The 57,400-nt window shown below is 55.6% G+C and overlaps 3 protein-coding genes across 5 annotated transcripts; 2 read left to right on the top strand and 1 right to left on the bottom strand.

Annotated features, from left to right (window-relative positions):
• Positions 1-17,420: 17,420 nt before the first annotated feature.
• Positions 17,421-20,935, top strand: RPS14 (ribosomal protein S14). The gene is made up of 5 exons (XM_075715316.1): positions 17,421-17,456; positions 18,836-18,986; positions 19,298-19,459; positions 19,962-20,038; positions 20,825-20,935. Exons 2-5 carry the CDS (start codon positions 18,838-18,840, stop codon positions 20,890-20,892), a joined length of 456 nt encoding a protein of 151 aa, XP_075571431.1. The 5' UTR covers positions 17,421-17,456; positions 18,836-18,837; the 3' UTR covers positions 20,893-20,935.
• Positions 20,936-27,671: 6,736 nt separating this feature from the next.
• Positions 27,672-32,405, top strand: CD74 (CD74 molecule). Of its 2 annotated transcripts, XM_075715171.1 has the most exons (9): positions 27,672-27,749; positions 29,114-29,289; positions 29,399-29,490; positions 29,588-29,641; positions 29,890-29,985; positions 30,222-30,312; positions 30,733-30,921; positions 31,293-31,373; positions 31,569-32,405. In XM_075715171.1, exons 1-9 carry the CDS (start codon positions 27,679-27,681, stop codon positions 31,574-31,576), a joined length of 858 nt encoding a protein of 285 aa, XP_075571286.1. In that variant the 5' UTR covers positions 27,672-27,678; the 3' UTR covers positions 31,577-32,405. The 2 variants fall into 2 exon arrangements, with proteins under 2 accessions (XP_075571286.1, XP_075571287.1); XM_075715172.1 differs by lacking the exon at positions 30,733-30,921.
• A 716-nt stretch (positions 32,406-33,121) lies between these two features.
• On the bottom strand, positions 33,122-55,517 carry TCOF1 (treacle ribosome biogenesis factor 1). 2 transcript variants are annotated; one of them, XM_075714999.1, is made up of 18 exons: positions 55,407-55,517; positions 54,772-54,827; positions 51,904-52,049; positions 51,072-51,178; positions 50,447-50,792; positions 49,531-49,625; positions 48,865-49,089; positions 47,961-48,230; positions 43,634-43,808; positions 43,335-43,477; positions 41,220-41,393; positions 40,472-40,718; positions 40,132-40,220; positions 39,169-39,397; positions 36,472-37,038; positions 34,748-34,848; positions 34,160-34,193; positions 33,122-33,709 (listed from the first exon to the last, which is right to left on the bottom strand). In XM_075714999.1, exons 1-17 carry the CDS (start codon positions 55,515-55,517, stop codon positions 34,164-34,166), a joined length of 3,111 nt encoding a protein of 1,036 aa, XP_075571114.1. In that variant the 3' UTR covers positions 33,122-33,709; positions 34,160-34,163. The 2 variants fall into 2 exon arrangements, with proteins under 2 accessions (XP_075571114.1, XP_075571115.1); XM_075715000.1 differs by lacking the exons at positions 51,904-52,049; positions 54,772-54,827; positions 55,407-55,517 and having other exon boundaries at positions 34,160-34,196; positions 51,072-51,408.
• Between the last annotated feature and the right edge of the window lie 1,883 nt (positions 55,518-57,400).

Below are 57,400 nucleotides of genomic sequence, written 5' to 3'. Positions count from 1 at the left end.
GGCTCCCTGGGGCGCCCCGGTCCCCCGGCTCCGCGCGGTGCCCTGCGAGACAGAGAGACAGGATGAGTAAGCAGGGCCAGAGTTGGTACCAATGCTGCCGCTTTTATTTACGCCAGCGCGGCGGCCCTGGCAGATCCCTCGGCAAGCTCGCCGGCGTGCCAGGGCTTGCCGCGAGCTCCTGATGGCGCCGGGGCGGGAGCGCGGTACGCACGTGTGCAGTGGGACCCCGGCTGCGGTGCGTGCCCGGGGCACGGCAGCACCACCGGGGTGCAAATGGGGGGAACCCCCGGCCCCCCACGAGTCCCCATCGCACCAAGCAGCCGGAGAAGCAGCCCCGCTCCTCCTGTTTGCCAGGCACCCAGCGGGAGCCAGGCTGTGGTGAGGAGGACAGGGGTGCGGGGGGTCCAAGCCCCCATTGCCCAGCCCGGCTGGCAGGGAGGGCCGCGGGCAGCCAGCCAGGCAGGCAGCACGAGGCCGAGCCGGGAGCCGCCAGCCAAGGTCACTGAGACAGGCACGCGGGAGTGTCCACGTGGAGCCAAAGGGACCTTGGGAATATTTTTCCCTTCCCTGTGAAAAGCCCGTTTAAAAAAAGAAAAGAAAGAAAAAAATAGGATGGGCACCGCTTGCTGGGAGGTGAAGCCACCCTGGGTGGGGACACTGATAGGGCCAGTGTGTTTAAAGAAAAAAATAAAAGTGGTGGCACGGTGGCTTGCAGCACCATCCCCAAACCCACCGCCAGTGCGAGGGACAAGGGCAGAGCTCCCCGCTCCTCCCCACTGGCATCGCGGCCGAGCGCCCACCCTACAGACACCAGCCGGGCACGTAACAGGATTAAATGTGGCCGGCTGAAGAGTACCATGGATTACAGGCTGGGGCTTGGCAGAGTAATCCTGTCATCCCTGCCCTTCCTTGCAGCGAGTCCCAGGCTCCACTTCCCAACCCCGACGGCACAGCACTGCTTCGCCCAGGCCCCCATGGATGCCACCGGCTGCCAGCCTCCATCACCGTCTCCGCCACCCACCAGCAACACCTGCTGCCAGCTGTGCCGGGCATGGCAAGCACCTGGGTTTGTTGATTTGTAATTTATCTTTGTGCATGTGGATGATCTCCAGGCAGGATGAGGAGAGGATGTTCCTTGGCCCCCGCAGGTGTGCTCTGCCCCAGCTCCCTCCTTCCTCCCCTCCGGCGGGGATGGACCTTCAACATCCCCAGGAGAACACCCCGCCAGGGTTTTGGGGCAGGGCACTTCTCCAGGTCCAAAAGGAGAAGCACACAGGGATGTTGGTTTTAGGGATGTGCCCATGCAGAGGGAGGCTCCCCTGCCCAGGTACCATCCCTAGGGATGTGGAGAGCCAGGACCACATTATCAAGCATCCCAGCCACGCCATCCCATTCCCTATCCATTTGTCTCATCTTTTAGGAGCGGTGGGTGCTGGCAGCCACGTTCCCATGATGATGGGTGGGCAAGTGACAGCCAGTGGGTCCATCCTCCCACCACCTGCCACGAGACAGGACAGACAGCAACAGGGCTCCGTGCCCACATCACCTGCCATTTCCAAGGGGGCTTCATTAGTCCATCCTCTTCAAAGAGCTTTTAATGACCAGGCTTTGGAGACAGCATCTCTGGGCAGTCGCTGGCTGACTCTCCCCAGGGAGGGAGGCTGCCACGTCAAAGCCCAAAGGCAACGCCTGCCCGGGCAAGGGGCCAGCACCGGACCCCCGGCACAGCCAGGTGTGAGCCAGGACCGGAGCAGGCAGCATCCCGCTCCAAGAACCCGCCAAGGCAGAGAGCAGGCAGGAATCCTGCTCTGCCGGTTCGCTGCCGGAGCAAACCCTCCGTGGGGAGGATGCTGAGGAGTTTGGGGCGATGCTGGGGGCTGGGGATGCTCCTATTCAGGGCTTTCCCAACGCAAGTGGGTGCTGGCTGCATGCTGCCCAGCAAACCCCTGCGCATCCCCAGCAGCAGTGGGAGAGCTGACAGCTCCACTCTGGAGAAGGAAGCAGGTTTAGGTACAAGAGCACAAAGCAAGTTCTCGAGACCAACAGCTTTTCTAAAACAAAAAGGGAAACACGATGGTAAAATACAAAAAAACCCACAAGAGCTGGCAAGGTGAAGCCAGAGTCAAACTTCCTTTTAACCTGATTTTTAGAAGCTGCTCAGGTGTCTTTTAAAACCACAGTGGTTATTTAAAAGGCACCAGCTGGAAACAGCCTGAGTCCTACACACAGACCTCAGGCCCCCAGAAACACTGTACAGCACAGCAGGCTCCCATCACACAGATGGGTGCTCGGCCACAGTCGCACATCAAAGACCACAGGAGAAAAAGCCCCAGAAAGTGCTGTTTTCTGGTGGGTTTCTGAGCAAAGCCCTAGCCCAGGCTCCACTGGAGAGGAGGCTTAACCACAGCACTCTTAATCCGGCCGCCCTGACAAACACAATCAGCATCCGAGCAGCTTCCCCGGCGTATCCAGGAGTCCGGAGCACCCTGCGGCACCGGATCCGACCCCGGGGCAGGCAGGGAGTGCAACCGGTGGCCAGGGAAGCCCTTTACTATCAGCACTTCAAATCTAAAACAGCTGCAGGAGGAAGAAGAAAATGGTTGAAAAGCTTTTCTAAATCCGCCCCTCGGTGCGGTCTGGGGGCTGCGGTTTCCCCCTAGCCAGAGTTATTGGCCACAAATGCTCGCCAGGGAACCACTGCACCCCAAAAAGCCAGAGGAGCACTGGAGGGGACAAGAGGGGATGAAAGCATCTCCATCAGCAGCTTGCAGCGCTCTTCCTTTAACCTCCGGTGGGATTTTGCGGGGATGCAATGGGAGGATTAAATATAAGCAAGGAAGTGCAAGCAGATCCGGAGGAGAGGGAAGGGTCGGCAGTCCAAGCAGACAACTGCAGCAGGGTTTGATTTATCGGGGGCTGCAATAGGTCCGGCTGCAGGTGCAAGCGGTGAAGATCAGGCAGTTCGTAAGTCCCGGCTGTCATATAAATCAACTGTCCCAACCCCACAGCCCAGGGATAGGAAGTGAGCTCAAAACCACAGGTGTGATACAGCAAGAAACTGCTCACGCATCTCCCTCACACCACTTTGGAAAGGGCTGCAAAGGAGGGAGCAAGCATCCACCTTCATGAAGAAGAGACCCCAAGACCTCGCATGCACAAGGACCCCAACCCCTGACTCTAGTAGCTCACAGACCCCCAACATTCAACGCACAGAGTTGGGGCCACATCCCAAACACTGCAGCCAGACGGGTCATCCCGCTCCTCTCCTGCTGGCACCCTTCAGGTGGGCACCCCTGCTCCTCACTCCCCATCGCCACAGGGAGAGCCCCACCATGCCGGCACCGCTGGGTAATCACCTCATCACTGCCACGCCAGCTCTGCTTCTCCACGTAAGCCAGCCCTGGGGGTTAAGCCTGGATGGAGGAGGATTTAGAGGCAGGATGCTAAATTGCATCGCCCAGCTCAGCAATTTGCAATCACTTCTGCTTGCTCCAACACTTCCCTTCCGGTATCCGACCACTGCAGGGGATGTGGCCAGCTCGGCCCCACCAATGCATCTTCTTCGTCTCCCACTTGGACATTTGATAGCAAAAGACTACTGGAAGGTCTAAATTCAGCCAGGCTGGGACCCAGGTCCCCAGCGGGGCGACAGCACTCAGCCCACCATGCCTGCTGTCTCCCCCACGCCTCATGCATCCTCGCCAGCATCCTCAGCAATCACTTACTGGTGCCCTGCAGCCCCAGGAATCGCGGACTACCTGTAAAAGATGCACAAAAGGCAGCTGAATTATTATTAATAGGTTTAAGTTCCTTCTAGAGGGAATCCCCTTCACTCCGCTGGTAATATTTAGAGGGCTGCAGGTCTAAAACCACTGAGCTAAGCATGTCCTTAGAAAGCAGATTAATGCCACCATATTATTCAAGAGACAACTGTGAGCTTAAGACAGGGGAGCTTGCTTTGAAAATGAAAAAGTAACTGGTGTGAAAAACCTGCCTTTAAACACCTACCTCTGCATCGCTGCCTTTATCAACTCTGAACGGCAGCGTTCCCAACTGCAACTGGAAATATCTGCAAAGAGTTGGGAGGACTGGCATGGGGGAAGAGTCATCACAAGGTCCAAAGGACCACTGCCTGTCCCTGTCCCTGTCCCCGTCACCTCCCTCCCCAGCCAGGGCCGGATCCACTGGCCAAGAGAAGACACAATCAGAAGGAGAAGAACTTTGCTTTGGTGCGTGGTGGTGCGATGATGCACACCAGTATCAAAGCATGGGAGGCATCGGGTCACAGCTCCCTGCGCATCCTACCTCTACGTGCTCCTCGAGCAGGGACCGAAGCCCTGCGCTGGAAGGGATGAAGCCACAACCCGGCATAAATGCTTCAACTGCTGCAAAACTGGGGATTTTCCTGGTGATCCCCACTTACGCACAGCCCCAGCGAGCCTTTAGGATGGGCCCAAAGAGACACAGAGGGAAGGATGAGCTGTATGGATGTCCAGCTGCCTCCTGCCAGGCTGCAAAGCCAGGGTGTCCAGGCAGGGGAGAGGGATGCGGAGCAGAGGGAGGGGGGAAAAAGAGCAGAAGGACAGAAATGAGCAGAAACGAGCTCGTCCTGGCTGCCCGCTCTCGCTGAGGCTGCCTGTGTGCCACCGGGGCGGTTTTATAATGCCAGATAAGGAGCGTCTTAGCAGTAGATTACACGGGCTGCTTAAGCGCTTTGCAAACAGTAGTTACAACATACCAGGGAGAAAAACACCCTGCTGCTGGCAGGGGGACAGCCCCAGCGCCGCTTTGCTAAGGACACCAGAGTTTCCCCGGTACCCGAAAGGTGCAGAAGGACAATGGCAGCCCCGGCAGCTGCCCTTGGGACAGGCAGGAGCAGGCAGCCACCGATGCTGCTCCCACCCCAAAGCCACCTGGCTTGGCTTCTCCCCACGGTGCACAGGCTGGACAGGAGCAAACACAAGGGAATATCAGGAAAATGTATCCCTGATTTATTCAAGATCTGGAGCATTTGCACCCCAGGGGCACTTCAGCAGGAAAATCCTCCCTTTTTCTCAGCGCTGTATTTAAGATCTGATTTATAAAGCCTGGCCACAAATGAGCAGTCAGAGCATCCACTTGAATCGCCGCTGCCGAACCAAGTTTACCCTCTGGAAATAAAACTCTGGCTCCGGCTGCCCACCACCTGCCCGCTCCTGCGGGAAAGAAACCAAGATGAGTGATTCACCCAGCAAAAGCGGTCAAAGATTTCCACGTAAAAAAAGTTATTTTTGGCCAAAGCACCTCGCTCTGGAAGAGACGTTTTTCAGCCAGAAAGCCCTGTTAGCACTTCAGTTTTACTGGAAAAGATAAAAGCAATGTTTTCCTCAGGTTTTCTTCAAAAAAACAATCGTGAAAATGGTTCTTTCTCTGCAGAGGGATGGAAAGGCAAGGTTTGGTGTGCAGCGAATCGCTGCAAATGTTTGCTGAATTTTTAGGGGAGAAAAAACCCAAACAAATGAAAAAAACCACCCCAAGCCCCAAAGAACTGGGTGAGGTTTCTGGAAGCCCATAATTAAAACTTTTTCCATGGCAGAGCAGCTGGCAAGCCCAACCGGTGGGGCTTTTAAGACCAGCTCTAGCAAACCCCACATCTTAGCCCCACTCCCCAGGTCCTGCCCCTGCTAACCCCCATCTCCCAGCCCCTTCCCCAGCCCCGAGGAGCCGCAGCCCCCCGCCAGCGAGGCTGCACAGAGGAACCTCCCGGGGAGGTCACCCCGATTCTGAGCCTTAGGCACCGGTGGCTGCCACCCACCTTGTCCCCAGCACCCTGATCTCTAAGAGCACCTCTCCACGCTCCCCCCCATCTCCCAACACCCACATGAAATCAGCCTCCTTCATAAACTAGGCCAGCAATTAGCAGCAGTCATTAGCTTTCCTATGCCCCAGGGGTGCCAGGCTGGGCAGCCGGCCCCCCGGCAGCGATGCTCCCCGGCACCATCCCAACCAAAGACCCCAACACCCCTCGGCCAGGTTAAGATTCGGGCTGTGCCGCTGCCTTCCCCCAAAAAAGCCGGAGCTCTTTGCAGGTTGCTCCTCCTCATGGGTATTTTTTGCCCTTGAATCCTCAGGAACAGCCTCGCTCCGGAGGAAGCGGAGCTGGGGGAATTCTCCCAAACCTTAATTGAAAGAGGCGCTTAACGAGGAGAGTTTCTTTTGTCTGTTAATTGAAACAGGTTCTTACTGACAAAACTCTCCATGAATTTTAAGTGGGTTCGCAGGGGGGGAAAAATCCACTCAATGAATTGGGTTTTCCTGCTTTGAAATGTGCCGTGTCGGTTCCTGTGGCTCTCAAAGCGCCCAAGAGCCTTTCTGGATAAGCAGGGCCTGAATCCCAAGTATTTTAAAAAGAAAAAGAATGAGGGGAAAATAACCTTGCGTGAATTTTTATATTTTGCTGGAGTGGCAGCCTGCGCTTTCACCACAGGTCACACGGGACTCCTACCCCAAAATCCCACCGACTGAACCACCTTCTGCTGCCTCTGACACTTTGCTCGGCCAGATTTTTCCCGCAGAGATGCTGGTCCTGCCACGAGTGCAAAGGTGATGCTCGATCATGGGGAACTGCAGGGCAGCAGCGATTCCACCCCCTCGGCCATGGCAGTGCTGCAAGCCCCATGGGACGGGCCAGCTGCTTCATTTTCTTGACAGCTTCCCATTACGGTGAATTTGAAGTTGGTAGGAGAGCAGCTTCGTACCGCCGCAGAAGAAGCACCAGCTGTTCTGGGGAGGGCAGGCTGCCCTGCCAAGCGCTAACCCAGCCCCAAAACAGCACTTTTGCAAAGCAGCATCCATAAAACCACAGCATGAACCAGCTCACGGAGAGCAACCATCCCTCCGGCGCCTGCATTCAGGATAAATCCCTGCAAGGATGCAGCATTGCACAAGCTGCTCCCTTCTCCCAGGGGCTCCCAAGGATGCTCCCGCTGGACCACATCCATCCTGCCTGATGCCCCAATGCTTTGCTGAGACGCAGCCAACCTCCACTTCCCCACAGTCTGTCAGGACAGACCCCCCTGGGAGCCCAAAGCACCCGTGGGGCTGGGTGCTTGCAGCCAGCATTGAATTAGGAGGCAGGTAAGCACCTGCTGTGAATTCAGGCATGCTCCGGTGACGGCTCCCGGGCTGGTGGGTCCTTTGGGGAAGGGCCGGGCAGAGACTGACACACGGGCAGGATGCTCCCGGGGCCTGCACGCTCCAAGGTCGCGGCCGGGCCAGGAGGAGGTCAGATCTTTTATTAGACCAACGGGCACAGTTGGAAAAACCGACACATTTTGGGCACGCGGAGGCATTCCTTGGGCCCAAGAGCACATCTGTTTTTTCCTAAAGGTATTAGTTAGGCTAATAAAAGACATTACCTCTGCACACAAACTTTGCCACCCTTAAAAAGTACCAGAGGCTGCAATGCTCACCAGCCCAAGGGAAATGCAGAGAGCAGGAACAGGTGCAGAGTACAGGAGACTCTTGCAAGATCCATTTTGTTTTCACCCTCTAAGACACTGCCGGTAAGGCCCACATTTGCCCCCTACAAGTGCAGCATCGGGGCTGCTGGCACCCGAGCTGCCTCTTGCCTCCCAGATTTCCAGATCCATGTCTGAGGTTGCACAAACTGCAGCATTTCCCTGGGAAGCCTGTCGCTCCCAGGCTACGGCATCAGCCCTGTCCTCTCCTCCTCTGCAGGGGCTCAAGGCAAAGCAAACACTTGAGGAACCAACCTCCAACGCCCCACCTGCCCCTCCATCCCGGCACCACGCTGCTTGCCCCACACACACCAGCTCGTGGTTTCAGCCGGCGAGAACTAATAAACCACCGGTAACACGTGCTGCTTCGCACCCCACCAGCCAGTTGGGCCAGGGGACCGCACCACTCCTGGCCTCTCTACCTGGGGACATTCCCCATTCAGGTGGGCTCCCACGTCCCCACCCAGCCAGCAGGCAAAGCATCCCCATCCCGTGCCGGGTACCATGCTCAGCCTCCCCCGCTCCCCGCCTCGAATTCCCCTCTCTGACTTACATCCATGAGGCCAGCAGTGCACCAGTGCAGCCAAGGGATGAATCGAGGCTGCTGGAGGAGATATAAAATGGCCTGAGCAGTACATTTAGACTTCAGGCATCGATAGCATTTTGCAGCCGTATTTCAGGACTGAGCCGTTAACCCTTTTTAATGCATCCCTTTTTTCTAAGCTGGTACCACCGCTTCAGGCTCCAAGCCCAGGGGTTGCAGGGCTGTATAAGGCTGTGAAGAAGCAGACGGTGGTCGGGAAGGAAGGGGGATAGGCAGGGAGATGCTGACAAGCAGCCGGAAGGCATTTGGGTTTTGCCAAGGCCAAGGCACGGGAGGCAAAGCCAAGAGAGCAGCAAGTGTGTGGAGCCGGCACACTGCCCCGAGGAGCAGGGACACCCCGGGGGCTGTCACCCTTCCGAACCATATACAGAGCCGTTGGGTGAGACACATCTCCCCACACAGTGGAGGGAGCTGAGAGGGACACCCCTCGCTGTACACCCAACCCTCAACATGCCCAAGCCAAGAGAGACAGAAAACACTTCTTCTTCTTCCCTGCTTTACATCAGTGATGAGATTTCCAAGACATTTGGGGTTCCCTGGCAGAAGAGGGACAACAGGGCAGAGCCCCTTGGAGAGAGTCTCGGTCTCTCCAAGACAACCTGCATCTCCACAGCTTTGGACCAGATCAGTAGCAGGACTGAACTCCAGGCATGCCCCCCACATAAATACCAGTGCAGTTCCTCCCAGGACACCCCACATTTAGGGATCTCTTGACCTTCCAAAAACCCTCCAGGAAGGCTCAGACCAGCTGAAGGTAGCACCAAGGATCTCAGCCCCTTCCCCGGGCAGGGGCCTACAGCAAGGTCCTGCTGCTTTTGGGGAGGATGTGGCAACCAAGGCAGCTCCCACCCTCAACCCCCTCACCGCCCGGCCAGCACTCACATGCTGGATTTACGGCTCGATATTGATCCGTCTCCTGCAAGCTCTGCCATTAAAGCTGGCGGCTCTTGCAGGAAAACAACATGAATCATAAGCTACAGGCCGCCCTCTCCCTGCGTCTGCGCTGCGTGACTCACCGAGCCCTTCCAGGGGTCCCAGCATGAGGGCTGCCCTGCTCCTCCATGCCGGGGGACAGGCGCAGGGAGGGGTGCAGGCAATACCATCTCCCGTAGGCACTTGGGGACCGAATCATGACAGCCCCTGAGGCTTCTGAAGTGGTCTCCAAGAAAGCAGCATCACCCTCCACCCAGGTCCTCCTTCCCCCGTCTCAGGCTCCAAAGCCACCAGCGTGCACGTGACAATGGCACATTGTAAAAATGCATGAAGCAATGCCACTACCTCGGCCAAAAACACACAAGGGCATTCCTGAGGTCTTAAAGTGTCTTCAAGAGCAGAGCTGGAAACATCGGCAAGATGGACTGGGAATCCTGGCCCTCCATGGCCAAGAAGCAATCACAAGATAGAGGAGCTTAATATCTTGCTTCTCTCTCTGCCTTTATTCCGAAGCTCATTCTAGCAGGCTCTACCTCAACAGCCAAAAATAAAAAAACAACTAAATAAGGCACATCTAGGAGGTAAGATTCCATAAAACCCCTTTTAAGCAAAGCCCTCCATGGCCCTGCCCCAGAGCGTGAACAGCCAAGAGAACAGCTCCATCTCCACCACCCAGCCAGAAGCCCCCGAGACGGGATGCTCGGCGTGACCACGGCCCTCTGTCCCCAGCCCAAGCACCCAAAGATGCCCCCAAAATCAAACCTGGTTATGAAAGCCAGCGCCTGCAGGCAGAGAGGAGCAGGCAGTGCCAGTGACACTCTGCAGCAGGGACACGCTCGGCCGTGCCATGCTTCACCATGACACACTACTGAAAAGATATTGATGATTCCCTCTTCGCTCCAGCCTAGTTTTTGACTTGTGAGGCGTCTTTTTGCTTCTGTTTAAATTACCACCAACAGCACATTAAATACATCCTGTTCTAGAGTACTAACAGCACCGCACAGATAGAAAAGAGGGGAAAAAACCCAAAACAACCTGTAATAAAAAGTCTGTTTGGTGGGGATGGGTTTTCCATCCTCACCCAAACACAGCCAGACCAGACCCACCAGGTTCCCAAAGGTGCAGGAAGTGAGAAAGGTTTCATGTGCATGAGCTTTCCCATCAGCATCCGTGCCTCGTGTTGGCAGATCTGGGTGGGAAGGGAAGAATTTGGGGGCTGCAGCAGGCAGGGTGGCATGGCACACACCAGGGCCAAGCAAGGTGATCCTGTGGGGTGGCTTGGGGACTGGCAGGACGGTAAGACAGGAGGTCCTGGTTTCCCCACACCCATGCATGGATGCTCCAGGCACGGAGGGGTGTCAGGAAACACAACAATCTCCATTGCTTTTGCTGTCCGTGCCAAAAAGGAACGCTGACATGGGCGAAGGGAAGATGCTCAGCCATCCCGCCAGAGGCCAGTGAGGTTGGGGTTTTTTTCCTGCTGTATGAAGCCCTGCACGTTTTTTCTATTGTTTAATTTCCTTCTTCTCCACCCACAGCAAGTTCACGCAGAAGCGAGGAACTTATTTCCTATTGAATTCATCCTGGTTGTTTTATTTGGAAAAGGAAGACTTCCTCGGCCATGGTCCCTGTGCACAGCCGAGAGGAGCAGGCATGGGGCCGCTCGCCTCCCTGGCTGCACCAGCCCAGCCCGGGTAAAAAACACTCCTGAGATTAAAGTAACAAAGATGCTGCTTTGCTGCAGGAAGAGATGCTGTTTCGAGGCTGTTGGTGACAAAGTGGCATTGCAAGCCATCGGCTCCCCAACCCTGCGAGCACCGGTAGTGTGGGAAGAAGACCGGCCCCACGGTGCGCTGCGGTGGCAGCCGGCCAGGACCATGGGAAGGGAGAGCCCCGGCGTTGGGATGCGTCGCAATGGCTGGGAGCAAGCACCAGCCTCCAAAGGAATCGGAGCCTTCCAGGTGATGCCGAAAGGTGGCCAAGCTGGCACGGCTTCTGCACCACTGGGCTTGACGGGCAGGGGACAGCCTGCCTGTGCAGTGGTGGAGGCAAAAACCAAAAGATGTGGGGGAAAAAAAGAAATACAGCTGGGCATGAAAGGCCCAAGAGCTCACCGGTGGCTGGGTAAATGCTAGGACCTCTTCCAGAGGGAGGGTTAAGGTGCTTTACGGGGACTCCAGCCAGACTGGACAAGCCATGCCGTGCCAACAGCGTGCACCATCAAACCGGCTCCTGGCCGCACTGCTCTGATCTCTTTCAATCCTTTATTATTTTTAACTAACGCCACTTACGCCCCTCCAGAGCGGGGACGCCTTAGGCCTCGCACCCCACGCCCTCGGCGCCCGTGCTGCAGCTTGGCCCTGACCTTTCCGGCAGCGGCCAGCATCCCCGCCGTGCCCGACGCCGGGTGGGATGCCCGGGCAGCGCCGGGGCGAGGGGACCCCCGGCCACCCCGCAGGGCTTCGCCTTCCCCCCCAGAGCCGCCCGTGCAGCGCAGCGGGGCCGGGATGGGCGGGAAGATGCGGGGGGCCGAGAGGCCTGAGGGAGCCGAGGGCTGGCGGGGCCGCTCGGGGCGAGGGGGGCTCTGCCCCCGACCCTTCGCCGGGCCCCGCCGGACCCCCGGCCGGCTCCTCCCGAGGGGCAGCGGGCAACCTGCCGAGGGGAAGGGGAGGGCCGGCGCCGGGGGAGCCGCCGTGCCCGGGGGGCCGGGAAGGAAGGAAAGGCGGCGGGGGCCGAGAGGGAAGGGCGGCGGGGGCCGGCTCCCCCGGCCCGGCTCCCCCCGCCCCAGCCCGGCCCGGCGGCGGTGCAAGGCCCGGCGGCTCCCGGCCCGCGCTGCCGCCCGGCGGGGCCGCCCTTTGTCTGCGCCGCCGCCGCCGCCTCCCCGCCCCGGTCGGGCCGTACCTGCCTGCCCGGCCGGGCCCGCGCCGCTCCGCCAGGCCGCCACCGCCGCCCGCTCCGCTCCGCTCGGCTCCACTGGGCCCGGCCCCGCTCGGCGCGTCCCGCCCGCCGCCCCGGCCAGGCACCGCCCCGCCGCCCGGCCCCCGCCGCCCCCCGGCAGGCCCCGGCCCGGGAGCGCCGCCCCGGGGGCCGCGCTGGGCTGCCTGCCCGGGCGGCGGCGGCGGCGGGGAGGAGCGGGGCTGGGCAGGGCCGGGGGGCAGCGCTGGCCGCCCCGGCGCTGCTCCGCGCCGGCTGCAGGGGCACGGCAGCGGCGGGCAGCGCGGGGCTCGGCGGGCGGCGGCGGCCCCGCAGGCAGGTCGGAGCCCCGGGGCTGCCCTTCCACCGCTTGTCCCCTGCCTTAGCAGAGCTCCCGGCTCCTCAGCCCCGGGAGGAGAGCCGCCTCCGGTCCCCGGCGTGTCGGGGCACTGGGGGGGACCGTGAGCCGTGCGATGACCTCCAGACGGAGGGCTCCTTCCATCCCCCGGGCCTGGGGCGCCTGTGATGATCTACCTAGCGATGCTCCCGCCGGGTCCTTGCTCTCACCGCTGTTCCCCAGGGTGAGCACAGCAGGTTGTCCCGAATTGTAGAGCCCTGGCAGCGCCTTTGGTGTAACTGGGGTGCCGGGCTGAAGTCTCCTACCCAGACCCCTTTTATCTTTCTCCCAGTGCGCGTGTGCCCTTCGTGTCAGATTTTTGAAGCCAGTTAAGCCTGAGGTCATCCCAGTCCTCCTCCCCAGCCGCAGAACCCGGGCATGATTTTGGAGAACCAGTTCATCACATCGTTTCAGCTTTTCCACCCTCACTCCAAAACAAGCGGAAGATATACATCTGAGTCACGGGCTGGCTGCCCCTGGACCTGCGAGCGCACACGCAAAATTCCCTTCATTCCTCAGAGAGGGGAAAAATGAGCTTAACGCAGCTCAGCTGCTCCGCTCCTGCCCCTGCCCTCACCGCGGTGGCTGCCGGGGGCTCTGCCGGCATGCGGAGACACGCTCCGGTCCAGGGGAAGGGAGCCCACGTTAATCGCCAGCCAAAAGCCGCCCGGGTCCATCTCACCACCTGCGTGAGAAGGGATGCAGGGCGTGAAGAAGACCCCGCCAGGATTCGTGTCCAGCCCACGGGGACAAGTTTCATGTCCAGCCCATGGGGACAAGATGCGGCAGAAGGTTTGTTGGGTTTGGCTTTGGCAGTGTGCTCTGGGAGAGCTTCCGACTTAATGGGAGGCGAGGAAGAAATTTCAATCAAATGAAACAGGCAGATAAACAAACAAAAAGAAAAGAAGAAAGGAAATCGTAGGGAAAGAGACACAAAGAATTGCAGACAATTATGGCTGCGAATTTTCTAACATGCTCTGAAGCATTCATTGATGTCAAAGACTTCTTATCCTTAAACATTTCACTTCCCTCACAAGCCTTTTCTCTGAAGATGTCTGAATATCTTGCCTATGCCAAAGTTACTTGAAAGCTCAGAAAACAAAAAGGGACAAACAGGAAATTTTTCAACTGCGAACTGCTGTAAAGGGTATTAAAGGGATATTTTTTTTTCAGCCTTAAATGATTTGCAAACTCAGCCTGAAAACGTATCTCCACCGGGAACAGCTTTCTGAGGCCACGCTAACCTCCGTCAGATTTTTAGCAGAGGAGATTCATGCACAAATCATTGAGCAAAAAGCCAGCAATGAGTAATCAAAGGCATGCACCAAACTCCGAGGACAATCTGCAGAATCCGCAATCTCCAGCGGTACAAAGTTTTCCGATGAATAATTACTTCTGAGAAAAAGGAATTTGTTGAATGCTTGGTCTGGCATTTGCTAATACATTTTTTTTAAAAGAATGACCTACTAGCTGGAAACAGAAGGCTGCTCAGAAAGGCTTTGGTATTTATTAATACCAGCTCTAGCATTTTACATGAGTATCAGGTAGCTTTTTTTCCCCCCTATCTTCTGTTTGCAAACACAAAAGAAACCAGTTCCTTTCCTGCACACTTTAACTTACAGGCTCTTCTTCGACACATCTGTCAGAAAGAAGTTCAGCGGCTTTGCTCCGCGTTGTCTCCAATTTATTAATCAGCACCTTCAGCTCCCTACTGAGTTACAGCCAAATTATGGTCCCCTTGAAGTCCATGGCAGCACTTCCACCGACTTCATTAGGACCAGAAACCGCCTCTTGAAGTCTCTGCCAATTCCTTAAGTGCTTTAACTTCAGCGTTGGAGATTTCTTTTTTAATCTTCTTATGCCTGTTTCTGACACGTCATGTGCATACACAAACTGCCTTTCAGAAACTAAAAACGGCCTTAAAAGCAAATGGAAAAGCTTGCATATTTTTTTTTAACCTGTGAATGGCTGCATTTGGGATCCTGAACCTCTCTTTGCTGGGGCTATTAGAGGAAAGATACCATTTTGAGGGGCCGGGAGCTGTCGCCCACCCGCCCCGCGAGAGTCCCGACCGCAGACCCTGCTCCGTACCGGGCAGACAGCAAGGGTTCAGCCTCCGGGGAGAGTTTTGGCCTCTTGCAGCTCCAATCTCTGTTTCAAGGCCACCAGTGAGGCCGCCAGACTGGTGGCTCGTGGGAATGAGATGCAGCCACGGAAACAGTGACATCCGAGTGCCAAAAATTCCTGTTTGCGGGAAGACCGGAGCCGGGGCCTTTGCAGGTCAGGCCAGTCACTTCCCACTGACCCCTCTCAGCCAGGACTGGTTTACACCAGGGCCCAAGCCTGGGCAGGAGAAAAGGTCAAGAGCAGTGCTTCCATTTGCCTTGGCTCTCGGGCTCCCTTTTTGTTTAGTCACCGGCTGAGTTATGAAATCCGCCTGCAGCGTCACTGTGTCTGTGGCTTTCCCATGGGCTGGAGAGGCTATTACCAAGGAGCAGCTGGAATGTTAATTACCCATTAAGGAACTAAATCTGGGGGATTTCTCAAAGCAAATACACAGTGTCTCTGGCACTGACCCCACCGGGGCCTGAGCATCCTTCCCGGCCAGGCCGGAGGACGCAGTCCTCACAGCCCCTGCCATGTGCCTCCCTTCTTGCTCATCCCAGCCTGGGAAGGTCCTCAGCACTGTCCTCAGCAGCTAGGACAGCCTGGCCAGGACTGGCATTCAAGCCCCAGGAACATTTTGCAGGGCAGGCAGTTCCCTTGCAGACATGCCAGGACTGGTGCAAGGCAAAGCGAAAGGAAATAATTTGTCCTGGGGAGCAGAGAAAGCCCCATCCCACACGAAGCCTGGAGGGACTGGGAGCAGCCCGCCTCCCAGCTGCTCCAGGGCTGAGGGCAGCGTTGGATTTTGAATCACTGGGTTGTTTTTTTTTTTAGAAGCTCATCTGGTTATTTCAGCCTGCTCCCCCCTAAGTGGAGGCTCGCCCGTTTCCTTGCCTCTGGCTTGCATCTGTTCCAGGGAAACATCTGTAGGCTGGTGCGAGCCTCGTGGAGGATTGTCACAGCCTGCCCTGCACACGTGGCTCTTTGGGGAGAAACCCGCCCTGCCTGGCTCAGGCTGCCCGTGCACCCTTCACCGTCCCCACGGCTGCTTCTTGGAGGGGTCACCCACAGCCACTACAGCACATGTGGCCTGACACAGGCTGACCTCCATCGCTCACCTGCTGCTAGCCCCTTTCTTCAAACCAGGCCACAGCCGGTGTCACTGCAGCCCTTGGCTGGCTGGAATTACAGCAGTCCCACCTGTATTCTAAAGCCTCTCCTTCAATATTTAAACAGGAAGATCCTGACGCAGCAGCAAACTGCTAACGAAGAGAGGAGTGGGCAAGGGTGGCCCACAGGGCCAAGGCGGGCATTACAGTGGCACCCATGAGCACTTACAGACCAAACCTCTTCTCCCTGGTGGCAGCTGAGAGGTTTGCATACTGGAGGGACATGGGATTCTTGGCCAGAGAAAGGAAAAGGTACCCCAAAAGATGTCAGCCTTGCTGGGCACGTGGACAATCCCCTAAAAACACGTGGCACCCCAAAAGCTGCGGAGCTGATGGGTGCAAGAGGGGGGCCAGAAGTTTCCCACGGGCCAGCAGCAAATGCTGTCAGTAGAGCAGAGGGGCTGGACCCTCGCTGACGATGTGTTTTCAGGCCTTTGGACTGTGTAGTCCCGCTAGCGGGGCCATTATAAGGAGCCTCCCTCGTACATCAGCAGCCATCTGCTTCTCCTCCGGTTGGATCAGCTCTGAAGGCGGCTCCTGTGTGCAGATCATAGAATCATAGAATCGTTAAGGTTGGAAAAGACCTTTAAGATCATCCAGTCCAACCATTAACCCAACACTACCAAGTCTACCACTAAACCCTTCCCCACCTACGGACCCACAGGTGGGCTCCCGCTCTGCCACCTGTGACCCAGTCCTGCGTGGCTTTGCGCTCTGCTTCCCGGAGGGCTAAGCGCTGGAGGCAGCCCAGCGCCATGGGGGAGGCATCTGGAAGCAGGGCAGGAATCAGGCCCAGGAAGCGTATCGCAAGCACTGTAAAGCTCGTTCAAGCTGCCTTTTTTCCAAAGGTCTTTACTCTCCTGAGCCCTATTTAAATCAGTTGGAACCAGAAAATATTCGTTTGCTGGACCTCCTTAATGTAAAACTTTAGAAATTTGCGTTCCATTTGCTGTAGAGGTGGAAAAAATCTCCCCCGCTCACTGCTCCAGGAGGTAGTCCCTGCACCAGCGCTCGCAGCTGCAAAGTCTGCGCTACTCACGTCAGCCGCCTGACCTCCCAACAGAGAATTACATGTATTAAAACCTCTCCCCTTAGCTCCTTAAGAGAAAATACGCCAGACTTCCACATATTAAAGTCACTATGTACATCCCCTCATGGGTAAATTCCCAAACGCCTCCTCGCAGCCAGGCCTCCCGCCTGAGCTCAGGGCAGGCACAAGCAGCTGCCTGGGCCCCCAGGACACTTTGCCGTGCTCAGCTCACCGACAGCGGAGCGAGGGGGAATGGCCTGCGCCCCGGCCTGGCTCTAGCTGAGCCTGGGCAGTGCCGGCCGCGGCTGCTTGCCTGGGTGGAAGCGGGCTGCGTGCTGGCATTACACCGATTTTCCTCCAGTTGTTTTTTAAACCGATTCAGGCCTGCGTTTCCCAAGCCCTCCCGGCACGGCTGTCAGGAGGACGGACACCCAGCCCGCGCACCCGCGCCCGCCGCCATCTTGGGGAGGAAACCGCGGCCAGCGGCCGCCGCCATCTTGGGAAGGGACTCCAGGGAGGATGACGCCGCCATCTTGGGAAGGGACCCGGCCGCGCCATCTTGGAGAGGTCGGCCCGGCTTGCCCTCGGGAGCGCCGTTCACGGTTTCACGGCGGCGGCCGGCGCGGCGGCATCGGGATCGGGATCGGGATCGGGGCAGAGTCCTGCGCCTGCGATGGGGGAAACGCCGCTTCCCCCGCGGCACTCGGCCGCCTCCTGCCACCACTTCCGGGTGAGCGGCGGTAACCTCCGCCCCCTGACCCCTGCCGCTTCCTTTCCAGCGGCGGCCGGCGGAGGAGACGCGCAGGTGAGTGTGGGGCCGCGGCGCATCCGCCGCCATCTGCCCGCCCGCGCCTCGCCGCGGCATCCCCGCCCGCCGCCCGCCTCCTCGGGCCCGGGGCAGCGCGGCCGGCGCGGGGGAGGCGCGGCCGGCGGAGCGGGGCGCTAGGCCGCGGGCGAGCCGGGGGCTGGCGTAGCTGGGCGCCCGGGGGAGGGCCGGCCGGCCGGCGCTCCCGACTGGTGGTGGTGGAGGAGCGGGGAGGCCGGGCCGCGGAGCAGGGCCGCGGTTCTGTGCTCGGCCGAGGCTGCGGGCTGGCCCAGCCCCGGGCCCGGCGATGTGAGCCTCCTCCCGCCCGCTGGACCCGGAGCGGCCGGGGCCGTGTCCAGTGCGGCTTCAGGCGAGTGTCGGAGGGCAGTGGGCTCGTTGCTCTGAGGTTAATAGCGGCGTTACCGGTGCCCGCGGCTCGGCGTTTGCTCTGTCGCGTCGGTACCGCTGGGCTTTATGGACCGCGGTTGGGGCCGGTAACGTCCATGGAGCCTTTGGCTGTCTGTGCCGGGGCATGGGCTCTGTCAGAGTGGCCCCGTAGGCCTTGATGTGGCAGTCGGTGCTCAGCGCCGCTCTCTGCGGAGATGGGACTGTCGGGCTGTGGCATGTGGGTTAAAGTAGGTCGTGCCTGGGTTGATTTCCTTAATGAAGTTGCTAGCCTTTTCTGTTGTGTAGGGTGCCAGCTGTAGCAGGTATTTGGCAGGAGGGAGCGATAGGGAACCGTCTTCCCGTGCTCAGGAGCAGATGCACAGGATCCCCAGCCGCCTGACCAAGCGCTGCTGGGTGCTGTGTCTGCCGTCTTCTATGGCTGGATGTAGACTTCAGAAGACTTACCTGGGCTAGTCCCAAGGATGTGGTTAGGAGACCAATAACATGGAAGAACCCAAGCTAGTATTTGAAAAGTCTGTAGGGTCAGAGCTTTGTGATAATACCAGAGTCTTTAATAATTGTTTGATTAGGTATTTTCTGTCCATAAAGTCATATAAACAAGCAAGGGGAAGCTCTCGGCATTGCTGGTTATCAAGGAAAGGGGCTTCCTCATGCTCTGCTGTGGCGGTGCCTGGGGATATCAGCTGTCGTGAAGCGCAGCTTAGGTAGCGCCTGCTGTGAAGTGCAGCAGGAGTGACCCCACTGAACAGCTGTGGGTGGTGACCTGTCTGCCAGCATACAGCAGCGCTGGGGATCCTGGGTTTTATAAGAAGTCCGCTTGTACCCTAAAATTGCTAGCTGTGTTTTGCCAATGGTAGCTCATTTATCTGGCTTGGTAAAAGGTTGTAGTAGTAGGGAATTTCATAAAATGCTGTAAGAGAACGCTGAGAAAATCCACCATTGCTCATACTTCTTTTTTTGTTGCTCTTCAGAAATGGCACCTCGTAAGGGCAAGGAGAAGAAGGAAGAACAGGTCATCAGCTTGGGACCTCAGGTTGCTGAAGGAGAAAACGTGTTCGGCGTCTGCCATATCTTTGCTTCCTTCAATGACACTTTTGTCCATGTGACTGATCTCTCTGGCAAGTGAGTATTGAACCCTGGGCACCTCTGTGCGGTACCTGGCTCCTTCTGTTTTGAAAACGGAAATTAGACTTGGCAGGAGGCTCCACTGAAATCCTTGAGCTTCTGCTGAGCTGTAGGATACGGTGGCGTGCATATGCGCGCATAGACCAGATGGCTCGGTGTGCCTCTCTGTGATGAATGTTGTGCTCGAGGTACTGGATGGCAGCTTATTGATCTAGTAACGTTCAAAATAACAGATTCTGTCTGTACCCAGAAGCTGGTTTGTGGGGAGGAAAGGCTTTTTTTCTGAATGCCGCCTTTCCCTTTTGTAGGGAAACCATCTGCCGTGTGACTGGTGGCATGAAGGTGAAGGCTGACAGAGACGAGTCTTCTCCCTACGCGGCTATGCTGGCAGCCCAGGATGTTGCCCAGAGGTGCAAGGAACTGGGCATCACTGCCCTGCACATCAAGCTGCGCGCTACCGGTGGAAATAGGTGCGTGTGAGGGGCTGGGCCCTGGCATTCCCAGAGGATGTGCCTGGTCTTAGAACCATGCCAGACTGCACCACATCCCTTCTTTGCACTGCCTCGGTTGGGAAGGTAGATGAACCCTGGGAGTTTGACTTTAAACTTGCCCCAAAGGGTGTCTGTCGTGTTGCATGGTGACTGGCTGGCGTGGTCATCTCTTGCTGAGCATCTGGAACCCATTCTGAATGGGCGTCTCCAGTTGACTGGATCTGGGCTGTGCTCTTATTTATCTGGTAGCGGATGGGGAGGTGCTATCAACTTGGAGGCGTCTTACCTTGGAATGACAGTGAAGTGCGTGTCTGGTGGCTGATAGCGTGTGAATGGTTTGCATCTGGGGACACGGGAGCACGAGTTCTGGTATCTGGGTGTTTTGGGGTGGGGAAACTGTGATTTTAACATTCAGATGTTTGTGAACTGTGTTCAACTTCTGAGTCATTTAAGGGATTATGCGTTCTGGTTTCTCCTCCAGGACCAAGACTCCTGGACCTGGTGCCCAGTCAGCCCTGAGAGCTCTGGCCCGATCTGGAATGAAGATCGGCCGCATTGGTGAGTGATGGAGGAAGCGATAGCTAGATTCGTGTGTCATTGTGTACCAGTGCAGAGCATTGCTACCTCAAAAAATCAGGTTTGAGGGATTATTTAGTAAATGGAGCTCTGCAGGCATATATGCTGTTTGGTATGATGGTTTGACTTTAGGATGTTCTGCTTGGCCTCTGTCAGATGCCACTGTAGGTATGATTTAATTTAAACAGATTGTTAATTTGGAGATTCACCAGGAGGTGGCGTGAGCAGACTTCAGAAACCAAGTTTCTAGCTGCACGATAAACCCTGGCTGTACAGCAGAATGCTGATGCCCCTCTGATGTAACAGCGTTTGTGCCAGAGCCGTTCAGTCACCTACAAATACTGTGTTGGTTTCGGTTTAAGACTGACTCAGTAATAATGGAGTTCCTCTGACTGTTTGAGGGAGAGTCCCAGACTTTGTAGGGGAGCCACAAGAAGCGATGGTGTTGGCTGCTCTGAAAGTTACATCATGTACCCTTTGTTTCTTTGGAAATGCTGTGGCTACTTGGTTTAAGTGCGATGGGAGATGGGGATTTTTGCTTCCTAAGCATTAAAAAGCCCTGGGTACCCAGCCCTTGGCGAGTTCACCCATGTCCTGACCCCCATGGAGCACTGGTTCTGCCTGTGAGTGGCTCCTGCAGTGGCTGGCTGCCGAGGCGCAGCTGTGGGATGTCAGGGTGGCTGCTGGGGTGGGGTGGCTGTGCCCTGTTGGTTTCTTGGGGTACCTCTGGAAGGTAACAGTGTATTTTGGGTGTTCTTGTCCCTGCAGAGGATGTCACCCCCATCCCCTCTGACAGCACTCGCAGAAAGGGTGGTCGCCGTGGACGTCGCCTGTAAACAATGCTGCACCTTTCGTCATTAAAGCTCTCTTTAAAACCTCTTCTCACCTGTGTGGTTTTTTTACTGAGGTATGCTCAGAAGTTGAGTGGCTTCAGTTTAATTACATCCATGAATGGCTTATCCTCTGAAGCTGGGCTTCTGGTTTGGGTTGGGGTTGTTAGTACTGCTGTGCCAGCGGTGCTTTTGAATATCCACGGGAAAAGCTTCTGAAAGCACTGGAATTAACAGCTCCCTCAGCCGCTCTGTTTATGTATTTATACTTCCAGAGGTATTTAAGAAAAACGACTCCCCACTTCATCATGCCCTGCTTCCTACACTAATGTTTGCCCTCCACGGAATGTGCTGCCATCACCTGGAATAAATGCCCATTTTCACCTTTGCTACTGTTCTCTTCCTTGCTCTCCAGGCTTTGAAATTTCTCCTGTTTCTGTCACTTCCTTGCCTGTAGCAGGATTTTAGACCACGAGAAGATTCATAGGCATACAATACTTCAGAAAATAGTTTAAGACAGGTGGGTTCTCTGTGCTTGCGGTGTCAAGGTTCTTGCTGCTTGTGGTTAAAATAACTGTGGCTTTACAGCTCAAGAGAGATGAAATTGTCACAAGTTCATCCTGTGAAATGGTGACTTTAGCCCTCGTACAGCGTAGTGCCTGTTTTGGTGGGCGTCTGTTGCGCTGTCCTGTGATCTCCCCAGCAACACAGCGTGTGGTCGGTAGGAGCTGGTAGAGGCAGCGACAGCTTGTCGTGCTTTGCTGCCTCTGGCAGTCGCGTACCGTTCAGTGGGACTCTTGGCAACGAGCAAGTGAGCTCATCTGGAGCTGGTAAAATGGTTGTCCAGGAATACTTGTGGTCAGGTTTAAGTGGTGGTTATTTATCAGAACTGTTTGAAAAACTGTGCTAAGAATCCTAAGGTTGCGTGGCCAATATGAATAGTCTTACACATGACGATGTGTGACCTACAAAATGAAGCTGAAAGGTGGTGTCTTGGGCTCTCGGACAAGGTCTGCCTCCAGATCCTGAGGCTTGAGACCCTCACTGCTTCTGCATGGGCTCTTTCCCACACCTTTGCATCTGAAAATGCTTCACAGGGGATTCCTTCACCTGCCTGCTCCTGAGCCTCCCTCCCCTCACAGGAAAGGATGCTTTGACTGACAGTGCTGCTCGAGGTACTGCGCTCTCGGAGCAGTCTCTTCTGGTAAAGTTACTCGGCCTGGATTGGATCCAGGGCGTGTTGCTCCTGTCAGGCTTGGTTTTGTGTTGTCGAGCGCTAGCTCTTGCGTGGTGGAAAAGGGGTGAGTTTCACAGCGGAGGAAGGCAGGCTGGCTGATCTGAAGCCATGGTGTGTCTTGGTCTTCATAGTGAAAACTACTTGGATGCTTGTGGTTTCAAAGTGAGTCACCATCTCTTGGAGGTGTCCCTGCTGTGGAGAAGGAAGCTGGGCTTGTGAGCAAGCTAACTACTGCTGGGTTGTCTGCAAACTGTTGCTTAATACATGACTTCCGCTTTCTGTGGAAAAAAAATCTCTGCCTGGACAGATGTTCCTAAGCCAGCCTTTCCCTTGGCGCAGCCTTAGTGTTTTATTTGTAATTTTATATGTGGCCATGGAAAATTTTAGAATAAACTTCCCTTACTGTCTTAAAAGTGTGCTGTTTGCAGTTCAAATCACTGTTTTCCTGTACTTGAAGTGTTCTTTGAACTCTGTGCGGAGAAGGTGCTGAAAACACAAAACCAGCGATGGCTCAGCCAACGTGGAGCTGAACTGAGGGGGGAACAGGGCAGAGGCCCGCAGGGGAGCGGGAGGCAAAGGTGCGGTGTGTTACTAACAGCTCTAGTAAATTTTTTTTTTTTTTTTAATGTACTTATATACAGTGAAACCTGTTGCTGTTCTGGTAGGTGTTGCTTTGTCCCGGGTGTCATTAATGCAGCTACTTCACAGGGTACATTTGGGGAAAGGTCTACAGGAATATAAAATCCAAGGCAGGACCTTTGTGCAGTATGAATATAATAGACCCCTCTTGTCTCTTCGGGTGCAGTTCGTGGTGTTTTCTGATCAGTTTCGTCTCCCTTCTGCTGCCCACCGAGGCAGAGCGCAGACCCCTGGCGCTGGCTGGTTTAGCCTTGCTGTTTTTAAGGGCAGATGTGGAAATGGGAAGGAGTCTGCTCGGTACCGCTCTGGGTACGAGAAGGGAAGCGGCTTTTTGTCCGGCTGGTGGGTTCCCCCTGTGTAGCAGGGTCAAGCCAACCTCTGGGCAGCACGGACCTGGCTGGCACCCAGTGAGCCTTGTGGTGGCCGTGGCCTTGCTCGGCTCCTCAGAGCAGGTTGCTGAAGCACCAGCTGAGACCTTCGTGTCTTAACCCAAGGCAGGAGGAACCAAGACCTACCGCCCCGCGTGGCGTATCCTCCCCTGGGGAGGTTTTCTGGGGCTTGCACGGGTGGCAGGAGCTTTGCCCAGTGCAGGAAGGTGCATTTGCTTTATTACACCTCAATTTTTGGGAGCAGGAGCTCCGCTGGCTGCACGGGGCTGTCCAGGCTGAGCTGCTATAAGCCCAGCCCCTGCCACTTGCTGCCTTTGCCGTGCTGTGCTGTGAGCAGGGTGTTCCCTGGGCTCAGCTGCACAATTAATGGCAAAAACTGCTTTTCTTAGCCGATCTGACGTCTTTGAAACAACTTACCGCATCGGTGTGAAACCCCCTGGGGAGAAATGGTGAATGAGGAAGAGAAACCAGAGAGCCAGGCAGGTCTTGGTGCAGAGCAGGCTGCCTGACACGTGTCCCGGGGCTGCCTGGAGGGAAAGACTCTCCTGGCTGACCGGTGTGGATGGGTTTCATGGCTCTTGCCTGTTCCTGCCCCTGCCCAGCTGGCTTGCCTTGCTTGATCCCCTGAGGAACCACATCCCCAGCAAAGCCCCCGCAGCTGGGTGACGGCTCCCTAGCTCCGACTGCGTGGGCGGGAGACACGTGTGGCTGCCCACCCTGCGTCTCCCTGCGTTGAGGGCTTGGGGCTGCTCAGGGGCTGCAGCGCATCCCCAGCCCTAAAAGCCCGCGGGGACGGGTCTGTGTTTGCTGGCGAGCCCCGCGGCTCAGCTGTTCCCCTCGGGTTTGCCCGGAGCCGATCCTGTGCGTTGGAGGGTGTCGTCGCAAGGACGCTGAGAAATGCAGGTTTTGTTCACCAAACGTCAGCCTGTGCAGGGTCTGCAAGCTCCGAGACGGTGGCTGGGCTGGTAATGAATGGCTTCACGTGAATGCCCGCGGGGTTATTTCTGCTTCCCTGCCTGAAATAATTGCTCTGCCGGCTTGGGTTGAGGCCCCCCGGGAGCGGGGCAGGTCTGAGCTGCATCCTGAGCCTGCTCCCTGCTCCAGATGGCCTCTTTTTCCCCCCAAAAGCCAGCTGGTTCCCCAGCCTCCTGTAACAGTCCTTGGCAAGTTTTTCACAGGCAGCGCAAAATGCACACGAATACGAAGCCTCGGGGGTGACGGGGTGGTGACGAGCCTCTGCTGGGTCTGGATGCCAGCCTCAGGCTACGGAAGAAAGAGAAGGGGGATAAGGCAGGCTGAGGGGTGCTCTGTGAAAGGGTCTGCATCTTCCCAGGAAAATCAATTTACAGATTTAAAACACTTCAGATGTCATGGCCCTGTGCAGAAAGGTACAGTGGGGTGGAGGGAAGTACTGAAGAAGTTAATGAAAACATCAGCGTGCAGAGCGAGGGCCGATTCGGTGCTGACAGCCCCCAGCTCAGGGGGCTCAGCCTGCCTGTGGGGGGAGCAGGACTCCCCCCCCCCCCCCCAGTTTATCGGCTGCATTTGTGGTTTGCAGATTTGGGCCCAGCTCCATGAAATCGCTGGGGGTTTCACTCGCCAAGTTCCTGTTCAGACTTTCCTTAGTTCCCCTTAGGGCTGAGGCCAGTCACAGAATGTGCCTGGATCGTGGCCCCCAGGGCAGGGGGGGCTTGCAGCCCCAGCGAGGGGCTGAGCAAGGGCTGGGGCTGCAAAAGAAACCCACATCCCCCCAAACCCCCCCAGTGTCTGCTATGGGCTGAGCGTGAGCGGAGAGCTGAAAAATTTATGGAAGGGTTTTATGAGCTTTATTCCTTTATTTTTTTCTCCCTCTTTTTCCCCCCCCCTTCTGTCTTTTTTTTTTTTTAAACACCTTGGATGGTTTCTAAATGCAGCATCACCAAAAAAACAGCGGATAAGTTTTGAGTCTTCAAAATAGCCTCTATGCAGGAATGCAGGTGGGGCTGGGAGCTGGGGTGAGGCTGATGGATGCCCTCGGGCAGGGGGTCTGTGCACCCCAGCACCCCTGGGTGCCCCGGAGCTTTCACGGCTGGGTTGCACGAGCCTGGGGACGGCACCGGGCTCCGAGCACCGAAGCTCTTCCCCTGCGCTGGGGCTGCGATTTCCCACCTGGGAAGCTGGAGCATCGTCCCCCCAGTGCCTGCTTCTCCTCCAGAAACAGCCCTGCTCCTTGGAAGTGTTTTTAGATTATTCCTTAACCCTACCGGCGGGATGGCTCTGGGGCTGACCCCGGAGAAGGGACGGAGTGGATGAAGAAACCTGCCCGAGCTCGCCCCAGCCACTTTCTGGCCCTTGGGCCGCGCATGAGGAGGTTTGCCTGGTAACCAGTGATGCTCGGGCAGATTGTTTTTCACGCCCGGAGTTTCACTTTTGGCCGAACCCTGGCTACGGTCCCGCTGGGTCCTGACGCTGGAGCCAGCTCGGTGATGGACACGGTGTCCCCGGTGAGGCCAAGCCCCGTGGAGCAGTGCTGGCATCGGGGCTGTGTTATCCCTGGGCTGACCTGGGTCCTTCTATAGAATCACCTAAAATCAGCATAGATTCACAGAATCATAGAATGCTTTGGGTTGGAAGGGACCTTTAGAGGTCATCTAGCCCAACCCTGCAGTGCCAGGGACAGCTTTAACCAGCCCAGGGTGCTCAGAGCCCCGTCCAACCTGGCCTGGGATGGTGCCAGGGATGGGGCCTCCACCGCCTCTCTGGGCAACCTGTGCCAGTGCCTCACCACCCTCACTGTAAAAAATTTCTTCCTTATATCCAGTCTAAATCTATTCTTCTTTAGTTTAAATCCATTATTCCTTGTCCTGTCACAACAGGCCTTGCTAAAAAGCTTGTCCCCATCCTTCCTGTAGGCCCCCTTTAAAGGGGGAAGGCTGAAAGTGCTGAAGGCCGCACTCAGGCCTCCCCGCAGCCTTCCCTTCTCCAGGCTGAACACCCCCAGCTCCCCCAGCCTGGCCTCGGAGCAGAGGGGCTCCAGCCCTCGGATCATTTCTGTGGCCTCCTCTGGACCCGCTCCAGCAGGTCCATGTCCTTCCTGTGCTGAGGGCCCCAGAGCTGGGCGCAGGGCTGCAGGTGGGGTCTGCCCGGAGCGGAGCAGAGGGGCAGAATCCCCTCCCTCGCCCCGCTGGCCACGCTGCTGGGGATGCAGCCCAGGATTCACTTGGCTTTCTGGGCTGCAAGCGCACATTGCCGGCTCATGTCCAGCTTTTCATCCACCAGTACCCCCAAGTCCTTCTCCGCAGGGCTGCTCTCCATCCCTTCATCCCCCAGCCTGTATTGATATCGGGGGTTGCCCCGTCCCAGGTGCAGCACCTTGCACTTGGCCTTGTTGAACCTCATGAGGGTCACACAGGCCCACCTCTCCAGCTCGTCCAGGTCCCTTTGGATGACATCTCGTCCTTCTGGCGTGTCAACAGCACCACTCAGCTTGGTGTCGTCTGCAAACCTGCTGAGGGTGCACTCAATCCCACTGTCTGTGTCATTGATGAAGATGCTAAACAGCACCGGTCCCAGTACAGACCCCTGAGGGACCCCACTTGTCACCGGTCTCCATGTGGACATCGAGCCATTGACCACGACCCTCTGGATGCGACCATCCAGCCAATTCCTTATCCACTGAACAGTCCACCCATCAAACCCATATCTCCCCAATTTAGAGAGAAGGATGTTGTGGGGGACTGTGCGTTATGGGGGTGGATGGCTGCTCTCGCCTACGTAGCACTGGGGGGGCTGTGGGGCGGGCTGGGGCCCACACTGCCCCACTTGTGGTCTGGGGGTCACCCACCTCGAGGGGCTGCTTCTCCTCTCTTGGGTCTGGGGGTTCAGCTCCCCAAAAAAACTGCTGCAGGCAGGGCAAAGGGGGGTGCTGCAAGGGAGGGGGGGGCTTGAAAACACTTGGTGGTCCTTTAATTGTTACCCCCTGAGCCCGAGAGGCACTGGCCAAGCACCCCCACCTGTGTGACTGAGCCGGGGGGAGGGTTTGGGCCCAAGTGCAGCTTTTCCCTGGCAGCAAAGGTGAGTGAGGAGCAGATACACCCTGACGGCATAGGGCATGCCCCCACGGAGGGTCCTGCTCAGACTTCAGTGTGGGGAGCATCCCACCTCCGCATCCCACCTCCTACCTCCCCCATCCCACTTCTCACGTCCTGTACCCCGTATCCCACCTCCTGCCCCCCCCAGGGGTACCAGAGCCCCCCATTCCCACCACACCAGTGTCACCGGGCTGGTGGGCCCTGCCCGTGGCGGTGGGGTGGGAAGCGACGCCCCACGAAGTGGCTGCGTTGCTCATGGCCGGATCCAGCACCATTTCTGGACAGGAGACCTGCTGAGCAGAGGTCTGCCTGGCAACACATGATGCGGGTGTTGGCAGCCAATGGGACTTTTTTTTGTGCCCCCCCCGGGTGTGGCGGGGCAGGGTGGGGGGCCGGGGGTATTTCCAGCGGCAGCGCTCCAGGCGCTCACTGCCGTCGGGGTGCCGAGAGCGGAGCCATGGCCGAGGAGCAGCGGGACCTCATCTCCGAGCGCAGCAGCGGCGTGCTCAGCGTCGGGGACGCCCAGAGGTGCCGCTGCCGGGGCTGCGGGGACAGGGGGGGCACGGGGAGGGCAAAGCGGGCACAACGGGGGTGTGGGGCAGAGGGGACGTTGCGTGGCTGTGGGGTGGAAGGGGTACGGTTGGGCCAAGGGGGCACGGAGTGGCTATGGGGCAGAAGGGGGGCCACGCTGTGGCTACGGGGCACTCTTGGGTCAAGGGGGCTGTGGCGCTGGGGCAGGCAGGGGTGTGGGGTGGCTGTGGGGTCAAGGGGGCTGTAGTGTATCTCTGGGGCGGATGGGAGCATGGGGTGGCTATGGGGCGGACAGGTTCACGGTGTGGCTATGGGGCAGATGAGGGCACGTCGGTGGGGCAGACAGGTGCAGTGCGTGGCTGTGGGGTGGATGGGGGCCCAGCATGGCTGTGGGGCAGGCAGGTTGGTGGCGTGGCTGTGGGGCAGAGGATGGCTGTGGGGCAGGCAGGGACACAGCACGGATCCAGAGCCCAGCCAGCTTTGTGGGGCCACCCCCCATGTCCCAACCAGCCCCCATCTTCCCAACCCCTTTGGGGGCCCCCCCAAACACTTCCAGCCAATCAGAAGCCCGGGACCTCTGACATCATCAGTCACCAGGCAGACATCCGGGCAGCGAGTCCAGCTCTGAACATTGGCTGCAGCAGCAGTGGCAGCCGGGCAGCACCCATGGGTGCCCCCACCTCGACGGGCAGCGGAGGCTCCCTGGGGTGCCGCTGCACCCCGCCAGTGCCCCGTTCACCCCGGCGGGGCAGGATCTGGCCCGGGGAGTCCTCGGCAGCACAGCAGGTGGCTGCGTGGTGCTGGGCTTTGCCTTCCCTTGGCACCTGAACGCGATGGCAGCACTGTGACACCCACCTGCCCGCGTGCTTGGGGTGCCCAGCACCTTCGCTTTTTGCACAAAATTTTAAAAATTAAGTGCAGTCCGGCATCCCATAGGATATGTCCTCTGCCCCCTGGGACCAGTGAGGCTTCACATGGCTTCTTCATCAAAAGGCAATGCCAAGAGTGGTGCTGTGCCCCAAAAATCCCCTGGCAGCACCCTGCTCACTGCCCCTGTGTGCCCACATGCTCCTCGGGTACCCTTCCCGTGCCGCCCCCAACCTCCCCCGCAGTGGGTTTCGGTTCCCCCAGCGCAGAGGAGTGACCTTCACGCTGAGATTTCACTTCTGCACGCTGCGACGGGGGAATTTGCATTTGTCTGGCTGCAAATCCGCCCCCAGGAGGGGGGTGTTTGGGGGAGCATGGAGGGGGGTGACATGGGTCGCAGGAGGGGTTTGGGGGTGTGGGGGGTGATGGCAGGGTGTGAGAACGTCTCCTCCAGCCATGGGGCTGGGGCTGAGCTCCTGCTCCATGTCCCACAGGTCTGCGTTGGGCCGCAAGGCTGCCCTTTCCACACTCTCCATCCTGGTGGCCCTGCTGATCGTCGGCCAGGCTGTCACCATCTACTTCGTCTACCAACAGAGTGGTCAGATCAGCAAGCTGACCAGGACCTCCCAGACCCTGCAGCTGGAGGCACTGCAGAGGAAGCTGCCCACCAGTCAGTAGCCCCACAGGCACCAGTGTGGCGGTGGGGTGGCCAGGGAGAGGGCACGGGTTCCCCTGGACCACCCAACCCGGCACCCCTCACACTGCTCCTTCCTCGGCAGGTGCCAAGCCAGTGAGCAAGATGAAGACGGCCATGGTGAACATGCCTCTGTCCATGAGGGTCCTGCCTCTTGCTCCCTCTGCAACCATCATGGTAAGAGAATGCCCACTGCTGCCTGGCACTGCCTGTTGCCCTCGGGGCTTGCTGCCAGCCCTCACGCTCACGCTGCCCCTTTGTTTTTCCTCTTGAGGACATGGGCCCTGTGAGCAACAAAACCGAGGACCAAGTGAAGCACCTGCTGCTGGTAAGGTCCCCCACTACCCCACTGGCCCCATAGCTGCCCCCCTGCACTGCAGGAGGCGATGGGACGCTTGCTTCCAGCTTCAAGCTGTCTCTCGGCTGCATCTGGGGGCCTCTTGGGGCACTCAGAGCTTGGTGGGAGCTCCTGGCCTCCTGCAATGTCCCTCTGGCTGATATAAGCAGAGCTTCACCCCCCCCCCCCCCCCCCCTCATTTTTCTTTGCCCTGTCTCACCACGGTGGTCACTCTGCAGGAAGCAGACCGCAAGAAGATGTTCCCGGATCTGAAGGACAACCTGATGGAAAACCTGAAGACCCTGAAGAAGACCATGACCAATGAGGACTGGAAGGTCAGTGCTTGCTGCAGTCCTACTCTTCCCCTTCCAGGAGCACCCCTTTGGGGAGGGACTGGGGCGTCCCCCACCTGGAAAAACAAAGTCCTGCTTGAGCCAGGCTTGGGTTACCTCCGCCCCGAGGGAGGTGGTGGTGCTTGTGACCTTCCCTGGATCAGGCTGGAGCTTGCGGCACGGCTCCCCCGTGGTGCACCTCCCTGTCCCGGTTAACGTGCCGCTTCCCTTTGTTGCAGTCCTTTGAATCCTGGATGCACAAGTGGCTGCTGTTTGAAATGGCCAAGAGCCCCAAGCAGGAGGAGCGTAAGGCAGTCCCAGCGAAGAAAGGTATCAGGGATGGGGGCTGCTGAGCTGGGGAGGAGCAGGACCGGCCCTTCAGGAGCAACCACCCCCCAGGAGGTGCCAGCATAGGGCATCCCAAAGGCAACCAACCCCTCCGTCCCCTGACCGGTCATGGACCTCTTTGTCCCATGGGGATCCTCTGGTTGGTGGCCTCTAGGACATCACAGAGCCACCACCCACTGCCTCCAGGGCGTTTAGGATGAGCAAATGTCTGAAAAGCCAGAGCACCACACCAAACCCTTGGTCCTTGGCTAGCCCAAGAGCTTTAGAAAGGTCACTGGGGTGGGGCTTGGTCTTTTATATTTAATTTAGCTGCTTCTGGATAAAAAGCTCCCGCTGAGGCTGCCGGGCGGCAGAAGGGCCCACGGGGCTCACAGTGTCTCCCCTTTGTTTCTATTGCCGTAGTGCAAACTAAGTGCCAGGCGGAGGCCGATTCTGGGGGTGTCCGGCCGGGTCACTTCCGCCCACAGTGCGATGCGAACGGCGACTACCTGCCCAAGCAGTGCAATGCCTCCACGGGCTACTGCTGGTGCTCCTACAAAAATGGCACCAGGATTGAGGGCACTGCCACTCGGGAAAAGCTGGACTGCCCCGGTAGGTCACCAGGGAGGGGATGGAAGAGAGAAATGAGCAGCCATGCATGGATGCTGCCTCTCATTTTGCTTGCGATTAGGGAGGAGAAGAGCAGCCAGGGAGAGAAGGAGGGTGTCCACGCTGTAGAGAACATCTCTGACCCCTCTTTTGTGCCAGCATGTTAAGGCTGGAGGGGACCTTAAAAACCACAGCCCTCCCTGGCTAGCTGCAGTGATAGCAGAGGCATGCAGTCAAGGTTTTCCATGAACACCCCTTGCCCCCAAAGCCATGGCTCAGCGGGTGGGTACAGACTCTCCCCTGCTGCCCTCAGAGGGGTAGGCAATGGGGCAGCCCCAGGGCTCCAGCACCCACGTCCTGCCCTCCCTCTACAGATGCCACGGCTCCCACCACCACGGAGCCCGAGGAGATGATCTTCTCTGGGGGTAACATGCTCAACCTGCGTGTGGAGAAAGGTGAGGGCCAGGTGTGATCGTGGGGCTGGGTAAGGCACAGGTATCATCCCCCCCCACTCCCCCCCCAAGAGCCACAGCAGCACCAAAGCACCACCAGGGTGGTGGAAGTTGTGATGGAGACGCAGGCAAAAGCATCCTGGCTTTGGGAGGTCCTGGAGCCATCTTTCCTGACTCCCTCCTCTCTTTCCCCAACAGATAAGTAGAAGAGGATGCCAGCAGATGCCTGTCCCCTCATCAGCATCCCATGTTTTATTCTTTTGCTCTATTTGATTTCTGCTCTTACATTGCTTTCCTGAGACAATTAACAGTGGGCACCACCCCTGCACGCTCCTGCCCCTTGAGGTATCGGTTGTGACAGTTCCCCTGCTGCTGGGCACCAGATGGGGCTGCAGCTGCCACCAGGATCAGTGCTAGAGAGCACAAGCATTCCCTCAAAGGGTCGGTAAAGCAGGCTGGACAGTGATTTCAACCATGTTAGACCCATAAATCCTGTTCCCTTTTGCTCATCAGCATCCCGCAGCACCCAGGCAGCAGCAGAGCTCACCCCTGCTGAAGAATGAGCCACTAATGCTTTCTTGCACGGAATGAACATTAAAAGCAGCAAAACAACCTCCACCAGCTTCTTAACTGACCCCTGTAGGTTGAAACCCTATTACTAGGGTAGAGGGTATTTCTTGTGGAGTGCTGAGTTTTGTAGAGATAGATGCTCACCTTCAGCTTTTGCCTCCAGGCTGGAGAACAGCCACAGCAGTGGGTAACAGCGGGCAGAGGAGCTGACCTTGGAGTCAAGAGGGGCTTTAGTTTTCCTGACGATATCTGATAGTTCCTTTATAAGTGACCTCACAAGCTAATTATTTCAAATAAACTTTTGAATAAGAAAGCCTTGGAAGCAACTCTAGCAGGGCAGTGCTTGCAAACAGTTTGCATCTGTCCTTGGTTAAAAATAAATGAATCTTAAGAAAAAAGGGGAAAAAGAAAAAAATCTCTGCAGACACTCAGATCTCTGTGCCCCCACCCAGGATTGTACATATTCCTTGCCACAGTTCTGGCCTGTCAACTTGTTCAATCTCCCCTGCACCCTGGGGTCCCCCTGCATGGCCCACGAGGCTGAAATCACCTTTAAGCGAGTCGCAGCACGGGGGGAGAGGAGGAGAGCAGCCCCCTGCGCTGGAGCCACCTCCCTCCTGCGCTCGGGTTGCGCAGGGGCGAGGGTGGCAGCTGGAGAGCTCTGCCCACACCAGCAGAGCCTGGACCCCGGCTGCACAGCATGGGATGGAGAAGCACAAGGTGATCTGGTCCATTTTTCCTCACCCGCTAAACCCTGGGGCTGGGAGTGAAGTGAGGAAACCAGGCACAAGCCCAGCACAAGGCACAGGGTAGCAGCAGCCAGAGAGGCAGCAGGTGATGCACAAGCCTCCTCTCGGCACCTGCCCCTATGCAGCATTTTAGTAATGAAAAAAAATACAAACCAGCACTAAAAGAACACGCAGTTCAAAGCTGAGGAGGAAGTGTCTGTTCTTCCTTGGGGAGCAAGAAGAAAGCAATTAATTCTTGCCCAGGGGCTGAAGTGGTGCCTATGAACCTAGGTGGAAGGTGGGCTCTGCCCTCCTACCTGCAACATTCTCCCAGAGACAGCCGAGCCCTGTCCCAGCGTCCGCCCTGCCTCCCTGGCCTGGGCTTGGTCCCTGAACCGAAGGGCTTCTCACCTCCCTTCCTCCCCTGAAAGCAGCTGAAGCAAAATCTCACTGTTTGTTTTTTATTTTGTATTCCATTAAAAAAAAAAAAACAAAAAACCACCGAAAATTACACTGCCTTGGCTGAGAACAGCTGCTGGACACAGCTGTTCAGTGCAACTCCAAGGACATGATAATCACTGCTGTCAGTGTTAGAATAAAAAGTAAACCCAAGAACTCTCTTCCATAGTAGCAAAAGGACTGACACCACAAATCACAGAAGGGGGAAGGGGGTAAAGAAAAAAAAAAAAGTAAAAGTTTCTCTTAAAAAATATAGCTCTGTGATGAGAAAGAGAAAGATGGCTGGGTGTCAACTAGAAGGAAAGCAGTTTATGCAAGCTGGCTCTTCTCTGGTCAAACTGCCTCCTTCAGCTCAGTTCTTGTGCAACAGAGGAGCCATTGGGAGGGACAATAAACATATCTCTGGGCCCCCCGCAGGGCAGTAGGAGGCAGAAAGTTACACTGCTCTGCTCTAAAAGTCACAGTTAAAAGAAGTTATAAATTACTATTTTTAGAAAAAGTTGGAATTCTCCTGATGAGCTTCCTTTTCCTCTCTTCTGTTTGATCTTCACCCATAAATCCTTAATCACAGGGATGCGGTACCTTTGGGGAGAGGAGTTAAGAGTTAGGGATGGGGAGGAGGAGAATGGCCTTACAGCTGAGCAGAGCAAGGGCAGAGTCATCTGGTCCACTTCCAGGTGGCTACAACATCGCCATCTAATCCACATTAATTTTCCAAGCTCCCTGTGGTCAGCAGGGACAGACAGACACTGCCAGAGGCCGCATATCTCTGCTGATGACAGAGGACAGCAACGTCCAGGCTGGACATCCAGTTCTCAGCAGCTAAAGAGTTGAGGTCAAACATCCAGAGAAGCCAGCACGCTGCTGCATGACTTTCCTTACATCGCTCCACTCCCTGGCCCTCTAATCTAAGGCCAGGCTGACTCAGTGAGCATTTAGAGGGCACATTGTCTTCCCAAGACTGCCCCAGGATTTTGGCCAAGGTTACCGCCGTTCAGAGGTACCAACTGATAGTCCCCACAGGCCATGTACCTTCTCACAATCCTTCAGGCTCAGCTGTTTTCTTCTTCTAAAAAGAAAAGGGTGAAAAATAAATCAGTATCATTTGCACCACAAACATGAAGGATCCAGCAGAGCCACAAGCCACAGAGGCTTCTTGACTACCATCTCTACAGGGACATTATCCATCACAAGGAGCATCCTATAGTCTCCCTCTGCCCCCTTCCTAGCCCTTGGGATGGGATGCAGTAGACTGCCAAGCCCTCAGGAGCTCCAGTTTCTGCTGAAAAGGACTAGATGAACAGACAGCTGAAGAAGAGCACTTACTTCTTGGGCAGGTTCTCTGCCACGAAAAGGGCCCCTGGGTTGGACCCTTCCAGGGAAATGGATCTCTCCTGGGGGAGTGATACAGGAACAAGCCCTTCTTCGAGCCACCCCAATCCCAACCAACCAAAGGTCAGGGCGTCTAGCCACAATTAACTGCAGCCTCCTCTGTACTGCCAGCAAGGCCAGGACACAGCTCTGCTCCTCTCCAGCCTGGCACGCCGCAGGGATGAGTGTCACAACTGCGGTTCAGAACAGCTCTCCCCATGGTACCCCATCCCAGGGTCTTGCACATACCTTCTTCTTCTTCTTGTGAACCTCAGCAGAACCATCTGCTATAGGCTCCCCTTCTGAAGACACCTTTTTGCTCTTCTTCTTTTCTTTTCCTGACTTTTTTTCTGGGAGAGGGAAAGAAAAGTCAACTATGAGATGGACTCTGGTATTGCTACCCTCTGAGATGGAGCACAGAGCAGTAGGAGCATCTCCAGTAAGTTTTTGATCACATCCAAACCTGAGCAAGCTTTCCAGAGCAGAAATTGGGTGAGGGCAGAGTCCTGCTACAAGGCAGCTGTACCCAGGGCTGTTTCTCTGGTACCTCTGAGTGGTTTGATCCCACCATCCATGTACACGTGAGGGAGAATTACATAGGATCCCCCTCTTTCCACCTCCTGCTGCCCACCCACGTCAAGGAACTGCCTCAGTGCTGGAGTAGCCAGGCACATGCCAGAAATCAGAGCAAGGGGAGCTACTAAGAGAGGATGGACACAAGGTTCAGCTCAGCACAACTGCTCCAAGAGGCTCCAGCTCACCCCTGTACAACAGCCCACACAAGGGCCAACAGTTGTCTGTCTCCTCCAAAACGAAGGGCTGCATCTCTGTGGAACAGAAACCCCGGCAGATCTGGCCCACCCATTCCATCTCCTTTTTAAAAAAAAAAAAAAAAAATTGCCTTTGCATTAGGGCAGCAATCAGAGCATTACAGAGGCGTGCAGACAAGAAGGGCAGCAAACACTCTTAATTGGGAGCAACGAGCAGGAGGCTGGTACCATCCTCCTCTTTTTCCAGGGGGTTTGAAAGCAGCAGTAACAGCCCCGAGTCAAATCTATTGAATGAGCTGCTCACCATGTTGCAGCACAGGCACTGATCAGGCAGGGTCAGGAAGGGGCACTGTCGCCCCACGGGGAGCAGCAGCGGCTGATACGGCAGATGACAGTGTGGATTTCAAGGTTGATCTCTTTTAAAGAGGCTGGCAGCATGGGGCCATGTTTGGGAAGCTCTGACTAACACAAAGCCCTGAGCACATGAACGCTGGGCTTCCTCTGCCATGCCCACAGCATGTCAGGGACCTTCTGCCTGCCACCCACAGCCACATTTCACCTTAGCTCTCTGCCAGCGCACATTGCATTTGCCACAGAGGAGCCAGGGCAGCCAGCTGGGTTAGCAGAGCTGCTCTGCGCTGCAGATGCAGAGCAGGGCACCATGCAGCAGGCAGCACACAGGCCTCGTGGCTTACAACTAGCGAGAACTCTCCCGAGCCCAGCGCAGGCAGGCAGGCCACGTGACGGGGGCAAAGAGGCCTCAGGAGCTTCAACGCAGACTCACCTCAACCCTCTGCCAGCTCTCAGCTAGACAGCTGCTTCCAGCCAGGAGAAAGGCTGGGAAAGGAGAAAGCCCTGGAGGGACAGGTCATGCCATAGAAGATGCACAGGGACATCAGCTTGCTCTGCAAGCAGCAAGGATCAGCGTGAGTATTAACAGTTCCCGCTATGCCGGACGCAGGATAGAGGGGCAGGAGAGCCCAGCTTGCTGTCTGCAACATGACCTGTTGCTGAGACTGCAGAAAAACACTGAAGTGGGGTGTTAGAAATCTGGCATTGGCTTTGGGTGGGCCGAGAGGGAAGTAGCCAAGCAGGAAGCTAAGGGAAAAGTGGGTGCTACTTACAAGGCCCCGCATCAGAGGCTGAAAGTGCATCAGCCGCAAGAACGTATTGCAAATGCAGCCCCAAGTGAGGGATGCTTACTTTTAGCTGATTTTTTCTTTTCCTTGCTGCCTGGCAACTTCTCCAGGTCACTAGCTGCTTTCTTCTTTTTCTTTTTGGGTACTTCTTCATCAGCTTGCCCTTTCCGCTTCTTCTCCTTGGGCTGCCCAACAGCCCCATCCTCTCCTGGCAGTTTCCGCTTCTGAGACGTTTTCTGCTTCTTATTCTCTTTGTCTTTGCTCTTAGATGTTTTTCCAGCCTTGTCTGCCGTGGAGGAAGATTTCTTCTTTTCCTTCTTTTCTTTTTTCTCCTTTTTCTTCTTCTTCTTCTTCTCTTCTGGCCCTTCCAGTGTTTGCACTGCAGGAACTTTGGCAGCAGTGGTGACCTCGGTTTCGCTCCCCGAGCTTGACTCCTCTGACTGTGGGATGGAGGGCAGTGTATATGATGCTGGGGTCGCCTGTGCCCCTTTTGCCCCAACATCATTCTCTTTCACGGCCAGGGCTTTCTTGACTGCAGAAGGTTTGAGGTTGGCATGACCTGGCTCCGTTTTTCCTGCCACCGTTTTGTTGGAGGCTCCTGTGGCTTCCTGCCCGGGAGCGGGGTTGTTTTCTGCAGAAACAATGATAAGAGAGAAAAGACAACTCAGGGAGCATTTGTTACATAGAACACAGAGTTACTGGAGGATGGAAATATGCTTGAGTTTGAAGAGGAGCATCCGGTTCTCCTTTGAAAGCAAAGCCTGCTGGCCATCCCAACTACAGCAGAGCCAGAGAAAGATGCCTCAGCCTGAGAGCAAGTGTAACCCACTTCCCTTGCCAGTCAACAGCCAAAACAGCTTTGGCCACATCCATGGAGTATAGGGACTAGACTAGAGGAAACAGTAGCATAAAACAGGTGAGCACAGACAGAGCAGTCCTTCCCCAGGACATCACCCCCACCAAGCCAGGGACTTCCCAAGGTGGAGGGGGTATCCACACCAGCACGTTTAACCAGCACCAATGGCCTATCCCCCAGCACCTGGGCCTTCTTGAATCTCTACATAGTTCTGACCTCCTCAACGGCCCTTTGCACAACTTAATCATGGAATCATAGAATCGTTTAGGTTGGAAAAGACCTTTAAGATCATCCAGTCCAACCATTAACCTAACATTACCAAGTCCACCACTAAACCAATTAAGGGTAGAGTAATAATTAATTCCCTGTTCCCTGGCTTGGTGGCTGGATTATTTTTTAATGAAAGTAAAAACTAGGAATCACTAAGGTTGGAAAGGACCTCTAAGATCATCAGTCCAACCATCAACCCAACACCACCATGCCCACTAAACCATGTCCCAAAGTGCCACATCTGCCCATTTTTTTGAACACCTCCAGGGATGGTGACTCCACCACCTCTCTGGGCAGCCTGTTCCAATGCTTGACCACTTCAGTAAAGAAGTTTCTCCTAATATCCAATCTAAACCTCCCCTGATGCAACTTGAGGCCATTTCCTCTTGTCCTATCCTTGTTCCTTGGGAGAAGAGACCAACACCCACCTCACTACAACCTCCTTTCAGGTAGTTGTAGAGAGCAATCATAGAATTGTTTAGGTTGGAAAAGACCTTTAAGATCATCCAGTCCAACCATTAACCTAACACTACCAAGTCTACCACTAAAACAAGTAAGGGTAGAGTAGCAATTTAATGTTTCCTGGCTTGGTGGCTGGATTATTTTTTAATGAAAGCAAAAACTAGGAATCATTAAGGTTGGAAAGGATGTCTAGTCCAACCATCAACCCAATAAGGTCTCCCCTCAGCCTCCTCTTCTCCAGGCTAAACAACCCCAGTTCCCTCGGGCGCTCCTCATAAGACTTGCTCTCCAGACCCTTCACCAGCTTCACTGCCCCTCTCTGGACACGCTCCAGCCACTCAGTGTCCTTCTTGTACTGAGGGGCCCAAAACTGAACACAGTATTTGAGGTGCGGCCTCACCAGTGCCAAGTACTGGGGGACGATCACTTCCCTGCTCCTGCTGGCCATGCTATTCCTGATACAAGCCAGGATGCTGTTGGCCTTCCTGGCCACCTGGAACACTGCTGGCTCATGTTCAGACACGCCCAAGAGACCAACAGAGCCATTTGAGCCTCTAGAGCAGGCTAGAGCTCACAGCCAGACCAGAGCTCATCCAAAGGTTCCAGGGTCACACCAGAGCAGAAGCAACTTCCAGGTCTGAGTTTTACAATTTGCCAACAAACCAGGGTGATAGGGAAATGGCAGGACATTTCACTTCTCCATAGGTCTTCCTGCTTGCTTCCCCTCCTCTGTCTTCCAGACACACTACAGATCCCAGAAAGACCAAGGGGAGGCTTGAATACCAGCACTGTATAGCAGATGTTCTCCAGCCAGTGTTTAAACATTCCCTAGCAGCCATCACTACCACAGCACACCAATGCAGTGGGCACAGGTTTTAGGGAGAGCCCTACCTACTCCCATTAATTGCATTAATTATTGCAGTTAAAGCAGAACTTGGAAAAGGCAAAGGCACAGAGCCTCACAAGCCAGCCAGCACAGGAGGGGCTTTCAAGGAGAAGAGGGCCATGTCGTGGGCAGGGGAAGCCAGCAGACGGCAGCAGCACCCCACGCTACAGGGCTCTGTGGTGGAGACAGGCTGGGAACGGGGTCCCGTCCCAGTGTCACCCTCCTGCGCCAACACGGCTTTGCTCCTGGGCCAAGCAGATTCCCGGACCTTGCCAAAGGAGACCCACCTGCTTTGTGGTTTGCAGCCACATGGTCGACGTCTGTGTCGGAGTCACTGCTGTCACTGCTGGAGCTGTCAGCTGGGGCTGTTTTGACAGTGGCCTTGGCGAGGGAGTTTGCAGCAGTCACAGCTACTTTCCCTTGCCCCACTTTGCTTACAGGCTGGGGGGGAACCGTCTTTGGCGCCTGGGGTACTGCTGGGGTCCTGGAGAGGCCCAGATAGCCTGTGAGGAGGGACTGAAACAGCACAGACACACTCAGTAGTCACAGCAGGGCAGCCTCCTATACACCAGACACACAGATCTCTCTCTGCTGCTATTTCCCCCGCACTCCAAGTGAAGGGCCCACGTTTGGCTGCTGGCGGAGTGATCCTGCACCGCTCAGCCAGCCCTGCGGAGGCCAGAGCTGCCAGGACAGGGGATCAGCACTGACAGATGCTGGCTGAGCTTACAGCAGCAAGAGCTGATGGCGAGAGGGTCTCCTCTTTGTTCTCGCCCAGTAAAGCGGGCTTGGGGGAGGCTCCTGGCCATTAGCATGCACCCACGCACAGCTAATGCACTGCAGATGTGCTTCACGCCCTGCACGTTACTTACAAAGGGATTTTAATGGCTTGGACACAGGTTAAGTTACAAATAAAAGTGGGGGAAAAAAATCCTGCTGCTATTGGCCCTGTGCACCAGTTCTCCTGCTTTAACCCTTGCAAGGCACCACCTCCCATCCCTTCCCCTGGGGAAGGCATCATGATGCCTGGACCAAGGCCTGGCTGCCTGGGGAAGCATACCAGGTTCAAAAGCCTCTCTCTGCCCCCACCAAAAGGCCCTGCTCACAGCACTGCACTGTGGAGCCCCCACTTGTGTGGCAAACCCACTCAGCACCCCATTTGCTATGGCTGAGAATTCAACCCTCTCTCTGTCCTACTTAGGAGCCAGTTGCAAGACCCGCGAGGATCCCAGCCTGCTCAGGTACCGTACCTGCGACGCTGCCTCCTCCTCCTCCTCACTGGACTCTGAGGAGGAGCTGTGGGCTGGCTGGGTCCCTTCTGGTTTCTGCAGCGAGCCTGCTGGAGGAGCAGAGTTCATCCCATTAAACCTACAGCTGCTGCCTGCGGCTGAGCTCACCTACCCAGCACAGCTACTGCCACCAAAAAGGCCTTCTGCCTCCAAAGACGGGGGAGTGCTCTGCCAAGCTGGAGAGGAGGAACCCCTCTCCAACCATTATGTGAAGGTGACACACCACCCACGGGGTAACAAAACACTGTTCCCACCCCGGCCTGGCTAGCAGCACTGACAGCATCTTCTTGGGAGAACTGACCAGGTTTGGGGGGCTGCTTGGGTGTCTCCTCCTCGTCACTGTCTGAGGAACTGCTACTGTCCGAGGTCTCCTCTGCCTGGGTGGGCGGCGCGGCCTGGTTCAGCCGGGCGTCCTGCGCTGGCTGCAGGCCTGGCTTCCTGGACTTGGCGGTGGGACTTCCCAGGAGTGAAGCAGCCTGCGGGGCAGCAGTGTTGGCTGGAGGAGCTTTTCCCACAGGAACCGTTTGCTTTAGGCAAGGAGTGGGGGCCTAGGGAGAGGAAAATGAAATGCATCTGGAAGGAGGAGTGCTCATGCCCATGAACTACAAGAAGCAGCCCACAGCAGATGAGCTTGGACCACCTTGGCCCTTCTCCAGCTGTACTGCTCCAGTTCATGTCAAGGTCAGCCCAAAAACCTCTCATGCAGGGCACAGAGACCCCCATCTCCCACCAGCCCACAGACGAAGCAGGCAGCTGTGGCCAAGCAGACAACTCCTGACTGACTGTACATGGCATTGCTGTCACAAAAGGAGGAAGAAACCTGCCAGCCAGCTGGGAGGCAGGAACAGCAAAGGTACCAGGGCTACCCTCTGCTCATGTGCCTCGCGTTATGGTGCGATAACAGTGGTTAAAATAGAGCAGCCCCCCTCAGCCCCCCTCCACAAACAAACTCCCTCAGCTGGGGACACAGCACCAGCCTCAGACTCCAGCACACCCATTTGCCCACTCTCCCCAGGGAAGCTCCCCACTTCAGCCTCCTCCATCATTACCTCTCCTGCCAGCACGTCGTGCTCCGAGGAATCACTACTCGAGCTCTCAGACACTCTGCTAACTGGAGGGACAGCAGGCGCTTTTACCCCCTTCCCTGAAGGCAGTGTGGCATTAGCCGTGGCAGCCACTGCACTCGAAACCTTGGTTGCTTTGATGTTCTGCTGGGACAGACTCTAAAATAGACGAGAAAGAAAATCAGGACAGAGCACAATTTGGAGCGAAAAGAGACAGAAGCATACACCAATTCACCGCTAACTCCTGAGCGCTTCCATCATTTTCAGCACAGCTCCAAGGCTCAATTCCGCCCCCCCCGTCCCCCCCTTCAGGCCAGCTCTGTCTCCTGTGAGTCTCTGAGCAGGGCCTCTGGCACAGCCAGAAGCAGAGAAGTGAAGGCCAGCACCCCGGGAGTGCCTAAAGCTTAGCTCAGTGCCCCAAAGGCACCCATCCTGAGGGCAGGCAGGCAAAATACAATGTGCTTGCAGGCTGTGAGATCCCTATCTACTGCAGCACCAGCAAGACTGCAGTTGCAAATCCTACTTTGCAAAGCAGGCACTTGGGACTCCAGGATGTCTCCTACACTCTAAAAATCACACATCGAGAGTTAATTGGCAACAGAGATAAAGCAGACACCAACCATAGGGCAAATCTGCCTTCAGGTCCACAAGCAAGCCACAGATTAGAAAGCAAATTAACAAGAAGCAATTTTGTTGCCTCACATTTGAAACCTCCCATCAAACTGAACGTAAGAGGGCTTAAAAATAGAAGAGCCAGGGGCATAGAAATCAGACACTGACATCAGGCCCAAGACACAAATGCCAGCAGAGGAGGGAGCAGGAACAACGAAGGAGTGCTCAGCCTCCTGGTTTGTGTTACAAACGAGGCTACGTGAGCAGCCCTCCCTCTCCAGATCTCTGACAAGCTGGGCCTTTGTGGGCTGACATTTCCCTCACACAACATCTGGCCTTCAGCAAGGAAGGCAACGCTCCACCATGCAGAGAGCCGCCAATCCAACTTGAGCTCTCAGCCGTCTTGCACCAAGCTCAAGTTACAGCAACTGCGTTATTTTATACAATCTTGGTACTATAAACACACTTTAATCAAGGACTGCTCAGGCTGGCTGCCTGCCTGCCAGCTGAAGAGAGACAGCCTTTCCACTGGCCACAGCATCAGGCCAACATGGGGAAGGGTTTCCTTGAGCACACATAATCCCCCTCTCCCAGCAAGGGCGCTGGCCAGACAGGGGACGCATATCTGCGGGACAAGAAGCACACTTGGCCGCTAAGCCCTGGGCTCAGAGCACCAGCCAAGCCACAACCACGTAGAAACGGCAGCCACGTTCCTCAGACAAGGCTTCTTCAGGTGGTTTCTTTCTCAGGCTCAAACTGCAGCAGAGGTGCAGAGACACCCAAGCCAGCTGCACACCAAGGCAGCTCAGGCCCTAGGGAGCTTAGCCACGGCCCTGGGGGACTGGCATGGAAACATGAAGAGACGTGACACGAAGAGGCTCAGGTGAGAAAGCTGGGATCGGCTCCACAACACTCAGCAGTGCCTCTGCACAGATATGGGGGTCACCTCCCTTCTCCAAGGCAGGTGTCTGGCTCCTCCAGCTGAAAGGCAGCAGGAGCACTGTGCTACCCCTCAGGGCAGATCCTCCAGCCTCCCAAGGCTTGTGGAGGGGGAGTCCAGAGAGCTCCAGCTGCGGCCCACACCCAGGGGTTTGGAGGAAACAGGAGGCGTGTTGTCTTGGAGCTACCCAGCTCATGGAAAGACTCTGCTTGCAAGGATTTGGCTGCTTTTCCAGTTTAACTCCCTGGAGTAGGGCAAAGGGGACAGAGTCCCAGAGGTCTGGGCTCGTGTGTGTACTCATGTTCCCACCAAAACATTCACACTCTCCACTGCTCTCACACGCTGCAAGCTTGCTGCAGCCGAGACGTGCACCCAGAGCCAGGGTCAGAGAGACCCAGGGATGCCGCCAAGAAAACCTGATCCAGCCAATGGGAGGGCTCCTCTCTGCACCGCTCATCACCCACCCAACTACCACCTCGAAAGTCCCGAGACCTCCTGAGCATGCAGGACTAACAGCATCCACACCCAGCGGGTCAGCGGCTCCTTACCTGCGAAGGGGGGACTATTTCTTCTTCTGAATCCGACTCCTCGCTGGAATCATCGCTGCTGTCCACAGGTGGAGGGGCTGGCGTGGGTGCTGGAGCTGGTGCCTTCTTCACGTTTGTCGGCTGGGGCACAGCATTGGTTTTCACTGCAGGAAAAGCATAAGAGATTGCCACCATGAGACAGAGTTGCTCTCCAGAGCAGGAGCTATCACAACAGGGTGGGTTGTTCCACATGCGGGGGAGAAGGAAATCCATGAGGATGCAGGTGAGGGATCCTGGCCACCACCAGGAAGGAGACTTACCAGCTTGCGGAGGCTGTGTCTGTGCTGCAGGGGACTCCTCTTCACTGTCAGACAAGTCACTGCTCCCACTTTCTGAGGCCTGGCTTTTCAAGGTGCTTCCCACTGCTTTTTCAGGCAACCCAGCTTTAGCAGTCTGGCTCAGGTTGGGAACAGGCCCAGGCTGTTCTGTTAACCTCTTAACAAAAGAGAAACACAGGCCCAGAAATGTGGTATTAGTACAGGTGTTGTTTAGGAGTTTAAGTGCTGTTTCAGCTCAAGCTGGGTTTTGTTTTACCCTAACACAGCTGTTACCAACACTCACTCTGTCCTTGGCATATCAAGATTGGAAGGGGCTTCAGTTACTGCCTGGACTGAGCTGCTGAAGAGACATACCACTGCATTTAGCAATACACTTTTGACAGGAAGCCCGAGCGTGTTTTACCACACGAGCATGCAGGGCTAAGAGCACTCATAAGCTCAGAACAGCAATTCCTTATTGAGGCTGAGACATCGGCTGGACGGGAGCCTGAGTGCAGGAAAAGCACTGCAACCCCAAGACCCCCATTCCAAGGAAGCCTCTCATTTAAGCATGACCTCCCCCCAGCTTGGGGAATCAGTAGGAGCTGGGAAGCCTTGTGCCAAAACACTTGCAAGATTCAGAGACAGTATCAGAGCAGCTACATCCTAGAGCTGCTGAAGAACTCAGCATAAACACAGGGCTGACACAAGCGTTTGGGAACACAGAGGGCACGCAGAGACAGACTGGGACCCAAGATATGATTGAGCACCATAGAAACTGATCTGTCAACAGGTCTAAGAATTTAGAAATCGCCAGACAACAAAAAAACCCTGCAACTCCCTTGGGCTGTGCCTTTCTACAGCATCTGTCAACACTCTGATGTCCCTAGACAGGCCACAAGCCACTGCCCCAAGCAACTAGCATGTCAACACCAGAAAGCCAGTTATCACAGCAACAGATACACAACTGCCAGGCAAGATGATCTCTTCCCGGCCCCTCTCCCGGCTTGGGCCGAGGGCTGCAGACACCCCTCCCGCACGCTGCTGAGGACTAGGGGTGGCAGAGGGAGAGGGAGCACTTGCCGAGAGATCTGGTAACTTCACCACCCGCAGATATTCTCCAGGCTCGCAGTGCTCTGCGCCCACTCAGTTTACTCCACTCATCCCTCATCTCCAGGCTGCTCTGCCAAAGAGTACATCACGCTTGCCAGGGCAGGCAGACCCCATCCAACCCACACGTGACGGCAGCCCTCTTCAGTGCTTTGTCTCTGGGCCTCCGCAAGAAGGTGAGAGAGACTCCTGCCCGGCTGCACAGCCCCTGCCACCCCGCCTCTCCCAACCCTGCCACGCTGTTAACGCAGCAATACCCTCTCAGCCTGCAGCAGAGGACCAGGAGGTCTTCAGCAGCGCTGGCCCAGCCAGGGGCTGCTCCTGGCCAGCAGCCGAGGGCTCCAGCCTAGCAGCCTCCCGGAGGGACAGATCTTACCATGCTTCCTGGCACAGCCCCACCGAGGGCTGCCACAGGGGCAGTGTTTATCATCTCCAAGCCAAACACTAAACAGACAACAGCATCTGCATGTTTATCCCATTACAGAACAGCTCTGCGAACAAGCCAAGCACATTTTGACTCTGCTTAGAGAAACAGAAACCTCCACAAGCGCTTGGGGAGGGGGGGATTGCAAACCTCACTTGTCTGTTTTGTTTTGATACCAGTGAGTCACTATCTCCAGGAGAGAGGCCAGATTTGCAGTGCTGAAGAGAGAGAACTACTTGAAGCAGACACAGGAATTCACATGCTCTACTTGAACACGCTAGCTCCTCTCCCCCTCGTCCCAAGCACTGCTGTGCAAGGGAAGAGTCTACCAAGATCAGACCCCACTTGCTCACTTTTAAGACCTTCATAGCAATGGGACTGGCTTCTTCCCCTACTCGGATCCATGGCACAAGGCCTGCTTTGTTTCCTAACTTAGCAAGAGATTGGGAAAGAGCTGTTGTACAGAGGCATCCTGACACAGAAAGAACCTAACAGCATCCACAGAGAAACCACCATAAGCTTTATACAGCCTCGGGACTCCTCAGATCTTCCTGGGAGGAGGCCAAGATCCCTCCATCCACCTCATCTCGGTCACTGCCAGGTGGCCGACAGCCACCACGTCCTATGGCGTGGGCCCCAGGTGGGATCAGGCCAGCAGCATGGCTGAGTTACACCCAGGGAGCAGGGTAACACAGGCAGAGAGCTTCTGACAACTTAAGAGTGACAGGTACTGAAGTAACTCAGCGAGGAGGAAAATAATTCAAGAGGAAATAATTTTTCCTGCTCCCTCTCCAGCCCCCAAACCAGTAGCTGCCTGCAGCTCAGTATGAGTGTGATGACTCAGCTCCCGCACAACCCATCTGCCACTCCGCCGGGTCCATTTGCATCATGCAGCGCTACATGACAAGAGGGGGAAACAACACTGAGCCACGCGTGCTGAGCACGTTGTAACAGTCACACTCCATTGCTGCCTGTGCACCGTGGAAGCACCGCCAGTGTATCAGGACTGGGACCAGTATCTCAGCTGTGTCACGACACAGCAAAGGTACCACTGTCACCTGCAAGGGAGCAAGGACAGGGTTCAGGGAGGGAAAGAGACCCTCCATCTCTTGGGAGATTTGGCCTCTCCCCACAGGGCCTGCAGTCCAAGAGAAAAACTTGCAGGCACAACTTCTACCAGTGCAGCCTGTGTGGGTTGTCCTGGGATGCTCAAGGAAGACACAGGTTCCCAACACACGCACGCATGTGCATCTCACGCCCAGTCCTGGTAAGCAGAAGATGAAGCCTGCACGTAGATGGCTCGAGCGGCATCTTTGGCCCAAAATGTCCAGAAAAGAGGAAGCAGAGCAGAATTAGCAGTGCCGAAAGAAAAGCAGCTCTCAGCATCTTTAAGGTCAATCCAGACTGTCCCCCATCACCATCCTTCCCCCCCAAAATGTGCAAACACCTTGTCAACTTCTTTGACTAAATATTCCTGAGTCTTCAGGGGTAAACATACCAATTAAGCAGTTCAATTTAGGCATGATGTTCATTTTAATTGTGCTAATCCACCCCCACAGGGAAAGATGAAGCAGCTTCCAACGCTCTGTATCTGTTTGGATCTTGCACAGAAGCCAGAGGAAGTTGCAGGATACAGTAAGTCAGTGGTTAGCATATGCCCAAGTAGCAGATGGTGAGGATGAGCTAAGAAGAGTTTGACTGGGAGGACAGGACTGTGGACACAGCTAAGCTTAATGGTTTATCTTCAGGCTTCACTCATGGACTCTGCCTGTAGGCTACTAACTGGGGAAGAAACAGCCTGTTTGGCAAAAATAGAGCTCCCTCGATGACAAGCTCTTCCTTGCTGGCTGTGGCTGTTGATGGCTAATCGCCAGTTTGCAAGAGGGAAGATGCTGAAGTGGTTAAATAGTCATCGGCAAGACGGCTACCTGCTGCTGCCAGCTTCAAATCAACACTGGGGGGGGGGAAACAAACCTACCCCAGGCACGTCCTTCACCTACAACCCTGCTAGAACAGACGAGTCTCAATAGTTTTGCAGTGGGACCCCATGGCACAGCTATCAGAATAGCTGCTCCTGCCACCCAGAGCTGAATCGTCACATATAATCACGCAGGAAGAGAGCAGCACAGAGCCAACTGTTAGAGATGCGTCCCCCTCCACCCACCTTAGCAGACCAAGGCTATAAAGACAAAAAAGCAGAGCCTCTCTGGCTCCCGCCTGTCAATAGTGAAAGGACGTGTTGACAAAAAGCCTCCTTGCAAGGACACGTGAGGCTCTGCCCCCGGCTTCCCTTCCTCCCTTGCAAATAGCTGCCATCTCCAAAACACTGCTTTCAGGGTACTTTCTGAAGGGCCTTGCAGCTCAGAGCCAGTGCAGAAGGTCTCTGCACAATGTGCCTAAGGATGCGCTCAGGAGGGGATTTGCTTCCCCACGAGTTCAGCCGCCTGAGCCCAGTCTGAGTTCATGCTCCTTCTCTCAAGAGAGGTCTAAAACCCTCACAGGAGAGCCAAGACCAAGCTATCCATGACCCTGCACATGAGGCCCACTCCAGAGGGGCAATGCACGAGTGGAGTGAAACAGCTGGTGTCAGACAGGTTACCCCCCACCCTCCTCTGCTATGGCTGGGTGAGAAGAGCTAGGCTATACTTGTTTCCAAGTAGAAAGATCTTTCTCTCTGAGGGACTGAGATACAACATGCTACGTGCTACTGGTGTTTCAAGGAGTAGCATTTAAGGGCTAAACAATCATCTTGCATAGCCCATCCCTTGGCACCGAGCTGAACGTGGCATCACCTACCTTCTGGCTGACAGGCACAGAGATATCCTCCTCTTCACTTCCTGAGGAGTCGGAGCTCTCCGCTGGCTTTGTACTTTCAGCAGGCTTCGTGGGAGCAGCAGTCCTTCCCAGTGTGGTTTTGGCCTGCTTTGGCACTGCTGGTTTTGGTGCTGGCTTCCCTTGGGACAGCGGAAGTGTTTTTGCTGGAGCTGCTTTGCCAGAGAGTGATGCTGCTGGTGTAGGTTTCACTGGGGGTGGGATGGCCTGGGAGGATTTTGGAAGTGGCTTTGTCTGGACAAGACAAGAACAGCATGAAACAAGGCAAATCCCACAGCAGCATAACTCATTTGCTCAGACTGTAATCAAGGGAAGAGATTTCAGGACCCCCTGGGAAAGGCAAATGCTGAAGGAAGATTAGCCACTGGCAGGACACAAGACATCCTTTCATCTAGCTGTGTGAGGATAGTCTCCCAAGATGAGAAAGCAAGACCAGACATTTTTCATCAGCCTGCTGATACTACCAGTCCCCTCCAGTAAGGTACATGGCAGCACTTTGCACTCTCCACAGCAGGGAAGCTAAGCAGCACTACAGTTCGACAAATTAGACACTATTTATTGCAATTTATAGCTGCGAGGTAAATTCAACCATGACAATTTGCCTCTTCAGGTGGGAAAAGAATTGCTGGGGGTTTTTTATTTAAAAGTACTGATGGATTTTTTTTTTTTCTTTTTAAGAAAGGCACAATGGCTTGATTAAAGCTCAGAGCAAAGGCACTGATGTGCCTTTAAACACCCCATGCCTCTTTCCACCCACCCCCAACGTGACTTTGCTATACACTACATGCATTTACAACATTTTCTTTTCACTGCAATTCCTAGCCCTGGAGAGGCGTGCAAGGAGAGACAGAGTCTTAGATAGACGCACTTGCGTTACTGAAGGAGGTTCCTCATCCTCGCTGTCTGATGAGTCGCTGCTCTCTGATGTGTCATCGGGCTTTGCAGCCCCAGGAACTGTTGCGGATGCAGTTTTGGCCTGGTTTGGTGCCAGTGCCATTTGCCTCACTACATTCTTCTTGAGGGACACTGGAGCAGCAGGTGCGCTTTTCACAGGTGCTGCATTAACCTGCACTGTTTTCACAGCTGGTTTTGCCTAGGAACAGGGGGGAACGAAAGGGAACAGGATAATCAGGTAACATCTCAGAGGAAAACAGTTGAGAGCTGTAACTGCATGGAATCTGTTTTAAAGGCGGCTACCTTCCCAACTTTGACCAGGATAGGGTTGTTCAGACCCATGGGCTGTGAACTATCTGAAGCCACATTCTCCACAGACTGCCTGACTACATCTGTAGAGTTGCACACCAATCACCTCCTACAGATCAAAGGCTCTCCCTCAACTTCAGGCACTAGGAGAAACTGGGATGGAATGGTTGATGCTGGCAGGGGTTAGTGGGGCTCTCAGCCACACAGTGTTTTCTCTCGCCTTGGGTTTGGGGATCCCACACACCCAGGGAAAGGGGTGTTGTCAGACTCTCTCCTTCAAGGGAAGGAAAGCGATTTCCTAGGAACAAGGACCCTGGGCTGGAGAGGTTACCTGGACCACTGGAGCTGCAAGCTCCTCCTCGGAGGATGTCTCATCACTTGATTCTTCACTGCTGCTCTCAGCGGTCCCAGTTGTCTGCTTCGGCTCTGAAACACAAGCAAGGAGATGTCACAGCTGCTGCCTGCTCTGAGCTCCCAGAGCGTGATGCTAATGCGGCTTTTGAAGTCAGGAAAACAAAACAAGCCGCAGAGAGGGCTAAGGGGATTTGCAGGGAAGAGAGCCTAGCCCTGCTGAAAGTATCAGTGGTCTGTGGGGAACAGCTTCTCCAGACAAATGCTGGCCCACAAACACCACTCCCCCAAGTGCAGGCAGAGGCAGGAAATCCTTTCCTGGCCACCCTCTGACCCTGTGGGAGCTGCCCAGCCGCACACAGCTCCCTGCACCAGCACCCAGTCTGGCCCGACCTCCTCTGGAAAAGAGCCAAAAGAAGGACCATTTTCAGAGCTTCTACGATCTATTCCTCACCCCCTCCCACCACACACACTTCAAAGCAGTAAAAGATTTCCCTAAAGACTTCAAAACCCAAAACCAATCACTTTGCAATTAGGAATAAAGAGAAGATGCTGCAGTGCTTTTCTGAAAAGCTGAAAGCATCTGCAGTATTAGTACTGCATCTCTTCCAGCTAAGCTACGCTGTTATCTCCAACCCCGTAGTGCTGGGTGCTGCCAGACAGACATCTTAGCACAGAATCTGCCACTTGAAATGGGAGCAAGCATGCTGGATTCATCCCACAGAGCTCCAGAGCTGGCTGCTTTGCAGTATTCTCGCAGCTTCCCCAAGGAACAAGCATCACTCTGAGCTTTCCAGCAAGGGAGCTGAAAGGAACATGCTGAAGGCACAGCTCAGACCTGATTCACAGCAAAGCTGGAGCACACATGCATTTACCGCACCCCGCAGGCTCCTTACCCACTTTGGGAGCTGGGGCCTTCACAGTCGGCGCCTCCTTTTCCTCCTCACTCTCTGATGAGGAGCTGCTGCTGGAGCTTTCCGGAGCTTTGGTTGTTACTGGTGCTTTGCTTTGACCTACTTTGGCTGAGGCTGTTGCTGCAGGTCCGGGCTTCCCAGGACCAGGCAGTTTCTGCCCAGCCTTGGCTGGAGCTGCAGATGCAGCTGGTGCATTGGGCTGCTGCTTATTTGAGACCACAGTTCTGTCTGCAGCAGAGAGCACTGCTGCTTTGCCTGCCGGGGCAGCGGCTTTGTTAGGAGAATGCAGGGAGTTGGCAGCTTTGCCGCTCACCACAGCTGGAGTAACCTACAGGAAACAAAAGAAATTAGAAGCCTATAGACAGATGAGGGGCTAAATTGGACACAACATACCTTAAAGAGCAATCTGGCAGCTGGGCAAACCACAGAGCTCTTTAGGGAAGCACTTGGGGGACAGATATCTAAGAGAAGGCTTGTGCCAGCGCAGGAGGATCATTTAAATATGAGTTTCACCCCAGCCCGCAATTCTACACATGCCAACGAGTCAGGGACAGTCCTGGCCTCAGAGTGCTATCAGCCTTCAAAGCCAAGAGAAGAACGACCTTACCGTAATTGCACCTTTTCCAGCTGGTGTCTCCTCTTCTGATGAGGAGTCATCATCTTCACTGCTTTCTACATTCACTCCTGAGTTTGTGGGCAGGGAAAGGCTGGCTGCTGCACAGGCAAGAGCCACAGAGAAATCGTGTGAATGTCTCTCTTGCATCAAGATGGCCTCTGGTTTGCAGAAAGGCCCCAGCAGGCAGGGCAGGGTCCCATCTCCACGCCTGCCCCAACAGCACCGCCACTGCCCTTGCGACAGGCAAGTGTTTTCCTCCTCCATCCCATCATTCTCCCCACCACCAAGACAAGTAACCTGCCAACATCTGCATGTTTCCAAGGGCTGGTCTACAACAGACGAGACTGAGCCAAAACGTATCAGACACATGAGTTTGTTAGAATACGCAAGCAAATGCCTCTCACGTCAGCTGCACCAGGGATCTATCCCAACCTCAGAGGGCACTGGCTTTCCAGACCAACTAACAAGTCCCTCCTTCATCCATGCAACAGGCCTGCCTTTGCTGGCCTAACACACATCTGGGACCAACTAGAAGGTGCTCCACAGTGGGCAGCATTAGGTTCCCAAGGCTTCATCCAAGTGACAACACCCATCCCTTCCCAATGAACCATCACAGGTTTTTTCTAGCTTTAAGCAGACATCTGTGCTCCTCAGAAACTCCACATGAGAAGGGGATGCTAAATTAGTTGCACTATTTTTTTTTAAGAGCACAAGGGAATAGCCATCACTTTACAAGCATTTTCTCTAGCCAAGCAAGTCGGGCTGCTCCTACACATGCCTCCAGTCCTACTCTGTCAACTCCAGAGAGATGAAAAGCTCCTACCATTTGCAGCTTTCGCCTTCTCTTTCTCATCCTCTTCTTTCTCTGAGCTCTCAGAGCTGCTCACCGGATCAGGAACTCTGATCTTTTCTGGGATGGCTGCCGCCTCCTCCTCACTCACCCTTCTTCTCCTGGAATTCGGGGGAGTTCTGAGGGAACAGAACTTGCATCAAAATGGGGGGTAGTGGTGATGGGGGGGAAATATCTTGAACAAATTGGAATACAATTATTCATCCAGTCTCAGGTCAGGCTCCAGCCTAAGGACATGCAGTGTCATTCCTCTACAGCTCCTAAGGGCATGGGAGAAATAATTCTCTAACCTGTAAGGGACATCTCCAGTCCTCCTCAGGCAACTCCCGAGAACAGCATATCCCTGCAATACTCAGAGGAGATACTGAACACTGACTTTTTTTTCTGCATCCTAGGCAGACTCTTTCTCACTTTAGCAGAGAAGTAAAAGTGTATATGGTCAGGCTGGTGTTCACCACAGAGCCAAGGCATCCTACAGAACAAATTCTGTCTCCAGGAGGCAGCTATAGCCAGCCAGTCAATAAGCGCAGTCCCAGGGTTAAGACAGTGACCCCCAAACAGGTCTTGGTATTCCACAAGGCCTGAAGAAAAGGACAGCAAAATCAGGCTGCAGAGGGATTTAAGAAAGACCTTCTTCACCTACAGAAGATGTGTTGAAAGAAGGGGAGAAAGAGGCCACAGACGAGCATTAAACACTTAAGCTGTTCAATTGGCTTAAAACATTAAGCTGGAGAAAGATGTCTCCGAGCTCTGAATCCTACCTGCACCAGAACAGATGATGTGGCTTAAGTTAGCTTTAATTTTCAAATTAAAACACAGGTAATATATTTGCTTTATTATGAGGATAACATTGGCTGGGCACACGTCTGTGTGATTCACACATGCAATACTTCTAAGCCCCGAGACATACAATTATCAAACCCCCTCAATTTTGTGCCAGTTTAGCTTGTTTTATTTGTTCATCTGATTTAAAAAGTAGGATTAGTTTGACAATTTGGCCAGAAAAGATTGTGCTTAGTATTAGAGTGTTTTAGTAGCACAGCTGTAACGGCAAGTTTTTTGCAAGCAGGCTAAGCCGAAGGCACATTTGCTATTACAAAGTCCTGTTAACTGCTCTAATAATCCTTTTAATAAAATAATAGGGCAAGCCACACAGGCAGCTATCATACTGCAACACCTTCTTGATTCAGTGGCAACTGATAGCACAACAGAGACTACTGTGAGAAGTTGTCATGAGTGACCAGGGGCTCAGGGATACTGCGTGGGGGAAAACAGTGGTGCCCGCAGGCGCTGGCGCTACAGCAGCTGGGAGCATTTGAGGGCTGCAGGGCTCCGGCCACTCCTGGGGCTGAGCTGATCCAGCTTCCTCCTGCCCCGGGCACCCTTCCACCCCCTCCCAGCCTCCTAACACAGCCCTGAAGGGAGACCACTCTTAAGTAACTGGAAATCTCAACTGTTAAGTTCACTTTCAAAGAGTTTCTGAAGGCGAGCACCAAGGATGACCACAGTTAGATGGGCAAGAGCTGCAGCGCAGTCAGAGGAAAGGCATCTTCAGGGCAAAAGCCCATGAAGCGACAAGATGTGAGAATCACAGCTCACCCACAGGAGAGCACTCCAGCTGGGCAGGGCACCTTTTGGATACAAAACTACCAATAAATACATTCCTCATTGTGACTCCAAACCAGATGTAACTCAGGGGGACCAGGGATAAAAGGCAGACTTGTAGGGTGGGGCCACACAATTAGTGTGACACTACAGAAAAAGGAATTAAATGTGATGCGAGTGCCCTGTCGCCCCCAAGCTTTAAAAGTGTCTGGAAGGGTTTGCTGTAGCACCCAGCAAAACTAGCACAGAGAAAGGTCACCATCAATACCCATGAGAGCAATAAATTAGAGGGAGGAACTGCAAGCCTGTTTCTACACTGCTACATCCTCACCTAGATCCAGTCTTCCTCCTGCTCAAGAAAATCGTGGAGACACAAGAGCAAGAACTGGGTTATTGCCAAGGCACGATGCGTTCTAGCAGAAGACCCCTCTGAAGCAAACACCCGCTTCCTGAGGCTGCTGGCACAGCCACGCTGAGGAGCATCTTCACTCCAGCACTTCTCGACATGGGCACAGAAGCCCAATTCCACTGATTCCCCAATAACCCAGCTCTGCGGCTGCCACCAGGCCTCTCCCTGCAGCGCTGCACTTCAGCATCAAACCAAAGCGAGCGGTGCACGGGGTGGGTGCAAGCATCATGGCACCCTGCAGATGGGAAGCCTCCACACTGCAGGCCTTCACGTAGGGTACTCAGTAGAATAACCATGCGGGAAGGCATCAGGCTGAACATGTAAGGACTTGAAAGGACAGGCTGAACCAAGAGACTTCCTCCGAGTCAGGAGATACACAATCTATGCCAAAGTTTAAGCCCCTGTAAGAGCCTTGGCATTTCAGAATCTGCTCAAATTCTCTGTTCTTAGGTCAACATTCCTGCAAAGCACGTGGCTTTAAAAAGAAAGTGAAACAGAACTGGGGAAAAGATTTTTGCCAGTAAAGCAAGACTCTGAGCCCCACAATACTCCAGTATTAACCCCAACCGGCAAGAACGACATCAGCAGCTCAAAACTAGAGTAACAACTTATCTCCAAGCTCAGGAAATTTTAAACCAAAGTAATCTTCAACATCTGAAATGAATCGGTCTGAAACCAGAGGCTGGGAGGAAAGCCTGCTGAGCACAGTTATCATCGGAAATACTCTGACAACGGGAAATTCTGGCAAATAAAGACCACACGTGCCATGCAGCCTGGATGTTAACAGTCTGGAATCTATTTGACAGTCATTTCCTCCTTCGACTTACTTTTCCCAGTGGGTAAAGATGTCCTCGAGAGAGGTCGAGAGGGAAGGGAGCAATTTCTGTGAAAGCAGAGGGAACACAAGTCAGGCATCGGCCCCGTTTCAGGACGCGACCACAGGACAGAACTAGAGACGGCAGAAGCCCCTCCAGGAATCCCCAGAAGAACGGGAACGGGTCCTCCCCGCGCACATGCTCCCAGTAAAGCCGCCCCTCCCCGCCGCCGGCCCGTCCCACTGCACCCCGGGCCGCGTCCGCCCCGGGGCGGGCCTTAACCCGCAGCAGCACGTGTTCGGGGAGCAGCTGCCCACCCCCGGTACCGGACGGCTCTGTCCGGCGGGCTGCCGGCCCCAGCCCTTCTCCCTGGCCAGCTCGGGGCCGGGCCAGCCCGCGGGCACCGGAGGGACCTGCTCGGGACCGGGCCAGCCCGCGGGCACCGGAGGGACCTGCTCGGGACCGGGCCAGCACGTGGGGCCGGCGTGGAGCCGCGGGCCCGGTGAGGGAGCACGGGGGACCGGGCCCGGTGAGGGAGCACGGGGGACCGGGCCCTCCGGCCCCGCCGAGGCCCCCACCCCGCGGCCGGCCCCCTTCCCCGCGGCCTCCCCCCCGCCCCGCCCCGCCCGGGCCCTGCTGCCCGTTACCTGCCCGGTCTGCGCCTGCAGTTCGCGGGCCGCCCGGGCGTAGCCGCCGCGGAGCAGGTGCTGGTGGATGAGGGCGAGCAGCTCCCGCCCCCCGCGGCCGTCCGCCGCCATGGCGTGACCCGCTCGGCGCAGCCTGCGGGCGCCGCGTGCCGCGCCGCCGTGACGTCACGTCCGCTTCCGCCGCAAAGCCCTCTGGGAAATGTAGTGCCGTGCTGGGGTGGGTAGCTCATGGCGGGGCCCGGCCTGGGCCCCGGAGCCCTGTGCAACCCCCGCGGGGGGAGATGGGGGCGGAGAGGGAGGCGGCGAGGAGGACAGGCCGCTCACCGACGCGGCGTGGGGCAGGGCGGCGGTTGTTTCGGCAACGTCCACTCAGTTTTCCAGCCGTGAAGACAGAGGGCTCGCTCCTATGGCATTCCAGAGATGAATCCTCAGGGCTGATTGAGCGTTGGGTGGACACTAAGCTGCTCTGAGGAGCTGCTCTGGCATTTTTGGGGGCTAAAACAAGCAAACAGTGAGAGGGAAGAAGGCGCTCCTGACGCGGAGCAGCTGTTGGAGAGGGGCCGTGCGGCAGAGGGGCTGCCCCGTTACCACCCCCCCGCCCCGCGCTGATACTTTCCAGGAAAAATCTGGCTCCCTTCACTGTGGCAGAGGTTTATTTTTGGAAGGTTTAATAATGTCCGTGGTGCGCCTGTCGCTCGCTCAAAATACAGACCCTTTATTTGCATTTATAGGCAAGATTAAATATAAAACTGGCTTGGCTCCAGCTGGCTCTTGCACCAAACGCCTTTGACACCAGCATCATCCAAAGCCGTAAAGCCACTGGCCAGGTGGCAGTTTTACAGCTCCTGTAAATGAAACGCAGGCCTGGCTAGGCCTTTCTGGGACTGACCTCCCCCTGCACAAACGGTCATTGATGCTCAGCGCAAACGTGGCTGCGGCACACGCCGCGACAGGGTGGCTGGCCCGGGACGGTGTCCCAGCGCGACTGCCGCTGCTCTGAGACGACCTGAGGTGCGAGGTCTGATCAGCCGATGGCCTGGTTTGGAGTCCTGATTCTACTAACTGGAGAGGAAGAGCCGGGTAAAAGCATCCCTAGGGCAGACAGTCATGAAGGGTGTCTCCCAGGCAGGCTGTGGACTAGGGCTGAACAGGCAGAGGCAGCCTGGGCAGAACCTGGTGAAGCTGACTTCATGGGCCTCTGAAAATGCGGTGGGGTGGAGATTCTGCCCCCGTGATCCACAAATGGCACTGCCTGCTGCAGGTATATTGATGAACAGATTTGGACCTACTTTGACATAGTCTGGAATGGTTTTATACCCCCAGGAATGATTCTGTTTGCTTTGTTTATTAAAAAAACAAATCCTAACACTAAACCAGCCCTTCTCTGCCCCCATCCCTGCCTGCTCCGTGGTGTACGGGAGCCTGGTGATTACAGGAGGTGCTGCCCAGGCCTCAGGCAGAAAGAAGCAGAGGGTCCCTCCTGGGCGATGAAGCTCTCCAAACAAATGTCCCACCGTTGAAGGAGCCTTGCATTGGTGCAGGGAATTGCAATAGCGCTGTTTAGATCGGTCTGAATGGAGGGTGGATGGGACGTTTAGCGCTGACAGGAGAAGGGCTGGGAGGATGGCAGGTGACCGGATTAGCAAATCATCAAGATGCCAGCAGAGAGACAAAGGAGGGCAAGTAGGTCCTGACAACTCTCGGGGTGGGACAATACAGGCAGACCCATCCGCTCACCTGACAGGCAGGAGAGGGAAGCAAAGTCCTGCAGGGCACGGGGGCGGTGGGCTGGGTCTGGGTTGGAGGTGTGTGGCCGGCTGTTCCAGAGCTCTCTGTTCTCTCCGTGCTTTGCCAGGTGCCTGGGGAAACCAGGTGCATTAGTTTCCCCTACTGTTGGGGTACCAAGAGTCCAACAAGCCCCTGCTGTGCTGCGTTTTAAGGCCTCCTCTCCGAAGACTCAGGACTCGCATACTCTAGAAAGCATAAAGGGTTTG

Source organism: Pelecanus crispus, chromosome 8 (genome assembly GCF_030463565.1).
Source record: "Pelecanus crispus isolate bPelCri1 chromosome 8, bPelCri1.pri, whole genome shotgun sequence".
NCBI classification, from domain to species: Eukaryota; Metazoa; Chordata; class Aves; order Pelecaniformes; family Pelecanidae; genus Pelecanus; species Pelecanus crispus.
This window is presented reverse-complemented; position numbering and strand designations above follow the sequence as displayed.

Bases quoted from the DNA above. Each gene is read 5' to 3' on its own strand.
- RPS14 (XM_075715316.1), top strand. From the start codon at position 18,838: ATGGCACCTCGTAAGGGCAAGGAGAAGAAGGAAGAACAGGTCATCAGC. The intron at 18,987-19,297 runs GTGAGTATTGAA...TCCCTTTTGTAG, and splicing joins GTGACTGATCTCTCTGGCAA to GGAAACCATCTGCCGTGTGA. The intron at 20,039-20,824 runs GTGAGTGATGGA...TTGTCCCTGCAG, and splicing joins AATGAAGATCGGCCGCATTG to AGGATGTCACCCCCATCCCC.
- CD74 (XM_075715171.1), top strand. From the start codon at position 27,679: ATGGCCGAGGAGCAGCGGGACCTCATCTCCGAGCGCAGCAGCGGCGTG. The intron at 29,290-29,398 runs GTCAGTAGCCCC...CTTCCTCGGCAG, and splicing joins GCAGAGGAAGCTGCCCACCA to GTGCCAAGCCAGTGAGCAAG. The intron at 29,491-29,587 runs GTAAGAGAATGC...TTTCCTCTTGAG, and splicing joins CTCCCTCTGCAACCATCATG to GACATGGGCCCTGTGAGCAA.
- TCOF1 (XM_075714999.1), bottom strand. From the start codon at position 55,517: ATGGCGGCGGACGGCCGCGGGGGGCGGGAGCTGCTCGCCCTCATCCAC. The intron at 51,179-51,903 runs GTAGGAGCTTTT...TTGCCTGTGCAG, and splicing joins GAAGGCGAAAGCTGCAAATG to CAGCCAGCCTTTCCCTGCCC. The intron at 49,626-50,446 runs GTAAGGAGCCTG...CTTGTGTTTCAG, and splicing joins GGCCCCAGCTCCCAAAGTGG to AGCCGAAGCAGACAACTGGG.